The sequence below is a fragment of the Neomonachus schauinslandi genome, chromosome 6 (genome assembly GCF_002201575.2).
Source record: "Neomonachus schauinslandi chromosome 6, ASM220157v2, whole genome shotgun sequence".
Classification (NCBI taxonomy): Eukaryota; Metazoa; Chordata; class Mammalia; order Carnivora; family Phocidae; genus Neomonachus; species Neomonachus schauinslandi.
In genome coordinates this window covers 1,001,443-1,066,369 of record NC_058408.1, presented here as the reverse complement: position 1 = coordinate 1,066,369, position 64,927 = coordinate 1,001,443, and the positions used below count along the sequence as shown (strand labels likewise).

The 64,927-nt window shown below is 59.0% G+C and overlaps 6 protein-coding genes across 13 annotated transcripts in view; 4 read left to right on the top strand and 2 right to left on the bottom strand.

Annotated features, from left to right (window-relative positions):
• The window catches only part of FLAD1 (flavin adenine dinucleotide synthetase 1), a 5,556-nt gene extending 5,318 nt beyond the window's left edge, over positions 1-238 (bottom strand). For 2 of the 3 annotated variants that reach the window (XM_021682162.2, XM_021682163.2), the window contains exon 1: positions 202-219. The gene's annotated coding sequence lies outside the window, so the exon portion shown is untranslated. Of the gene's footprint in view, positions 1-201 lie in introns of all 3 variants that reach the window. The other variant, XM_021682161.1, reaches the window with a different exon arrangement.
• A 2,645-nt stretch (positions 239-2,883) lies between these two features.
• On the bottom strand, positions 2,884-5,981 carry CKS1B (CDC28 protein kinase regulatory subunit 1B). The gene is made up of 3 exons (XM_021682164.1): positions 5,849-5,981; positions 3,997-4,124; positions 2,884-3,399 (listed from the first exon to the last, which is right to left on the bottom strand). Exons 1-3 carry the CDS (start codon positions 5,905-5,907, stop codon positions 3,347-3,349), a joined length of 240 nt encoding a protein of 79 aa, XP_021537839.1. The 5' UTR covers positions 5,908-5,981; the 3' UTR covers positions 2,884-3,346.
• A 3,104-nt stretch (positions 5,982-9,085) lies between these two features.
• SHC1 (SHC adaptor protein 1) lies at positions 9,086-15,484 on the top strand. 2 transcript variants are annotated; one of them, XM_021682166.2, is made up of 12 exons: positions 9,086-9,874; positions 10,476-10,546; positions 11,066-11,129; positions 11,256-11,375; positions 11,617-11,670; positions 11,844-11,895; positions 12,044-12,170; positions 12,900-13,098; positions 13,193-13,262; positions 13,346-13,477; positions 13,635-13,873; positions 14,615-15,484. In XM_021682166.2, the coding sequence occupies exons 1-12, from the start codon at positions 9,380-9,382 to the stop codon at positions 14,741-14,743; spliced, it is 1,752 nt and encodes a 583-aa protein (XP_021537841.1). In that variant the 5' UTR covers positions 9,086-9,379; the 3' UTR covers positions 14,744-15,484. The 2 variants fall into 2 exon arrangements, with proteins under 2 accessions (XP_021537841.1, XP_021537840.1); XM_021682165.2 differs by having other exon boundaries at positions 13,343-13,477.
• A 922-nt stretch (positions 15,485-16,406) lies between these two features.
• On the top strand, positions 16,407-20,366 carry PYGO2 (pygopus family PHD finger 2). The gene is made up of 3 exons (XM_021682001.2): positions 16,407-16,722; positions 17,086-17,135; positions 17,711-20,366. Exons 1-3 carry the CDS (start codon positions 16,620-16,622, stop codon positions 18,776-18,778), a joined length of 1,221 nt encoding a protein of 406 aa, XP_021537676.1. The 5' UTR covers positions 16,407-16,619; the 3' UTR covers positions 18,779-20,366.
• An 812-nt stretch (positions 20,367-21,178) lies between these two features.
• On the top strand, positions 21,179-30,890 carry PBXIP1 (PBX homeobox interacting protein 1). Of its 5 annotated transcripts, none has more exons than XM_021682004.1 (11): positions 21,179-21,231; positions 23,564-23,650; positions 25,236-25,362; positions 25,595-25,659; positions 25,732-25,897; positions 27,158-27,391; positions 27,511-27,534; positions 27,820-27,875; positions 27,983-28,096; positions 28,593-29,734; positions 30,138-30,890. In XM_021682004.1, exons 2-11 carry the CDS (start codon positions 23,600-23,602, stop codon positions 30,181-30,183), a joined length of 2,025 nt encoding a protein of 674 aa, XP_021537679.1. In that variant the 5' UTR covers positions 21,179-21,231; positions 23,564-23,599; the 3' UTR covers positions 30,184-30,890. The 5 variants fall into 5 exon arrangements, with proteins under 5 accessions (XP_021537679.1, XP_021537677.1, XP_021537681.1 ...); XM_021682002.1 differs by having other exon boundaries at positions 27,820-27,902; XM_021682006.1 differs by lacking the exon at positions 27,511-27,534 and having other exon boundaries at positions 27,158-27,304; positions 27,820-27,902.
• A 7,483-nt stretch (positions 30,891-38,373) lies between these two features.
• Positions 38,374-46,414, top strand: PMVK (phosphomevalonate kinase). The gene is made up of 5 exons (XM_021682007.1): positions 38,374-38,550; positions 40,131-40,194; positions 42,870-43,022; positions 45,108-45,237; positions 45,974-46,414. The coding sequence occupies exons 1-5, from the start codon at positions 38,456-38,458 to the stop codon at positions 46,108-46,110; spliced, it is 579 nt and encodes a 192-aa protein (XP_021537682.1). The 5' UTR covers positions 38,374-38,455; the 3' UTR covers positions 46,111-46,414.
• Positions 46,415-64,927: the final 18,513 nt, after the last annotated feature.

Below are 64,927 nucleotides of genomic sequence, written 5' to 3'. Positions count from 1 at the left end.
CTGCACCTTTAAATACCTCCTCTCTTCGGGGCACCTGTTCCTTTAAGCGTCTCGACCCTTTTCAAACGACCCCCCTCCCCCCCGCCGCCCCGACCCGGAACGGAGCTCAGGCGCCTCTCCCGCAGGTGCCGGCACCCTTCCTGGTCTGGAGTCCCGTCCCCCCGCCACGCTGCAGCCCGCCCCGCTCTCCCAGGTCCCCACCTGCCTCTCCGGCCCTTCCCCGGCTCGTGCCCTCTGCTCCCGCACGTCCCGGGCGGCGTCCGCACGCAGAGTCCCGCCCCACACCAGCACCTGCTCACAGCAGTTGGTCACCTCGGCTGTCGCTCAGACGACCTCCAAGGGCCCATTGGTGCAATCGGCTGTCGCTCGCCCGCCGTAGCCAGGGGGCGGGAGGAGGGCCGGGTTGTCATTGGCGACAAGCACGTGGTCACCCCCACCCGGAACTGCGGGGGCCGGGCCGCGGGCGGGGGGCGGAAGGGGCGGTGGTGGGCGGTGCTCCAAGGACTTTGGGGTGCGCTCTCTGCGGCTTCAAGTAAGGGGAGGCGTGACTCTCACTTCTGTTTTCAAATTCTTGTGTGCGCGTGCTGTCGGGCACTAACCCTAATTCTAGGCGCAGGGGCTGCTGCCAGAGGATTTTATACCGTAGCGCACGCAAGTTGTAGGGACACAAGTGTCAGCATTGCCTGAGGTAGGCAGATCTTGGAGGTGAGCTTTCATTCACCTGTTATAAACGATAAAGCTATATACTTAACCCTGTTGACTAGAAAAAGCCTTGCCCCAGGATAGTGCTCAGTTTGAACATCACCTTTGCCCAATTATTGGTCTTACAGGTACAAGTGAGGGCAGCCGACTAGGACCGGCCGTGTGTCCACCTCGGATTCTCACATCACTCTAGCTTATTCTCATTTCAGTTGCCTTTGGTCTAAAAGTGCTTCTTAAATTTAAATGTTTGATCTGGGACCTTTTAAAAAATTTTTTTATAAGTAATCTCTATGCCCAAGGTGCAGCTTGAACTCACGACCCAGAGTCCCATGCTCTACTGACTGTGCAAGCCAGGTGCCCCCATTTGGGGCCTTCTTAATAGGCTGATTAAATCTCCCTCATTCAGGAGGTTTGGGGTGGGAGCCTGAGATCTGCATTTAACAGGCTCTCCTGTCGTGCTGATGCTCCTGGTCCCTAGACTGTTTTCTGTAGTAAACCTCTAAAATTCATTCATCACTTGGAGAACAGCTGAACCACACCCACCCTCATTTTACTCTCCTAAAACCCAAGATAGATGATGCTCATTTCACAGATGGGCAACAGGCTAAGAAAAGTCAAGAGATGCCACACAGCAACCACAAAACGCTAAAGTGAAAGGAAAAGCCAGGCTTCTAGACTATTCTTTTTCAAGTAATAAGCCCTGTGTGTTTTTTTCCAACAACCCCAAGATCAAGAGTTGCATGCTCTATGGACTGAGCCAGTCAGGTGCCCCTAAAAAAAATTTTTTTTTAAGATTTTATTTATTTGACAGAGAGAGAGGGAGAGAGCGAGCGCATAAGCAGGGCAAGTGGCAGGCAGAGGGAGAAGCAGGCTCCCCGCTAAGCAGGGAGGCTGATGTAGGGCTTGATCCCAGGACCTGGCATGACCACTGGAGCCGAGGCAGATGCCCAACTGAGCCACCAAGGTGCCCCCTAAAACATTCTTTTATTTTTAAAATTTTTATTTATTTGACAGAAAGAGCACAAACGGGGAAGGGGCAGGCAGAGGGAGAAGCAGACTTCCCGCTGAGCAGGGAGCCCCCCTTGGGGCTCGATCCCAGGACTCTGGGATCATGACCTGAGCCGAAGGCAGACGCCTAACCATCTGAGCCACCCAGGCGCCCTATTTTTATTTTTTTTTAAAGATTTGATATTTGACCACCCCTCCCACAAAAAAGCTCTGGTCCAATTCTTTATCAGTGGGTTCTCAAGCTTGAGTGGTCGCCAGAATCACCTGGAGAGCTTGTTAAAACACTGCTAGGCCCAATCCTCAGAGTTCCTGATTCAGTAGGTCTAAGGTAGAGTCCAATAATTTGCATTTCTAACAAGGGCCCAGTGATGGCGATGCTGCTGGATCAGGCACCACCACTGAACTACCGCCATAAGAAGAAATGGGTGGAAGACAGGGAAAAGCTTCATTTCCTTTATTTAGTACTACTGTTATTATCTCCACCCAACATGGGGCTGGAACTCTGCAACCCGGAGATCAAGAGTCTGCCCGCTCCACCAATTGAGCCAACCAGGGACACCCTGGAGAAATGTTTTCTTGAACAACTACAGCTTACACCTGTTTTCTCAAAGGTTAATACTCCAATTACCTGCATAAAAATGCTTGAAATTCCCACATCCAGGCCACACCCCAGACCAATTAAGGCAATATCGCTAAGGAATGACTTAGGCATCAGCACCAGCCACTTAAAAAACAGCACACGTTGTTGTGTCCCCCCCCCCCCCAACAGTTAACAGGCCACAGGTCTGCCAGAGCCTTAGGCTGGGCAGGAAGTGGGGCACAGGAGCACCCTCTGGCTGACAGCCTCCTCCCTTTACCCTCTTGTGCCCTTCAAATACCAGGACTGCGTTAAAGGCAGCATCCCTGACCGTAGGAAATGGTTAATTTGTTTTGATGAGATGATGTCTCTACATAACCTCTACCTCAGGCTAACAAGAGCAACATATATTTCAGAAGTTTGACAGAAAGTCTGCTTAAAGTAGATTAAAAACCAGTTACCTCAATGTTGAAATAAACCTCATTATCAGCAAAGAGCTGAACTTCATTATCTAACCGAAGGGAATATAATCAGAAACATGATACTGAGTGTAATGTTCACCCTGAGAAGGAAAAAAAACCTTTACAATTAAAGAATTAGATTATAAAAACTTCCTCTTTAATCAAGGCTTTTTAACATGGAACAGATTTCTTGAATAAAATGAAAACCTTCCAATATATTGAAATAAACCACCATACATACAACACCTGGCAAGAAACAAAACAAAACAGCAAGTTTACACAATCCCTGTAACAGCCACGGCCTTATTCTCAGATGCTTCCTCCACCTACCAAGTGTGTTCTGCTGGGTACAGAGATCAGCATGGTTTCTGGGGTGACACTCAGCTGAGGCTGCAGCCCGAAGAGCGCTCATCCGGCTGGGCCATGGTGCTGTCGGCTCTGCTCGAGCAAAGCAGTCAGCAGCACATTCAAACAGTGGACTGAACATCCTTTAAATATCAAAGTGAGAAACAAGAAGGCAACATAATGATGTTATCAGGAAGATGTTAGCAAGCAAGGACAGCTGTGTAAAGCTCGAGGCTGGAAGTGGCGGCCAGCTTCATTTCTTCGGCTTCTTGGGCAGTGGCCGTCGGAACAACAAGATGTGAGGTTCTGAAAGAGTGAGTGAAATCGAAGAGACACGCTCGCACTGGTCTCTGCACTTCCCAGATATCACCCACTCAGATCTTTATGACTAAATTAAGATTTAAGCATATGGCCTTAGAAGCAGACCCACAAGCTGGGCCTGTCTGCCAAGCCGAGAGCGGTTAGCCTCAGTTCCCTCGCTATGTTTGTACAGCCCCGGGGGGCCTTTATTAGTTTTGCCTGGCAGCTTGGGGTCTGGTGTCTTATCAAGAAATATACTTTCCTTGGCTTATTTGGAACACATCCAAGAATTCACTTTCTGATGGAGAATGATGCAGGGACCATAACCTCTACCAGGGTATATGTGGCCTTAAGAAAAAAAAGGGCACACTCAGACTGAACTAAAGATTAAAGGAGGTTTTTCAGGGACAGGTTGTCTCTGAACTTCCCAGATACTTTCCTTTTATTTATTTTTGGTCACTCCAGTTTTTCCAGATGGCTGGTGAGGAACCAATAAAGCACCCTTACCATCCCCCCCCATTTCTCTGGGTTATACGATCTCATCACTCTGTCTTTCCCTCAGTGAAGGAGCCCTCCATGGTTGCTTTCAGACATCGCACCAACCTGGTTCGTGGATCATGTAATGGACCCATCCCTGACTCTGCTGAACGCCAAGATTTCTCCATTCCGATTCAGACATCAGATGGGTTTTAGGGACCAGCTTGGCGATGTCCTTGGGCAACATGACATGCCTGTAAGAGAAACATGGAAAGATGGGGAGAATTCACATCAGTACAGGGTGCAGTATGAAGAGCTTGCATACAAAGCTGAGAGGAAAAAAAAGAAAAAAATCGGTTTCTGATGGTAGGGAGTTTATATAATCTATTGTGGGGTAGAGGCAGCTAGAAATAAAGGCCAGTTATGTAAATCCTCACCAAAGTATGTTAAAAAGCACACATTAATGACTAATGACTAACTCAAGTGAACAAGCACCTGTTTTCCTGCCTTCCTGGAGCTCAGTCTGCTGATTACTCTAGAATGGTATAAGGGCAGTCCCATAGCACACACAGTGTAAATAATTAAAAGTAATTTTGAAAAGGATTGGTTTTGCGAAGAAAGGCCTCTTATGGAGCGCTGTGTGGGAGAGCCGTCACAAAGGATGAAATGGAAATGTCTCACCCTCCAAAATCTACCCTCCATCTCATCTTCCTAACTTTGAAGAGTTGCCATGAGACTTCTTTTGGGAAGCCCCATGTTCTCCTAACCAAGGACGTCTCCTTTCATGGTAAAAAATTATTACTCTGACATGAATTGGGCTAATCCAGATAAACTCCATCGTGCTCAGTGAAAATATACTAGACGCTCTCTGTATTAGTAGCGGAGACTCTTCGCAAAGGCACAACTCTAGTCTAAATATGTGAAGATGGCTTACATTCAATGGACAAGCCCCCGGCACAGGGACGGCCTTCAATACCTAATCAGATCAGACACACAAACCCACCAACAAACCCTCGCAACCACCACCACCAAGACAGCACCGCCTCGACTTACAACTTCCTAACCCTGCAAAGAGGTGGTAAGCACAGAATTTAGTTAGCGCAGTTCAGACGTGGAAAAGAAAGCTAACGGGCCCACGGTCTCGTATGGGTCAGCACACACCGAGTCCCCGGGGCCCCGCACTCGGCTGGAAAAGGAACACGAGCCTGCAAAGTTTCCGTTCTATGTTCTCTAAGGTGGAAGGCGAGACACCCACCAGGCAGGCGGTGTGGGCGTCACACTGAACGCCTGGAATGCCGACTCGGGCAGAATCCCCGCTCCCCGCGATCTTCCGGCCTAGAATCGCGGCGCTGCATCTGCCAGACGCAAGCCCCGCGGCCAGTGCTATGCCCCACACCGGTCCCTGACCCCAGCACAGCCCCACCGCCTCCCCCGAAGCCCGGCAGGCTCTGCTCCGACTCTCGGGTCGGGGGCGGCAAGGGCCGTGGGCTGTGCCCGCGCTGCGGCGCAACTCCCGAGCCTGCGGCACCCCGACGCCGGATCAGACATCACCGGGGCATCTGGCAGGCCCCCGCCGTCTTTCCTCCAAGCCCTCCCCGCAACAAGCCCGCACGCCCACGCCCCCTTTCCGGGACTCCTCCAGCGCCGCTGCGGCCACCTCTTCGCAGCAGGCTCCCCAAGGCAAAGCTCGACATGCCGGGGGACGCTCAGAGAACGCTCCAGAACCCCGTCAGAGGGAGGGGGTCAGCCAGAACTCTAGCCACGCCCCCTCCGCCCGCTGCCCCGCTCCCGGCTGACTCGGAGTTCGGCGGGTCTGCGCGCCCCCGCGCCGCCAGGCCCTCGCGCATGCGCCCTGCGCTCCCCGCGATCGTCCCCGTCCGCGACCCGTGAGTCTCTCGCGCTTGCGTCGGTCCTGTCGATTCAGCCCTCACTTGTCAAAGTTCACGACCTCGTTATGGCCCCCTGCGCCGGCACTAACCGGTACTCGAACTCCTCGTCGTCATATTTGTCCGAATAGTAAATCTGTTTGTGCGACATGATCGCTCAGTCTGAGGACCGTCAGGCCCGCGCCGCCAACCTCCAAACAACTCCCAGCAGGACGCGCTCCCACCCACTTTGGCCTCGCTTTCAAACACGCCGCCCGCGCTTCCTATTGGTCCCTTTGATTTAAGGCGGGACAACTCCACCTTCAAGCCTCGGATTGGCTTAGAGTTCCTCCTCCTCGAGTCCTTATTGGAGTGTACTTCTTACGTTCGTCAAGGACTGGCGTAGGTAAAAAAATACGCCTCTAATTGGCTATCCCTGCCCCCGTGCGCGTTCTCGCGCTGCCATTGGCGGATTCGGGAAAGTGGGACGGCTGAAGGAGGGACGCTGAGGTAGAGGGTCAGGGGTTAGTGAGGCCGGAAGTGAGTGCAATAAAGTTTCTTCAAGGAGGTCAGGCCGGGGAGAAAGTTGGAACGGCCAGCTAAGGAGGCAGTGGCGTGATCCGGAACCAAATCGAGCCGCGGTGCGGTGCGGTGCGGAGACTCCATGAGGCCCTGGTGAGTTGGGTCTTCTCCCTCCCCTTAGGTGACCCACTCCTCCACCCCGGAACCCCTCTCCCGGGACCCTACTTCCGGTCTTCATTTGTAAGTCCCGCCCCCTGAGACCCCCTCCCCGGAAGTCCCACCCCCATCTTCAGGGGGCTCCCCGAACCCCGATTTGTTTTCTGGTTATTGTCCACGACCTCACCCTGCCGCCCAGCTTTCCTGGAAGTCCCACCCCGGACATGCTTCCACAAGCCCTACTGTAAGAAACCTGACGGTAGTTTTCCAATTCCCCGAGACCCCGCCTCCTGGCGACGGGTCCATCAAAAAGCCTATCTCCCAGAAGGCCAGAGCCCCGCCCCTCGGCGGACAGGCCGGGCGCGGGAGGCCACGCCTCCCCAGGGGCCCCGCCCGAGGCCCCGCCCCTTCCCTGACCACGTCGGGCCGTGCGGGGGGCCTCGCCGCCTGGAAGTCCCCGGAGCACGCGACCTAGGGGCCACGCCCCCTCGGGAACGTTCCGAGTGGGACCCGGGTCCCCTCCTCAGAAGCGCTGTCTTGGGTCCCCAAACCCCTTGCAGGCAGAGTTCCCTTTTCTCGCTTGGGCCTCGGGCCCAGCTCTCCCGAGCTCTCCTGCTCCGGCAGGTGGGAAGTCAAAGTGCCCCGCCGGGTTCTGAGCAGTGCGAGGGCCGAGGCAGCCCTCTACCTCCCCCTGCCCCTGCCAAGGGTGGGCCCGCTGGAAGGGGGCTGGACTTGGGGTTTGGCGCGAGACGGGGAGAGGGGCTTGCTCCTGGGTTCCCAACCCCGGAGTTTCCCTGCTCAGGACCGACTCCGCCCCCAGAGACAGCTGTAGGTCTCACACCTGCACCTCGGGACCTGGTAGGGCCATGGGTTTGTTGGCGTGTGACCTGCGGGTGCGACAGGGGCGAAAGTTCTCTGCTGCTAGAAAACGGTGGCTTGGCGTGGGTGGAGGGGACAGTGACCTTTTTGCTGTTTGATTTTTTTTTTTTTTTTGGAAGGGACTCCCCAGCCTCCACCGTTTCTTTGGCTCTTCTCCGCTCCCTAACCAGAGTTCTTGTCTGGGCATTCCTTCTGGTCCCGCTCGCCCAGCCTTCCCTTCTGGAAACATTCCCGAGGCTTTCGCCATTTCCTGCTACTTGCCTCCTCCTCCCTGCTGGGCCGAGAAGCCACGAGCAGCTTCTCCCCCACACCCAGCCACCCCGACTCACAGTAGGCAAGCTCCTTTCCTATGCAAATTTAAAGAGCCCGACTTCCTCTTTCTTTCCTTCCAAACGCCCACACCTGTTGGTTGTTCCCTGCCTCTGGACTGTGCGGGCTCCCGCAGGAGGAGGACGTCCTGGCCTGTGTGGGGAGGAGGGGGCGGTGCGAGGCCAGGGCAAAACCCCTTCCTCAATCTCTCTAGGCCTGAGGGCTGAAGGCCTGAGGAAATGGAGTGACGAAGACCAGGGGAAAGAGTTTAGCACAGTATCTAACACGATTTAAATGCTAGTATTATCAATGACTATAATTTGCATCTTTGTATCTTCTGGAGTTTAAGAATAGGTAATCCCAAAGTGATCGTGGGGATTGTATGTATCTTCTACTACTTTTTGTTTGGTGACTTTGCCCCTTCCTCCAAGGCCCCGTTTAGCAGAGCTGTGTCTGGGAGCCTCGTGTGGAGGGGATCGGTGGGGCTGTTCCCTGTGTCCAGCCCCAGCCCACCCCTGGCACCCTTGGCACAGATTTGTCTTCTGCCCCCTCTGTCCTTCGGTGGCCTGTAGCCCCCACTTCTCTTGGAGAATTGTTTCACTCTCCCATCTCCTCCAGCCAGACTCTGCCCCTGCTGTTGGGGGGCACTGTGCTCCATGGTGGACACCTGCACCTTCCCTAGCCACCACTGCGAGAGGAGGGGTATGAACCTGTCTGGCGGGTCAGAGCCCTGCCACCTCTCCACCCAGCCGCTCCTGACAGTTTGCTTTGCTGACTCGGCCTGTGGAAGGGGGCACAGAAGAGTGCTTGGCTGGGGGCCGCTGCTCCTTGGCATGGTGCATGCCGTGGTAGGGCACCATCAGCCTGTCTTCTGCCCCAGCTCCTGCCTGGTGCGCCACCCAGGTTGGACCTCGTTCCCTTTACTTCTCCAGCTTTGCTCTTCCTCTTGGCCCCTCTCTGCGTCCACTGGGACCACTTCCATCCTTTCCCCTTTTCTTAACCTCCTGTCCACAGCTGTGGTAGCTGAGGGTGCTAATGGCCCCAGACTCCCTGGGGCCACCCCCCGACTGTGTGGTGTTGCTAGGGGTGGCCTGGCCTGGCGGAGGGGGGCATTTGGTGTTCCACCAGGACAGGAAGGAGAGTGCTGAGCTCAGGGATCCCCTCCCTTTTCCACCCCCAGCTCCCTCTGTTTCCTCTCTCATTCCCCCTACCCTCCTGCAGCTTCCTGCTCCCTTTGGCCTGCCCATGTCCTGTGTGGATTGATCCAGACCTCCTCTTATTTCCCTCCTTTCCTTCTCATTCCTACATCCTTCCCTCCCACCCCCACTTTACTCCTCCCCAGATTACTGGTGGTTTGTCTGGGGGCGGGAGGGGGGGTGGTGCATGGAGAGCTCTATCCCTGCCAGAGTTCTAGGCTGGGGCTGTGGTGGGGGCTTAGCCCCTTACAGCCTGTGAGTCAGCACTGTCCTCGGGATTGGTCTCTGGCCTTAGCTCTCCGCCCCTGGGGAGGAGCCAGGCAGCTCTGGGTCCAGCCTGTTCTCTTCTCAGCCAGAGAAGAGGCTCCACGCTGGGCGGGGATGGGGCCTGAAACTATCTGGGTCTGAGCCGGGGGTGCTGGCGCTGGCGCCTCTTGTCCCTCACCCTCCCCAGGATCCTTGAGATCCCTGGGCCATAGAGGTCCGGTCAGACTAAGGGCCTGGGGATGCCCCCTGCCTGGCCCCCTTGCCCTGACTGGCAGGGGGGCCGGGCTGGGCAGCAGCCTCCCTCTCACAGCAGCCATGGATCTCCTGCCCCCCAAGCCCAAGTACAACCCACTTCGGAATGAGTCTCTGTCATCGCTGGAGGAGGGGGCTTCAGGGTCCACCCCACCGGAGGAGCTGGCTTCCCCATCGGCCTCGTCCCTGGGGCCCATCCTGCCACCTCTGCCTGGGGATGATAGTCCCACTACTCTGTGCTCCTTCTTCCCCCGGATGAGCAACCTGAAGCTGGCCAACCCAGCTGGGGGGCGCCCGGGGCCAAAGGGGGAGCCAGGAAGGGCAGCTGAGGATGGGGAGGGGATCGTAGGGGCGGCCATGCCAGACTCAGGCCCCCTGCCCCTCCTCCAGGACATGAACAAGCTGAGTGGAGGCGGCGGGCGCAGGACTCGGGTGGAAGGGGGCCAGCTGGGGGGCGAGGAGTGGACCCGCCACGGGAGCTTTGTCAATAAGCCCACGCGGGGCTGGCTGCATCCCAACGACAAAGTCATGGGACCCGGGGTTTCCTACCTGGTTCGGGTGAGTGAACATCCTCCCATTCCCTCCTCCCTCCTTCCTCCCCCCTCCTGGACCCCTCCGGTTCCTCTGCTCACTCCAGCCTTACCCGAGCCTCTTGTTTTCTGCTCTTCCCAACACCTCCCTTGGTTTCAGGGTCCTGTTTCTCATACCTTACTAGCTTCTTCGCTGCTTCTGCAGCCCCTCCCCTTCCAACTCTGCCTGGGCCCCTTCCTTCTTGTGACACCCCCCCCCCCACCATGCTTAGCACAAAGCCCAGCACATTGCAGGCCCTTAGTAAGTGTTGGAATGAGTGAGTCTTGATTGTGTCCCCCAGCCTCCTCCCTCTGGGGATATCACTCCACCCCCCTCCCGCCCCCCCACCCCCAGTGCCCGTCACTGCCCCCCACATTCTCCTCCCAGATGCCCGAGGCCCTCCTAGCTTGCCCTTTCCTCTGCTCCTTTTTCCTCTGATCTTGCACGTAGTGGGGTGTAGCCGCAGGCAGCCAGCAAAACTTCTTCGTCTTTACTCTTCCTTTAGGGAGCACATAGGGAAAAGGCCCGGGGCTCCTTGTGAAGGGGTGGGGGGAGGCGGCTGACTTGTCCCCCTCCATCCCTCCCTCAGTACATGGGCTGTGTGGAGGTTCTGCAGTCAATGCGTGCCTTGGACTTCAACACCCGCACCCAGGTCACCAGGTTAGTGGGGAGGGGGGCAGACGGGGGGAGTCCTGGATTATTGAGGGGAGCAGGGGAGTGGGTCTTGGTCGCTTGCTAGCCATGGCTTATCTTTAGGTAAAGGGGATTGAGAGAAAGTTAGGGGAGTGAGTCTAAGTCTGAATGAAAAGAGGCACCTCTGGTCTGGATCCTTCTTACTTATCCAGTCCTGTGAGTGGTGGGGGAGGTAGCAGAGCCAGCCGGCAGCTGGAGCCTGAGTATAGAACAGGGTGGGTGGAAGGTTGCTGCTGCCTTTGGGAAGGGAATGGGACATTTGGTAGCTGGAAGGGGGTGGGGCCAGACCCACTGAGGCCCTAACCCAATCAGCCAGGAAGTGGCCTCTCCGTGTCATCAAATATTAAAGGCCCTTAATTCAATCCACCACGACAAAGAGCCTGGAGTGCCCCTGGAGTCTGGCCTGGTCTTCCCCTCCCCCTGCCCTGTGGCAGCCCCAGCTGATTGGGAGGCAGGCTCTAGGTCTAAGGACCTCTTTCTCCCCAGGGAGGCCATCAGTCTGGTGTGTGAGGCTGTGCCTGGTGCCAAGGGGGCGACAAGGAGGAGAAAGGTACCTGGGGCCGATGGGGCTGGGTGTGCTGCTGGGAAATGTGGGGGAGCAGGCCAAAAGGCAGAGGGTGGGGGATTCCTGGTGTGGGGAACCCCCAGCTTCTGAGATCCTTGGGCCCTTCCCTAGCCCTGTAGCCGCCCGCTCAGTTCCATCCTGGGGAGGAGTAACCTGAAATTTGCGGGGATGCCAATCACTCTCACCGTATCCACCAGCAGCCTCAACCTTATGGCCGCAGACTGCAAACAGGTTGGTGGGGTTGGGTGAGGGGGCCAGAAACACTGTTGGGAGGGCTGAGCCAGGACCTGGTCACAGGGCCAGGAGCTAAGACAGGAAGGAAGGAGGAGCTTAGGAGGACCTGGGCTAAGAAGTCAAAAGGGTGGGACTGACACTCCAGGGCTGTGGGGCAGGGCTGGGGGTGCCCAGGTGCTGCAGGGCTGCCTGACCCATGCCGTTCCCTCCTTTCTCTGTTCCCTGCACTAACCCTCAGATCATCGCCAACCACCACATGCAGTCTATCTCGTTTGCGTCCGGTGGGGACCCGGTGAGTTGGGGAACAGGGCGGGGGGGTGGGAAGAGTAGGGGCCACACCAGCTGGAAAAGAGGGTGTGCTGGGATTGAAGTGGTGTCTGGAAAGGCCTGAGTTGTGTAGGGGTCAGGGGTGAGGTGGGCTGTAAAACTGAGCTAAGGGGCTGCTTCTGACCCTGCCCACCCCAGGACACAGCTGAGTACGTCGCCTATGTTGCCAAAGACCCGGTGAATCAGAGAGGTGAGGCGCGGTGGGGAGCGCTGGGTGGGGCCAGCTGTCCAAGAGGCAGGTGAGCAGGACCTGGGGAGCTAAGCAGGGGCTCCTGCCGGGAAGACGAGGGCCCCTGGCCGCGCCTCCTCCCAGCAGGCCGCCTCTGCTGTGCCCCCAGCCTGCCACATCCTGGAGTGTCCCGAAGGGCTCGCTCAGGATGTCATCAGCACCATCGGCCAGGCCTTCGAGTTGCGCTTCAAACAATACCTCAGGAACCCGCCCAAGCTGGTCACCCCTCATGACAGGTGAGCGGGTGCGGAGGGTGAGGGGCAGCTTCTGGGCCCCAGGCCCGAACGGAGAAAGCAGGTCTGCTCCACTGCTCACACTCGAGCCCAGAGAGGGTCGGGGGTGAAAATAACCTGTGTGCGTGTTTCCCACTTCCTGCTATTCTTGCGTTTCCTGTGGCTGTCAGGAAAGTCTGGCCAGGCCCTGTCTGCTGCAGGCGCGCTCTTCCTCTCGTGTGCCGGGCCACCGCGCTGCCGGCCTGTCTCTCTCTCTTACTCATTTCTCCATCCTTAGTTTTTCATTTTCCTGCCTGTAGGAGCCATCAAGAATTTGGGTGAGGGAGGATGTTTTTTTCCTGAAAGCTCTACCTTTCTTTCCCAGCTTAAGGCCGGTAGCCATTGAGTACTTAGAGGAGATTAAACTATTCTGGAGCACATCCCTTCTTGCCTCCTTGTGCTTCTCCTCCCTATTGGGAGATAGCATGATAATCGAGGGCATGAACTCTAAAATCAAATCTGATGTTACAACTCAGCTCCGCCAGCCTTTAATTGTGAAACCACAGGCAAATTTCTCCACCTCTGACCCTCATCTCTCTTCTATCACTGGGGAAGGAGGTAATAGCTACCTTGCAGGGCTCCCGGGAGGATGGAACGGCTGTTCTAGAAAACAGCCAGCCTCAGGCCCACCGTGCAGGAAGTGCCCGGCCCATGGCCACTGTCTGTGCCCTCCCTCCCTCCTGTTCCTCTCAGGATGGCTGGTTTTGATGGCTCAGCTTGGGATGAGGAGGAGGAAGAGCCACCTGACCACCAGTACTATAATGACTTCCCCGGGAAGGAACCCCCTCTTGGGGGAGTGGTGGACATGAGGCTTCGGGAAGGAGCCCCCCTGGGGGCTGCTCGACCCACTCCACCCATTGGCCAGACCCCCAGCCACCTGGGAGCAACGCTGGTAAGTTACTTGGATGGAGGTGGGCTGGGCCTGGGACCTGGGATGGGAGTGGCCGGTTTGGGCTTCTGGTCTCATCTTATTTTTGTCCCTGCAGCCGGTGGGGCAGCCTGTCGGGGGACACCCAGAAATTCGCAAACAGATGCCACCTCCACCACCCTGCCCAGGTGTGAAGGGAGTGGGGAGGTGTAGGGGCAGGGGTGCAGGAGGCAGGGCTGGGGTCACTGTGATGTCTCCCTTTCCTCAGCAGGTAAAGAGCTCTTTGATGATCCTTCCTATGTCAACGTCCAGAACCTAGACAAGGCCCGGCAAGCAGGGGGTGGGGCTGGGCCCCCCAATCCTGCCATCAATGGCAGCACGCCCCGAGACCTCTTTGACATGAGTGAGTGCTCCTCTCTCCTTTTCTGCATCTCCGTCTTTCTACTCGGGTCCTCCTCTTCTGCCCTGCTCTCTCCTTCCAGGCCTCCGCTCCCTGAAGGTCTGGGTCCTGGCCTGTGTTGTGCCAGCTGCCTCTCTTAGCCCCCTCTCTGAACCCCCAGAGCCCTTCGAAGATGCCCTTCGGGTGCCTCCGCCTGCCCAGGCAGTGGCCATGGCTGAGCAGCTCCGAGGGGAGCCCTGGTTCCACGGGAAGCTGAGCCGGCGGGAGGCTGAGGCTCTGTTGCAGCTCAACGGGGACTTCCTGGTGCGGGAGAGCACGACCACGCCAGGACAGTATGTGCTCACTGGCTTGCAGAGTGGGCAGCCCAAGCACCTGCTGCTGGTGGACCCAGAGGGCGTGGTGAGTGGAGCAGGGATGTGTGTTGGGGCGGGGGGGGGGCAGAAAGGGCTCCTGCATAGCCATGCGTCTCCCCTCGCTGCCTCCCACTTTCCCTGCTTGGCATGTGAATATGGGCACCCTTCCCAGCGGGATGGCGTCCTTCCCTTCTCATACCCCTGAGCCCGAGCTCTGTTCCTTTCAGTCCTCAATTCCCCAGCCCTGACTGCATCTGAGCTAGAAGGTGTTCAGCTTTCCTGAGCCCTTCTTCTGACAAACAAGGAAACCATCCTGGAGAGGTGGTGATGCCCAGTGTTGGATGGCTAGAGCCTAGAAACCCCAAGTCTCCTTTTCCAAGAGGAGCCAGGGACCTCCCCAGCATCTCCAGACTCAGGGCTCAGCTCGGCATCCTGTCGCCTATTTGCCCTGCCCCACTGTCCCTCCTAACTTTGGGCTCTTTTCTACAGCAACCCAAGCCTCCCTTCCCCATCTTTTTCGTAGTGTGTGTCCTTCTCTGAGACATGCCACCTTTTTCGGTCATGAGAGTAGATATCCCCCAGCTTCTCAGTTTCTGGGGCTGATGTCCTCTCTGCCCACTTCCAGAGCTAGCTGTGGATTTCCTTTCTAGAGAAGCCTCAGTGATCTGGACAGGCAGCACTCCCGTCGCGGTCTTTTTCTCCTTGCTCAACCCCCTTGAATATTCCAGTTTCTGTAGTCCTGGGGGCAGAGGTCTTACTTGATTCCTCACCTGAATTGACTCCTCAGGTTCGGACAAAGGATCACCGCTTTGAGAGTGTCAGCCACCTTATCAGCTACCATGTGGACAATCACTTGCCCATCATCTCTGCGGGCAGTGAACTCTGTCTACAGCAGCCCGTGGGGCGGAAGCTGTGATCCGTCTCAGTGCTTTCTCCCCGAAGGGGCCCTCCCACCCCTTCCACCCTATTCCTTGATTCTCAGGACCTCATTTGGGAGTGTTCTGTGGGCTTGGCCTCGCGTTGGAGCCAGGGATAGTGTGGACACAGTTCAGCATCCAGCTGAATGAGAGGGTTTGTCAGAAGCCTGGGGTAGAATCCTGTTTCTCCCCGAACCTTACCAAAGTATTACTGTACAGAGTGGCTCCCTTCCCTGGGCCTTTCCTGTGCCAATCTGATACCCCCTTCCCCAAGAAGGCGGGTGCTTGAGGCCTAGGCAGCGTGCCTCCTTGAAGTGAGAAAGGCCTAATGGGGCAATCACCTTTCCAGGGAAGGGGGAATGAATCACGCCTTTGGTCTACCCCTGGGCTCAGGGTACCCCAGACCCCTCTCAACAACACTCCCTCCCAGTGGTTAAACTTTGTGCCTTTGACCATCTCCTAGGTCTGAAGATATTTTATGCAAAGAGTTCTTGAGCCCCTGAGGTCGAGGGTGGGGGTGCTGACACCTACTTGGCTTCTGGGACCCTGTCCTCTCCTTGCTCAGCACCCCCTCCAATTTGGGTTGGGAGAACAGAGGCAGGAATGGCAGCTGTCCCCTCTCCCTGGGGATAGGCAACCCTTAGAGATTGCCTCAGAGCTCCCCTTCCTGGCCAGCGGGGGGATGGACCCCTCCCTTGTTCAGTGCCTCCTGGCGGGGGGGGGGGGGGGGGGCCCCCCCCGGGGGGGGGGGCGGGGGGGGGGGGGGGGGGGGGGGGGGCTCACTCAAGGGGTCTGTATATACATTTCGTAAGTCGTCTCCCCCCTCCCCAATGTTGCATGCATATTATACTCTACAGCCAAAGCATAGTCCTTGGTCCTTGCCTCCTCCTACTGGGGTTGGGGGCTGGTGACTGGATTCGGGCCTCCTCAACTGGTAACTCTCCCAGGTGGCTTTGTGGAGGCAGGAACGGGGCATCGAGACGAAAGCAGTAGACAATCCCCAAATACCATCTGTAGATTTGGGAAGGCATTTATTTTATATGCATATATTTTAGGGCTGTAGATTTATTTTCCTTGTTTTCCATGGCTTATCTTGAGCACAAAATGACAATAATCAATTACGTGTACACGCCACCTCTGACTTTTCAAAGCCTTTTTACAATGATTGACATTTTCCTCCTCCCAGCCTTTGAGGCAGCTGGGCCCGACAGCATTCTCTTTTCTACCAGAGACCTGGGGCTCTGAGAAGCAGATCGTGAGCTAGGACTAGACGGAGCGAAGCGGGGAGGCCCCACGGGTGTGAGCAGCTTCACACCTGCCGTGACAGGCCCTGGTAGAGGCCGCCCGCGCCGGCCCGGAGCCCCGGAGCCCGTCCTGCCGCTGCGAGTGTAGGTCTCGGTCCTGGCCTTTCCGTTTCGTTTGGCACGGTGTCTCCACGGGCCTCACTATACCAAAGGGAAATCCTCTTCATTAAAGTCCCTATTTCTTGTACCTCGGCTTCGTGGTCCCTGTTGCTGCCCGTGCTCGGTCGCCGCTTCCACCCCGTCGGGGGCGGGGGACGGCCCCTCCCGCAGGACGTCTCCCCGCCCGCGCCGCGCACTCCCGCGGCCGCCGGGTGGTCCGGCCCACGCCCCGCCCCCTCGCCGCGCGGTGGCGGCGTCCGCGCGACTTCCGCTTCCGGCCGCCGCCGCCGCCGCCGCCGCTGGTGCTGCTGCTGGTGTGGCCGCGGGCTGGCGGCTGGCGCTCCGCTCGCCCCCCCGGCCTCGCCGCCTGGTCTGGCCGCTCCCCGCGGGCGCCCCGACCCCCCTCCCGGCGATGGTGCCGCCCGAGGGCGCGTCCGTCCCCCGCCGCCGCTGACCCCGGCCCCCCCGCCCCATGGCCGCCTCGGCGCCGCCCCCACCGGACAAGCTGGAGGGAGGTGGCGGCCCCGCACCGCCCCCTGCGCCGCCCGGCACCGGGAGGAAGCAGGGCAAGGCCGGTGAGAGCGCCGAGGGGCTGGGCCCTCGGGGGCCGGGGGCCGGGGGGGCTCCGGGGGCCCGACGGGAGGCTCGGGCGGGAGGGGCGGGGGCCGGGTGTCCGAGATGGAGGACGCCGGGGTTGGGAGACGCACGGACGGCCGGAGCCGCCGGGGGGTCGGAGGGGCGGTGTGTCGTTTAAAGGAAGAGGCGGCCGAGAGTGTGGTCGCGCGGCGTGTCTCGTGTGGCACCTTTGTTCGTATTGGTTGAGTCGGTGAGCGAGCGCCTGTCCGAGCTAGAAGAGCTGCTTCAGGCGCGTCCGGGGGACTGGCGGTGGGGCAGCCTCAGGGAAACGTGTTTGTGTCCGCCTTCTGCTGCGCTTCCAGGTCTGCAGATGAAGAGCCCGGAGAAGAAGCGAAGGAAGTCAAACACTCAGGTGAGTGCGGCTTGGTGGTGGGGGGCTCGTTCGTGCCCCCGCTGCAGTGGGTGTGTATCTTGCCTCAGGTGCGGGGCGAAGAGAAAGCTGCTTTGCGCTGGTCTTTTCCCTCCACTTCCTAACAAACGGGCGGGGGGCGCCGTCAGGCCGTGGGACCGCTGATCTTCTCAGTCAGGCCGGCAGTCTTCCTCTCCCCGCATGTTTCCTGTCCTGGTTCCCTCCCTGTAGATGACAGCTACCACTTACTGAGGTTTTTGGTAATGACTTCTCCAGCACTCTGTGCTGATGGTGCTCTAACAGTTTCGGGAGATAGGCATTGTCCCTGTTTTACAGAGGAAGCGGAACACCTGTTCAAGGGTCTTGAGTTTATTCAGCGTCAGAGCTAGCATTCAGCACAGTTGTGCCTGCTTTCTCCACCCTCTGTTTCTCTACTACGGTCTGAGGTCTGTCTCGAGTTACATCCAAGCTGGCCGTTAGGAGCGTCCAGAACACGTTCTGTGTTTCTGCTGCGCTCCTGGTTTTTAGCTGTGTGTTTCCCCCCCATGAACCTCTTTGCCTCATCTGTTCCCCACTAGGGCCCTGCATACTCACATCTGACGGAGTTTGCGCCACCCCCGACTCCCATGGTGGATCACCTGGTTGCATCCAACCCTTTCGAGGATGACTTCGGAGCCCCTAAGGTGGGGGGCGCGGCCCCTCCGTTCCTTGGCAGTCCTGTCCCCTTTGGAGGCTTCCGTGTACAGGGGGGCATGGCAGGCCAGGTACCTCCAGGCTACAGCACTGGGGGTGGAGGGGGCCCCCAGCCCCTTCGTCGACAGCCCCCCCCTTTTCCTCCCAACCCTATGGGCCCTGCTTTCAACATGCCCCCCCAGGGCCCCGGCTACCCACCCCCAGGCAACATGAACTTTCCTAGCCAACCCTTCAACCAGCCTCTGGGTCAGAACTTCAGCCCTCCTGGTGGGCAGATGATGCCAGGCCCGGTGGGGGGATTTGGCCCCATGATCTCACCCACCATGGGACAACCTCCCAGAGGGGAGCTGGGCCCCCCTTCTCTCCCCCAACGCTTTGCCCAGCCGGGAGTACCTTTTGGCCCTTCTCCTCTCCAGAGACCTGGTCAGGGGCTCCCCAGCCTGCCCCCCAACACAAGTCCCTTCCCTGGCCCGGACCCTGGCTTTCCTGGCCCTGGTGGTGAGGATGGGGGAAAGCCCCTGAACCCACCCGCTCCCACTGCTTTTCCCCAGGAGCCTCACTCAGGCTCCCCAGCCGCTGCTGTTAATGGGAATCAGCCCAGTTTCCCCCCAAACAGCAGTGGGCGGGGTGGGGGAACTCCAGATGCCAACAGCCTGGCACCCCCCAGCAAGGCGGGTGGGGGCTCAGGGCCTCAGCCTCCCCCAGGCCTGGTGTACCCGTGTGGCGCCTGTCGCAGTGAGGTGAACGATGACCAGGACGCCATCCTGTGTGAGGCCTCCTGCCAGAAGTGGTTCCACCGTGAGTGTACGGGCATGACCGAGAGCGCGTACGGGCTGCTGACCACCGAGGCCTCCGCCGTCTGGGCTTGCGATCTCTGCCTCAAGACCAAGGAGATCCAGTCTGTGTACATCCGTGAGGGCGTGGGGCAGCTGGTGGCTGCTAACGATGGGTGATGCCGACCAGGGGGATGGTTTCCACTGGCTTCCCGTCCCCATGGGGCAGAAACACAGTGGTTCCTGGGGGCAGAGAAGGAACTGAGGTGGGCAGGCAGAAGAGCCTGGATTGCTCACTTTTCTGGAAACTTACACGTACACGATGAGATCAACAGATCCAGGGAACCAAAGCCCTGCCGAGCATTGTGGTGGCTCCAGTCCCCGAAGGCCGAGGGGTGTGGCTGCAGGAGAAGAGAGGCTGGAGGAAGATCTGGAGGGCGGGGGTCTCCTCGGGCAGACGATGGATGCCCCAGCACCTGTGCCTGACACTCCTAGCTCGTCCCACGGCTGCAGCCTTAGTGTGTGGAGTGGCCAGAGGAGTTGGGGTCCCATCCCGGCAGTAGCCTTTTCATGGGCTTTAGGAGACAGCTTTAGGGAATAAATGGGGAATTTTCCTTTTTCTCACCCTCCCCTTGCCTCCTCCTAAGACCTACCCAAGTGCTACCCCTTCAGAGAACCAAATAGCTTGAAGAAGCAGGAGAGCTTTTGGCTGGGGCAGTTTCTTGGTGATTTGGGGCTTCAAGACTGTGGGTAAGAGATGATGTCCGGACATGTGTCCCTCATACCAAAGCCGCTGGCCCTTTCTCAACCTCTCTTGGGCTTGTCTCCTAATGACCATATTTTTGCCAAAAATTGGGATATGCGGTCTGACAGACCGGGATATTTGAAGTTCAGACTGTCCTGGAACGTGGACTCTGCTCGCATGGCCCTCCCTGCCTCGCCCGTTTGTTGCACGGTCCTGTCCGCGGTGGTCTAGAGCTTTTGGCCCCTGTATTCCTCTGCCTCCTTGGCTCGATTGAAGGAAAGCCTGGAAAGGCACAGAACCCTTATACCTCATCTCCTGATCGAAGGATCCCTGTCCCAGCCCGTGGGGGAGGGAGGTAGCGGGACGGCCATTGCTGTGGTCCTGAGATGCAGTCCAGGGTCTGGGTGTGTTTTGCTTCTCTTTCCCTGCCCTTCTGTGTATCTTGGGCCGGGTGATTAGCAGTTTTTCCTCTCAGCCAGAGGCCTGCACTGGGCTTTATGTGTTCATATTTTATTTTTCAGGCACTGCCTGCCAGAGATGGGCCCAGGGCCTGGTAGGAGCCCCGCACTGCAGCTCAAGCACACATTCCTCAGTGGGGTGGGGAAGGCAGGCATAGGCGTGGCCCAGAGGAGCTGGTGGTCCCCTGGCCGCTTCTCTGGGGACCCTAGCCTGTGAAGACTTAGCAAATGTACTGCAGAGCGCATTTGCCTGCCCAGGTGGGGCAGCGGCTTGAGGCTGTGGGAAAGAAGGGAGGGGGTTCAGGGCTTCTCTCTTCCAGTGTCCAGCCCACTCCCCCCCCCAGCTTTGTGCTGTGTTTGTGGTTCTGTTGCCCCTCTTTTATCTGTTGATATTTTTGTGATGTCTTCCTCCCCTGCCCCCATCTCTGCCTTTTTTAAGTGGCTCCTGGGGGAGGGGTCTGCTCAATCCTTCTCTCTCTCTCCCCACAACTTTTTGGAAGAAAATGGGGGTGGCAGAGATGTGGTGGGGGTCTTTTGTACGGTTGGCTTAATAAAAGGACTTGAAAATCCATACAAGGACTCCTGCTGTTTCTGCGCACAAAGGTTGGAGTGAGCCTCTCACCGGTGGGGAGGATGCTTGAGGGGTGAGGATAGGTATGTGCCCCAGGGTTCCTGGCGGCGGGCCCCTGAACTGATCCTGGTACCAGTCGAGGAGCCAAGGGAGGCCCGAGTGCGCCACCCCTACCCCTGAGTCCCGGAGTGAGAACGCGTTTCCTTTCTGGGCACATTCCTGGGCCAGGCCTGCAGCCAGGGCCTCGGGGACAAGTGCCGTTAGTGCTTCTGGGTTTAGCACCCCCCGCCCCCCGCACCCCCGATCAAGTGTAGTGGGAAGGGGCTGCCCCTGGTCCAGCAGATTGCATTTGGGGACGCTTCCCAGACCCCCACTCCTCCCCTTTTAGGAGAGTAGCAGTGGCACCTTGCCGCTGCACGGGAGCTGGGGGAGAACGGCGGGAGAGCTATTTCCAACCTTCGGCTCGCCGTGCCCCCTCCCCCATCCTGCAGCTGTGTCTGTCTGTCTGTCCTACGGTCGACCTTGGCCCTCTGTCTCAGGAGGTGCCTCTGCCTTTCAGTTGGGTCTTCCCTCTAGAAACTGTCTAGACGCCGGGAAAGGAGGGGAGGTGACCCGAATGCAGTTTGCGGCAAGCGCAGTCAGTTCCCGGGGGGTCAGCCGGGGTCCGGGGCCTGTGCAGGTCCTCCTCCCCGGCCCCGCCTCTCAACTCCAGCTCTTATTGGCCGAAAGTTTCCGCCCCCTCAGGGAAGTTGGCCTTCTATTGGCCAGCCCCAGTCACGTGAGCCTCCCTCCCTCCCTCCCGGGGCTGGAAACCCGGGGCGGCAGCAACAGGTCGGGTGAAGACCGAAGGCGCGGGCAGGTGAGGCCCTACGGGGCGGGGGCCCTCCGGACCCGCCGCGGGACCCGGGGGCGCAGCCGGGCGTGCGCGTCGCCGCTGGGCCGCGGTGGGGGGGCGCCCCGGGCGGGCTCCTGCGGCTCCTCCGCTTTACAGGTTTGGGGGAGCCACTCTTGGAGGGGCTGAGTGCAGCTAGCCAGAGAGGCAGAGCTCCCCCTTTGGCTGTCTAAAGTGTGTTTTTGTTGGATCCTGCCGGACTGCGAGTGGGGAGGGGGTGGAGGCGGAGAGGTCGGCGAGAAAGAGCTCTGGAAGCAGCGCGGGGAGGGGTGGAGGTTAGACCGAGGAAGCAACTTCCTAATAAGGCAAAGAGCTGCGGGCCGGGGAGCGCGGAGCTAGCTTGTGGCATCTGGGACGGACTCGGCGGCGAGGGAGGGAGCCGAGTTTGGGACCCTGAGTGTAGGGCTTCCAGGCTGTCTCCTGTTTGGGTCTCCGAAGTGTTTGTCTTCTTGACCCAGATACCGTGGCTGGTTTCCATGGAGACGGGGGGTCTGACATCACCCTGGTTTCCATGGTGCCTGGTTCTGGAGGACCCGAGCAGGCTGTACACAGCCAGGGATAAACAGGGACTTCGGCCCAAGCTGCTGCCACTTCCTTCCTGCCACCACCTGTTAGCAGTCACACACAGCGACGGGGGACCGGAGGGGGGCGGGGGATGATGACAGCCCAGTGTGTGCCTGGGGGGGGTGGCCGCTCTGGGGATGCTGCAGAAGCTGGCCAGGGTGTTCTGGGGATGCTGCTTGTGCTGGGGAGGCATGGGCATTGGGGAAGACACTGTGAGGTATCTGTCCCAGCCATGGATCTTGAAGGGCCACAGGTCATTAGGGCCCTGTGCAGGAGGACTTGCACCAGCTGAAAGAGAAGGGGGCCGCGTGGGGTGTCATACTGCCGTACTTCTTCCCAAGCCTCCCTTCCCTTCCCGGGGTCTGCTTACAGAGCCCTTTCCGCTTGCCACTCTTTTGGCCCCTCAGGAAACAGTCACCTACCATCTGAAGGACCACAGTCCAAGACTTGGGGGGTTGGCTCGTCTGCCCCTCCTGCCTTGTGCCAGGCCCCAGTTGCAGCTGCCCAGCCTGAGGGGACAGTCCTAGGCCTGAGTGACAGGATAGGTCTCCCTCCTCTTAGCCTGCTTTGTGTCAGGCTTTGGAAGCTGGAGGACTTCCCACCCCAGTCCTGCCAAGTCAGAGTAGATTAGCGAGGGGCAGGCCCACAGCCCTGCAGTTTGCTTTGCAAACTGTAAAGTCTTTGTAACTGTGAGCTGTCATGAGAGCCCTTCCCCATGGCCTTCAAGTTCCCTAAGATGGAACTCTGCAGATCACAGAGCAAGGAAACAGAATCTAGAAAGGAGAATTGGCGTGACAAGGAGATTTACTAAGGGTACCTGCGAATGGATCTGCCTACTCTTCTCAGGCCTGGCTGCACATGAGGACCGTCTGGGAGGTTTTTAAAAAAGACCCAGGCCCCCGGGGCGCCTGGGTGGCTCAGTCGTTAAGCGTCTGCCTTAGGCTCAGGTCATGATCCCAGGGTCCTGGGATCGAGCCCCACATCGGGCTCCCTGCTCCGCAGGAGGCCTGCTTCTCCCTCTCCCACTCCCCCTGCTTGTGTTCCTGCTCTCGCTATCTCTCTCTCTGTCAAATAAATAAATAAAATCTTAAAAAAAAAAAAAAAAAGACCCAGGCCTGAGCCTGACCCTGAGAGCAGTTGAATCAGACTCTTAGGTGATTCCAGTGCCCAGCCAGTGCTGGGGATCCCTGAACCAGACCATGTGAAGGGCTGATGCTGGGTGGGAGTCCTGTCTTCTGAGCCCTGGTGGGGCTGGGGCGAGTTATCTTCTGCCCGCAGCGGGGTGTGTGTGTGTGGGGGGGGGCAGGGGAGGGGCTGGAAGGTGGTGGTGATGGTGGGAAAGTCTGGGGTGGTTATTTTCCTCACTCCTCTCATCAGCTGCTCGTCCTTGGCAAAGTCAAGTTAGCCAACCTGTATGGCCTTCATCTTCCCTGACTCTAGCCTGAGAGGGCTGGCCTGGTTGGCCCCCGGAGCCTTTCCAGCCCTGTGCTTTGACCTTTCAGGATCAGTCCAGTCTCCCAAGGCCCTGCTGGTCCCCGGGAGAGGTGAATTTCTCTGTGGTTGTTGGCAGGTTTTGATTTGCGAGGCTGGTACTGCCCAGAACAGTGGAGGTGTTAGGGTTAGAAGGGTTGGTTCTGGAAGCTGCTCCCCAGCCCTGGGGACCAGCCGAGGCTCCTCTCTGCATCCTGCCTTTGCGGAAGGGAACTGGGGTCCTGAAGAGCGCTTTTCTCTGCAGGCGGCAGGGACGGTGGCTTCACAGACCTCAGCAACTATGGCTTCCTGCCCAGACTCTGACAACAGCTGGGTGCTTGCCGGCTCGGAGGTAGGGAGAGCAGGCCTGGGAACCCCATGAAAGAGAGGTTCCGGCAGGCCTGGGCTGCTCCCTGGGTCTGTGCCCTTCCTTGGTGCCCACGGTCACCTGTGTCACCTCCTGCTGGCTGCCAGGGGAACTCAGGGGCAGGAGGGAGATCGGGCCCCAGGAATCAGGTGGCTGGACTTGGACCGGGCCTTGAAAGAAAGGTACCATGGGGTCAGCTGCGAGAAGTAGGGGACCGGCGTGAGGAGAGGGTCTGGGGCAACAACAGGAAAGCCATTTTGGGGGAGACTGAGGCAGTCCATGGGATGAGGTGGAGACGTGGGCTAGACCGTGCTGGAATGAAGCGGGGGTGGGGGGCAGAGCCTGGGAACCCCCGAAGACCCAGGCACGCAGGCACGCAGGCGTCTTCCTGAGGGGGGATCACGAAGGGCTTTGGGTCAAAGGGACTCAGGACAGTCGTTGCCCTGGGCAGAGGGGGCACTGCCGTGTGGGTGGGGTGAGCAGGGGAGCATTTTGAGGGTCCTGCAGTGCAGCTGGTGGTTGGCAGGGCAGGAAGCCAGTGGGCTCCCGTGTCCCCAGAGCCACTGAGAAGGGAGAAGGGGGTCATCAAGGGACCCAGCCCTGGCAACTTGCTGTGTTAGCACTGCGGGGGGGAGGGGAGGAAGGAGGAGGACGGGGGGGAGGGAGGGGGGCAGGGGGAGGGGGGGGAGGGGGGGAGGGAGGAAGCTGGCTTCAGGGAGGTGCTGGGGCAGGACACGGCCTGGGGCACAGCGGCAGAGGAGAGGGAGGGACACTGTCTTCCAGAGCCCTGGCCTCCTGTTGGCTGCCTTTGCTGACCCACTGGGATTTTACCTCTGTCCTCCCCTTGTAAAAGGGGGGTCGTGATCCCCGGCTTATAGGGGCGGCCATGAGAGAAAAGTGGTTTGAAAATTGCAAAGAACATACTCAAGTGGAGAATGATTCTTGGAGGGGTGGTGGGAGCCCTGGGCGGGGAGCGGGTGGTGGGCCTGCTTAGCAGGGGTGCACAGGGTGGGAGAGCCCGGGTGGGGCGGGGCGAGTTGTCTTCTGCCCGCATCAGCGGGGGGAGGGGTGTGTGGGGCAGGGGAGGGGCTGGAAGGGCCTGGGAGATGCAGGTGACATGGGCGGCCCGTGGTGTGGACAGCTACATGGAAGCCGATGGGGACCCTTAGCCCCTAGGGGGCTTTGTCCTCTTGCCATCCTCCACCTTCCAGCCAGTTGCCAGGCTTCATTTGTGGGGAGGTGGGGAGACCCAGGCTTCAGCCGGCTTCTTTGGGAGGGTGGGGGTGGGGGCACCAGGTCTGTGTGTGATCTGGTGTCTTGGTCCAGTGGCACTTTTTAACTGAACAGAAATAGCCTCTGGAAGGTTTCTCACAGCAGCAGGTGAGATTAGGGCACAGCCCAAGCCCACATCCAGCCGACCCGCGCCATGCACCTTGCCTCGGCTCAGGATTGTGAGATATGGGTGGGGGTCGCTGAGCAGTGCAGCGGGGCCCAGGGACCCCAGCAGAGCCCCCCCGTGCTCCCGGATTTGTCCTCTGCAGCGGCCTTCTGCCTGTACCCCTTCCCTCAGAGCCTGCCCGTGGAGACCCTGGGCCGGGAATCCACGGTGGACACAGAATCGGAGCGAGCTCCCCAGGCCCTCGGGAGCCCCTCCAAGGCAGCTGTGGAAGAGTTAGCTGGGGCTGAGGCTGGAGGAGGTAACAGGGCTCCCCTGGGGGCAGGGCCCCCGTTTCCTCCGAGAAAGGGGGTTTGGTTCGTCTTATTTCCTGGGTTAGTCATGGTCTAAAGCCTTCCTGCCTCGTCCGGTCCTGGCGTTTTCCTGCCCTTCCAACCTGACAGGTCCTGCAGAAGCCAGAGGGCTGTGTAGGAAGTTCATTTGGGGCAACACGGGGCAGTGGTGTTTCTCCTGGGCCTTTTCTTCCGCCACAGAGACCGTCTTCCAGAGCGAAAGCTCCCAGTCTGGGCCCCTTCTGCCAGAGAAGACTGAGGCCAAGGTGAGGACCTCTCAGTGGGTGGGGGAGGGCAGCGGGGAGGGGCCCGGAGTGCTCATGGCTGTGTCTGCTCAGGGGGACGTGGAAGGCAATGGCTGTGCTGCGGGCCCCCCTGGCCCAGGAGACACGCTGGTCCAGGGAGACTCGGACGAGGCCCCTGGGGCAGCAGGCCTGGGACCGGACACAGAGGATGCGGAGGGTCAGAGCCCCCCAGGGAGCCTGCCTTCATTGCCCAGTGCAGGTGAGATGTGCCCCTCTTTACTCTCCTTCTGGAAGGAATGGGGGGCCGAGTGCTTGCTGCCGAGCATGGCTGGGGTCCGAGCCCTAGCACTTAGTGGCTTAGGGGTCTCCTTACACTGTGTCAGTGAATCCTCACCACTGCCCCCGAGGACACCGAGGCTCGGAGACGTTACTTGATGTGACCAAGGTCACGTAGCTGGTAAGTGGCAGGGCCCGGGTCTGCCGGACTCTTCCTCTCTGCCAGGGGGCTTCTTCTCCTTTTGCGTCTCGATTCAGCTCTCATCCCCTGAGTCTCCGACATGTGTCCGCTCTGGGCCCAGGAGACCAGGGAGGCGGGGTGCTGGAGTTTCGGTGCCCCCTCAGAGGGGGAGGGGCCCAGCCAGGGGCCAGGTTGAGGGAAGGGCGAGGGGGGCGGGCACGCTTGGGGGAAGGTTCACACTGGAGGGCTTGTTGAGTGCGGCCCTGAGAGACAGTAGGCTCTGGGTCAGTAGGGTCGGAGGAAGAGAACGTTCCAGGCCGAGGCTGTAGCATCTGCAGAGGGACGGGTCCGCCTGTACTGTGCTGAGGAGGTGGTGTCCCGGGCTTGTGGCCGAGCAGCGTATGACTCCATCTCTGAGCGGTGACAGGTGGAGGGAGAGGTTGGGGCCACGGAGGGGGCGAGTGCTGAAGACCACCGGGCGGGCAGATCCGGGGTACGTGATGTCGAGTTGTCTGGGTGTGAGGCGAACGGGGGGGCTTAGGCAGCCAGATGGGAGCAGTGGTGCCTTTCTCGGAAGGGGGTGGGCGCGGAGGAGAACCAGTGTGGAGGGCAGCGTGCTGAGAGCTTGGTCCCCGGGCGACGGCAGGCGGGAGTGGCTGGCCCATGGCCAGTCGTCCGGGTCCAGAGCTACAGACCGGGGGCTCGTCTGCTGTGGGGCGAGGTTGCTGGTGGGGGGCGACAGTGTGCAGTGAGGTGGACAGTGCTCCAAGCACCGTCACCTTTAGGCCAGGAAGAGCCAGGAGGCCCGAGAGGCAGTGGCCAGGTGGATAGGAGCTGCACGGGGCTTGAGGTGAGGCACGCGTGGGAGGAAGGGGGCTGAGTTAGGGTAGAGCTGCTCCTTGAGTTTGCAACTCGGAAGACTGGTGCCCCCCTCGGCTGGGCGGGGCAGTCATCGCTGCCCGGGTGGACGTGGCCGGGGTCCCTGCGCGCCCCTGTCTGCGGTCTCTGACTGCGTCCTGTTGTCCGGTGGCCTCACTGCCTCGTCCCCATCCCTTCCTCCAGCTTGGCCCAGGGAGGAGGCCCACTGCTCTAGCAGTGAGGACGACACCGATGTGGACGTGGAGGGTCTGCGGAGACGGTGGGGCCGGCAGCCCAGCGCTCCTCAGCCCGCTGGGCCCCTAGGCACGGAGGACCAGGCCGGAGGCGAGGGTGCGGGCTGTGAGCTGGGCATCTCCCTCAACACGTGCATCCTTGGGGCTCTGGTTCTGCTGGGCCTGGGGATCCTCCTCTTCTCCGGTGAGTGGCACCTCCCCTGCTGGGGCCCGTGTCTGCCTCTGGCCCTCCCGCCATGCCGCAGCCTGCCCCCCACCCCGTCCTCTGTGGGCCTCACCACGCTCCTCCGTCTCCATGCGCAGGTGGTCTGTCAGAGTCGGACAAGGGTGAGTGGGGACGGGGCCTGGCTTGTCCCGGCCGAGCCCTGGGGGAGGCTGCCGGGGCGGGTTCTCTGGGGCTGGCCATCTCTGACTCAGTGACTGACCTTTCGGCTGTTCGTGCTGACCCTGGGCCCCTTCCCAGCCAGTCCTCTCAGCTGTGGGGCTCGGGTCCCGGGCAGGAGGGCGGCCGTGTGTGTGTGTGTGTGTGTGTGTGTGTGTAGGGGAGGGAGTGGGTGGGAGAGGGGTCTGGTGTGTATGCTGGGGCCGTTCGGGGACTTGGCTTTCCTGCAGGGCCCATGGAGGAAGTAGAACTGCAGGTCTTCCCGGACACAGAGTTGGACACAGAGGTGCGCGACGCTGCGGGGGACGGGCAGGTATGCTCCCTGTGCCCGGAGCTGTGCGGGGCCGGCTGGGGCTGTGGTGAAGGAGGGGTCACTGGCTCCTTTGCCCTCAGGATGGGGTCCCAGGACCCTCTGACAGCGTCCCCAGCCTGCAGAGCATGGCCCTGCTGCTGGATAGGCTGGCCAAGGAGAACCAGGACATCCGGCTGCTGCAGGCCCAGCTGCAGGTGCGCATGTGTGGTGCAGGCGCCAGGTGGGCCCTCCCCCAGCCAGGTGCTGCCCTCGTGTCCTCCCCCAGAAGAAGCTGTCTTTGCTACCCCCCACCTCAGCCCTCCCTCATCCCCTGGAGGGTGTATTCACACTCCTCCTGCTGAGGCCCAGGCCAGCGTGCCCGTTGCCCGTTGGCCCCCCGGTTGAGGGCTCTGCTTTGCCTGGAGCCGTGGAAGCACGAAAGGGAAGGCAGTGTGGGGTCGGTTACTAATGTCTGTTCCGGGTGTGGGAGGCGGAAGGGACAGCGAGAGCCACATTGGGCTCATCCCAAGCAAATCGCAGCATGTGCCTACAGAAGGACACGGAAGCCGCGGTCCGTGAGGGAATTTGGGGGTCGCAGGCTCGGGTGCAGGTCGTGGGTGGCAAAGAGAAGGAGGGGATGGGTGGACGCTCATGGGCTGGGAGGCCCTGGGCCGGCCCCGACAGGGCCCTCCTGCGCACCCCCCACCCCAGGCCCAGAAGGCGGAGCTTCAGGGCCTGGTGCAGCGGCCCAGAGAGCTGGAAGAGGAGAACGCCCGGCTGCGCGGGGCCCTGCAGCGGGGTCAGTCCTCCCAGCGCGCCCTGGAGTTGGAGCTGCAGCAGCTGCGGGCCCGGCTGCAGGGGCTGCAGGCCGACTGCCTCCGGGGCCCGGACGGGGTGTGCTTCAGCTGGGGCTCCCGGGGTGGCAGGGTCACCGAGCAACTGGGCCCCAGGGAGCAGAGGCCAGATGCTGGCTTCCTGGAGCAGAAGGAGCGGCTAGAGGCTGAGGCCCCGGCCTTAAGTCAGGAGCCGGAGACGCCGCGGCGGCTGCTGGGGTCCATGCAGCAGAGCCTGAGGGGCGCGGGCCACAGACTGGCCCCGAAGCTTCAGGGCCTGCAGAGCTGGGGCGAGCACCCTGGGGTCCGTGCCAATGCCTCAGAGGCCCACTTGCAGAGTTCCAGGGAAGGGAGTGGGAGGGAGAAGTGGCAGGATGGGGAGGGGGACCGGAACGCTGAGCCCCGGAAGCACAGGAAGGAGGGGTCTGACCGCGAAAGAAAGAAGGGCTGGCGGGGTGAAGGGGACAGGGAGCTGGCCGGGAAGGGGAAGGAGGGGGAGTGGGGCAGCAAGAAGGATGGCAGGCGCCAGGGCCCCAAGGAGCCCCCTAGGAAGAGTGGGGGCCCGCAGTCCTCCGCGGAGAGGCAGAAGCACCCTCAGTGCAGGGAGGGGGCTAAAGCTGGGCCTGACCCCCTGCCGCTGTGGGCAGAGCTGTCGAGGCACAAGTACCGGGTGCCCCAGGGCTGCTCGGGCGTGCGCGAGTGTGCCCGGCAGGAGGGCCTGGACTTCGGCGTGGAGCTGGCCCCGGTGCGGCAACAGGAGCTGGCCTCTCTGCTGAGGGCTTACCTGGCGCGGCTGCCCTGGGCCGGGCAGCTGTCCGAGGAGCTGCCCCTCTCGCCTGCTTACTTCAGCGAGGATGGCTTCTTCCGCCATGACCGCCTCCGCTTCCGGGACTTCGTGGATGCCTTGGAGGACAGCCTGGAAGAGGTGGCCATGCGACAGACCGGTGATGACGATGAGGTGGATGACTTGGAGAGTTTCATCTTCAGCCACTTCTTTGGAGACAAGGCGCCAAAGAAGAGGTGGGGGCCGGGACCAGTGGAGGGGGGCGTGTCTGGAGGAGCAGGGGCCCTGAGGAGGGGTCTTTGTTGGAGCCACTTTTAATCTGCAGCTGGCTACCCTCGGAGCCTGTCTTCCAGGAGCTCACTCCATAGTGGTCTGGGCGGCCCCTCTTGGCCGGGCCCGGGGTGGAGGGGGTTTCCTCCGAGCTGCTCTGTCCTGCTCAGGCCCAGGCGTCCGGGGGTAGGAGGGTTGCTTCGCCTTCCTGCTGCCCTGACTGAGGACTTCATCCTGGGATTGCGGTCTGGTCCCTGTGTTGGCTGCCTTTGGAGGAACAGGGTCCCCTCCCCTCCAGGAGCCCCTTCTCACCGCGTGGCATCGTCCCCTGAAGACCTCTTCCTGCCCCCACCCCGTGTCTCCCCACAGGTCAGGGAAGAAGGACAGACACTGGCGGGGCCCGGGGAGGGGCTGAGGCCTGGCGTACCCTAGCCCCGGGACCACGGGACTCTCCTCTGGCTCCCAAGGGAAGCAGAATCACGCAGCGCCACCCCAATGCCCCGTGTGCTGGGAAAAGGCCTCGGCGGCATCTGTCTTGCTGTCTATGCAGACATGTGCCAGTGCGGGCTTTGGGGGAAGGGGGGCGGAATCCTGACTCTGCAGCCTCAGCTTTCATCCTCACGCGCACCCCCACCGTGGGCCCCTGGGCTCCACGCGCTGGCCCGTGCCCCCTGGGATGGGACTGGACTTGCTGGCTGGAGGCCCAGCACGAGGGCTTTCCCTGGGGTTTTGTTAGACTTGAAGCAGCCACCCCCCGGGGAGGGGGTGGTGAAGCCCCCTTTTTACCCCTGCTTCTCACGCGGCCGCACCTCCCTGTGTGAGCTGTAGTCTCAGACCCCAGTAAAATGCTGTTGGAGCTGTGGGGTGGGGGCTCTGTCACGGGGGTCGTATCTGAGCACAGAGGCCCCCACGCCCACCTGTCCCCCACGCCCACCTCCCAGCCACCCCTGGGCCCTCAGGGCCGGGACTCCCCATTGTGCTCGCAGCCGCCTTGGGGCCCCCGGGAGATGGAGAAAATGAGCATGGGTTTTGGAGTGTGCTTCCATCCCTGGGAGCCTAGCGTTTCTGATCCTCAAAATAGGGGATTGGACGGCTGGGGAGAGATTAAATAAAGCAATGTAAGCAAAATGCCTGTTCATAATTTGCGCTCCAAAGCTGTCAGTCTCTAGGGTGTGGAGGAGGGAGGCGAGGACCCCCCAGCAGGCTTCTGGGTTGGGTGCGCGGGGGAGCCACTAGGGGGCGCCCTGGATCCACGTTTGGTGCAGACCTCGCCTCCCCCACTACTTCGTGCCTGGCCTGCGCTCTCCCGGACCCCAGACGGCGCTGGGCTCCTGCTCAGGACTCCTTCTTCCGGAGCGCCTCCTCGATTGCCTGGACATCCCCCGTGTGTGCAGGGGCAGAATGACGCGGTGAGACCTCGGGCAGGGGAGAGCGCCTGCAGGCTCCAGGAGGGAGCTGGGGTGGGCGGCAGGTGCTCGGGGGCCCGCGGGCTGCTGCGGGGCTTTAAGCCAGCGAGCTCATCTGAGTGGCTGCGGGCGGGGGCGGGGGCGGGGCCCTGAACCCCGAGCCGCCAGCGCGCGGTTATAAGGTCTGTGGGGCATGGGGAAGTGTTCAAGAACGTGGCGTCCAGTGGAGCTGCTTTCTGCGGCAGGAGGGACTCGTTAGACCTCAGGAAGACTCTCCTCCTAGGCAGAGGGTCCGTGATAGGGGCTGGGGGTCTTCAGAAAACGAGTCTTCCGGACGGGGGTTTGGGAGGACCCGGACAGGCTGGCCCCAGCCCAGGGTCTGGATTTGGGTCCCATGAGGAGCCTATGTTAGCCTGTTCACGTTCCTGGTCTTCGGCAGGTGCTCAGAATTGACCCGTCTACTCGGGTCGCCCGGGCTGGGATTCCGGCGAGAAGGAGGCCAGCTTCCTCATCCTGGGAAGGGGGGCACAGCCTGGCCCCCTGGGTTCCCAGAGGGTGTGGGTGCTTGCTCCGGCTTTTCAGGTTCTTCTCCTCCGGGCCCATTTTCTTCATTTGCATGACAAACTCAGGGAGGCTGGAAAGAGCCCCCAAGCGCCCCCTTACCTGCACGGGGCCAAGCAGTGCTGAGCTGGCTCTCCCAGAAACTGCTGAATCAGGGCGGAAAGGAGAGCCATGAACCCGAAGGGTCTGCTGGGGAGGCCCAGGACAGCAGGGCCACTGGCCACTGATCACCCTGTCTCTGGGCTGACCTAGGTAGGTGATGCTCACGCCCCCGTTGTAGGTCACAGGGTCCCGTCCCCGTCACCCCCGTGCACCCACAGCCTCACTGTGACGAGGGAACACACCGCTCCAGGTCACAGAATGCTGTCTTGGTCATGGGGCCAGCATGTGGAGATGGGCCATGGGAGGCTAGAGCTGGGGGGCAGCACTCCCCACCCCAACACACACGCACATGGCTGGTCTGTTCCGGGGGTGGGGGGGCCTGGGGGCAGGCCCACTGGACTCTGCCGCCCGGCCCTGCTTGGCCTCCCAGGCTCTGGCCTGGACCCTTCCCATTTAAGCGCTTGGCTTATCTGCCTTTTCTGCTGAGCTCAGAGCTCGGCTCCAGGGGTGGGGGGCAACTTGGGGGAATCACTCGAGTCAGGGGTGTCTCAGGCCTTCTGCTCTCAATGGAAAAATTTTGCTTTCTTTGGCCGTCCCCACTTCCCCTCTGTCCCCTGGTCTGCCCTTCTTCCCTCCCATCCCTGCTCCTCACTGTCCAGCCTCACTCCTTTCCGGGCTCCTGCACTGCCCCCTCCTCGGCACCCTCAGCCCCGCCTTCCATCGCCAGTGCCCCCGCCAGCCCTTACCACCCCTGTCTCTCGCTGCCATCCCAGGCCCCGTCTCTCGTCTAGTCTCTCGCTACTGCCTCCTAGTCCCGCCCATCCTAGGGGGTGGGGGGTGCTCGGTGAGAATGTTGGGGGCAGACGTTGGGCCTCTACGACCCCCACGAGCTCCTTGAAGGTCAAAGTGCGTATTCCTCTGAGAACTTCTCCCAGCGCCCCCTGTGGGCCCGTCGCTGGCCTGGCTGGCTTGTGCCTTGGGAACCTCCCAGGGCCACCCCGATGCAGGGATGTCCCCCCATCCGGGCTTGTTCTGGACCACAGGTGTTGCTGGTCGCTTCACGCGTCACAGGCTCACAGCGGGTCAGGTAGGGACCCTGCAGGGTGGGGGTTGGCCTGCGTGGCCCTAAACCCAGACAACAGGTCCCTCCCTCCCTCCCCCCCTCCCACTTGATCACTCAGCTGTCTGAGCCACAGAAGCCCCTTGTCACCCGCTCTTGCGGAGTTGTCTGAGTTCCCTACCCCTCACCTCGTGGAAGGTTGGGGCCCTTCTCCTTGGTAAGCTTTGGCTTCCAGAAGAGGCCCTGCCCCATTCACCCGCCCGTTCTTTCTTCTGGGCCACATGGAGGCCCAGCCCAGGTCTCTCCTACCTAGACCTTTGGTCTGAGCAGGCTCTGAGGTCAGAAAACCCAGTCTCAGGGCCCCACCACTGCCCACCTGTGGGCCTCAGGCGAGGTGTTCCTCCTTGCTTTTGGGCTCAGCTTTCCCATCAGTAAAGTGGAGACTGTAAGCAACCCCCCAGAGGTTGTCGCAAGGGTGAAATCAGTCACTGTAGGACAAATGAAAAAGCTGTACAAACAGTAGTTGTCACAAAGAGTAGTTTTCTTAGTTTACCTAAGCTCTAAGGGGGGAGCTGGGGCCTCCGTGAACCTCGGACGCGGGAGGAGAGGGTGCTGGTTCCCAAACCATGTGTTAGGGGCTGGCAGGGGAAGGAGCTAACTTGCATTTAAATCTGGGCCGGGTGCCGTGCAGACCGCAGTCCTTGCCCCTGAGGCTGCCTGGATTGGTCTAACAAGCAGAATTTTATCAGTCCTTTCTCAATGGTGCCAGGGAGGACACAGCCTGGCGGGTCAAGAGGAACTGTGAAGGATAATAGGATTTGTGACGGGAGGGTCTTCAGCCTGGGCAGAGGTGACGCTTGAGGGAGGGGAACAGCCCTGCGGCCACGGCCAGGCCAGATGGTTAAGGGGACGGTTCAGGATTCTCCCACAGCCCACCTGCAAGGCTCCGGAGGAGCTTTGCAGGGGGCAAGGCGGAGGGTGCCATCAAGGGCATTGGGGGCAGGGCACCTGTATGAAGGAAGATGCACACAGGTGCTGTGTCGTTGGCAGCCCGGAGGAAGGGACCAGCTGTGAAACTGGGGTAGTTAGTAGGTGTTGGCCAACAGCCCAGGGGAGGGGTACCGTGGGCCTGACTTGGAGCATGCGTTAGAGTGGCCCAGCCTCGGATGGGCCTAGGCCAGGGGCCGGGGGGTCAAAAACTCCTGCTTCCCAGCCCTGGGACAGGTGGGTGACCATGTCCCCCTGCAGTGCCCCGAAAGGAAGATCTAGTGTCGCAGGGCTGGGCTGGACTTTGCAGGATATGGGAGAGGGAGAGAGCCAGCCTTCCAGTAGCTCACCCATTACCCCAGACACGTGTGTGTCCCCTCTCCCCATTCCCTCCAAGGCAGGGCTCCTCTGGAGAAGTTCTGACCACCGCTGACACTTAACCCTACTGAGCCTGAGGGGAGCGACCTGTCCACCGAAGTCGTCGCTGAGACCCTGTCCACAGTCAGAGGGACGCCCGTCAGCAGGAACCGAAGGCAGGTGCTGTGGAGAGGAAAGCATCAGCCCCCTTTGGGAGGCCCGGCACCTGTGGGCCACATAGACCTGCCATGCTTGCTGATCTAGAAGGCAGCCTCGGGCCCTCGCCGAGGCAGCCCGTGGGAGAAACCGTGGCATGCGGCCTGCCTCTCTCATCCAGGTGGGCCGAAAACTGTTCAGGGTTCTTCTATCCTGCTGAGAAGTAGGCCTTTGAGAAGGTAAGACCATCAGTAACTGTTCACAGATGAGGAGACCGGGATAGAGGAGATGGCTTGCCTAAGGGACCCGTCATAGCTGGACTGGGACAGGGGAGGAAGACTGACCCCAGGCAGGCCTCAGGACACCAGTGGGCTCTTGAAATGTCAGTAGTGCTATTCACCCCACTCCTCCCAGGCTGGCCCTGGGCTTGGAAGCGACTGAGCTCCCACCTGTGTGTCTCCATCAGGGCCGCGCCCTCCCCCTCCCCAGGCACTTCCTCAGTGGCCACCTGCTGCCACCAGGAGGCCCCAGCTTGTGGGCAGGAGAAGGCTAGTCCTAGGAGAGCCCTTCATGGGCATCACGCCCACCTCTTTTGTTCAGAGGTGAGTGAGAACTGAGGCCCAGAGAGGGAAGTGACTTACCCGAGGTCACAATGCTTGCTAGGGGCAGGGTGAGGACCAGAGCCCTTGGCTGCTGACCCCAAGAGTCCTCTCCCTGTTCTTTCTCCCTTCCCTCCTGTCTCCACATTTTCAAGCTTGGAACTCAGGTTCTCAGGTGAGCTCTGGAGGAGCTGGTTCTTCCTCGTGTGGCTCTTGAACTTTGACCTCACTCATGGCTCCTTGTGCAGAGACATCTGGCCACACGGAGGGGCAGCGGCTGGACAGACAGGAGGCTGGACCTGCAGGGGGCTGGGCTGGGAGGGAGGGGCCCTTGGGAGCTGCCCCTGGGACCTGAGCAACTGGGTTTGGGGTTATGAGGGCTCAGCCTTGAGGATGCCCACAAGGGGCCCTTCTGGCTTCCAGACTGGCCCCAAAGAGCCACCCTCCTCTGCTTATTTGTGTCCATAGGGTGTGCACCCAGCAGGTCACCGCTGTGCTTGGGAAGCGTGAGTGCGGTGCTGGGGAGAAGCACAGGGAAGCAGCTCTGGGCAGCCTGTCGAGGCTGGGAAAACGGTCTTGCTGCAGCCACGCAGACCCAGCTGCTCCGCTCCCAATTCCTGACTCTGAGGCGTCTGTCCGCCTCCTTTAATACAATAAAACCAATCTCTGTCACTAAAACACCATGGAATGAAATCAATAAATTACTCTTCCAGTGGCAGGTGGATGTGGGTCAGTTCCCCAGCTCCAAAGCTGACATTCAGCGCACAATCATCAACACAACAAAAATAGTTCTCTAAAGCATGAATCTTTATTTAAAAAATCTGGTTCTGGGTGCCTGGGTGGCTCAGTCGGTGAAGTGTCTGCCTTCGGCTCCAGTCACGATCCCAGGACCCTGGGATCCAGTCAGGCTCTGCGGAGAGCCTACTCCTCCCTCTGCCTGCTGCTCCCCTGCCTGTTGTGCTCTCTCCCTGTCAAATAAATAAACAAAATCTAAAAAAAAAAAAAAAAAAAAAGGTCTGCCTTTTTAGGGAGGGGTTACTGTCAGGGGTACTTGTGTTCCTGAGTCCTGGGGCCACTTCTCTGTAGTGCGAGGTGGGCACTGGCTGCTTCAAGCCTCGTCTTCTGGAATCCCCGAGGCAGCTCCCCGAGGCAGCGCGGTCTGGCGTCTCCCAAGAACTCCCGCCATGCCTTCCCGGCTCATCTGTGCTTCTGCCAGACGGTCCTGGCCCTCCCCTCTTTGCCGCCTCACCTCAGCAGCATCCCAGCCTGCAGACCAGGCCTTCTAGCCTAGAAGGAGGGCTTCACGTTTGTGCAGACCCATACGGCTTGCAGAGGCTTTTCACTCATACTAACTTATTTGAGTTCTTTTGGTGGTGGCAGGATGAGCAGATGTTGTCGAGCACAGAGTTTCTTTTCTTTTTTTTTCGATTTTTAAAAATGTATTTATTTGACAGACAGTGACACAGCGAGAGGGAACACAAGCAGGGGGAGTGGGAGAGGGAGAAGCAGGCTTCCCGCGGAGCAGGGAGCCCGATGCGGGGCTGGACCCCAGGACCCTGGGATCATGACCTGAGCCAAAGGCAAACGCTTAATGACTCAGCCACCCAGGTGACCCGAGCACAGAGTTTCAAGGGCTAGCAGTGTCCCTGCGAGGGAAGCACGGCTCTGGGGAGTAGATGAGCGAGTGGCCTTGGAGAGCAGGGCGGCTGAATGGGTGACTCTGCAGGCTGAATGGCTTCGGGTGGCGACAAGGCCCAGGGTGTCCCTTGGGAGCTGGTGTCTGCGGAGGAGGAGGAACCCTCTGGCCATCTGAGGTCAGGGGTCACCATGCAGGCAATGAGGCCTCAGAGAGTGGTGATGGGAGCCGGTGGCCAAGCTGCGGTGAAAGGGAGCAAGTCTCGGGATTGCTGGCTGTCAGCACTGCCGAGGGAAAAGGCTGCCCAGCCAGGTAGGTTAGGAGCCTTGCAGGAGCCTGAGTTTTCCAAGAGGCGAGGGGATAAAGGCCAGGAAGCCGAAATGGGAAGGAGGGAGACCGCAGACATGAAGTCTGTGCTGAGGTATGAGGGCTGGGGGGTGATAAGCCCTCCATTTGAGAGGGCAGTGGGGGACACTGAGATTCACTTGAGGCAGCGGGCAGCAGGGGAACTTGAGAAGCGGTTAGGATATTTCTGATCATCATTGGGAATTCCCGGGAGCTCGTAACAGCGGGGATGGGAGAGGCGTGAGTGTGAAATTTGGGTCAAGTGAAGGAAGGGACTGGGTGGGGGGGAGTCGCAGTCCTTGCTAGTGATGGAAGAGGGATTTGAGCTTTCCGTGGAGTCCCGAATAAATGCTTATTGAGGGTGTGCTGGAAAATCTGATCCTGTGTTGCATTCTGAAACCACAGAGCGCTCACAATGAAGAGCAACTCCACGTCTGGATGATGCTGGAGAGTTCACCTACTATACGGGCAGCCCTGTGGGACGCGCGTTACCGACGATGAACTCTGTGACTCGCTGAAGGTCCTGAGAAGCGTCCGGGCCGGGTCAAAGCCCCACTGCGGGCAGCCTTCTGAGCGCACGGTGAATGCGGTGACTGCAGAGTTGCTTCAAAACCAAACCCAACACAGGACCTTCCAGAAGCCCGTTCTTTCTGCACCTGGCCGTGCCCCGCTCTGCTTGGCTTCCGTGCCACGCTTCCGGTGCTCGGGGAGTCTGCGGTTCTCCGCAGCAGGTGCCCACGCCGCCCCTCTCCTCTCTGACGGACTTCGCGGCTCGCAGTAGCGGGCAGCTCAGACACGCAGGCCCCCGAGTCCTGGCCGAGCGCGACGGCGCTCACTGCTGCGGGCTTTCGGGCAGCGCACAGACCCCCGCATCGCCCGGCTGCGGGCCGGACTCCGGGTAACACGAGATCGTCTGGTCCGGGCGGGCTCCCCAGCCCCTTCAGCGCGCCGGGCCGGCCAGGCCACGCACCCGCCCTCCGCGGCTCCCGCGCCAGCAAAGCCGCGCGGCGCGCCCCTCCCCGCGTGACGTCACAGGCACGCCCCCGGCGCCCCCGCCTCTGGCCCCTCCGGAAGGACCCACGTTCACCGCGGGGCACCGACGGGGTCGCTCTAGCACGTGCGCCTCAGTGCGCGCACGAGGAGGCAGCCTTGAAGACCTGTCCAGCGTTATCTCGTTTGCTCTTTCCCCCTAATGTTTGCAGGGTTGTGTGGAGCGCAACGTGAGGCTCACCTCGGGGCACTTCGAGACGTCACCCCCTAGAAGGAGAATGGTTGTGTCCGAGTGACGTCAGGCTCTGGGCGGGGCCGGGCCGTTCCAAGGAGCCCCGTAGGGGAGCGTCCTTCGGGCGGGGCCACGCCTTCCGTCGGCGTGCGGCGGCAGGGGGCGTGTCCGCGGGCGGCCCTCTCTGCGGCTGCGCGGGCGCTGACCCGGGTCCCAGCACCGGAGACGTCCTGGACGGCGGCGGGGAGGTGGCCGCATGGCTCCGCAGGGAGACGTCCCGCGCCTGGTGCTGCTAGTCAGCGGGAAGAGGAAGTCCGGGAAGGACTTCGTGGCCGAGGCGCTGCGGAGCAGGTCTCCGCGGGGCGGGGCGGAGGGGCGCCAGGTGGCGCGAGGGCTGGGCTCGGGGTGGTGTCCGCGGGCGTCCCGGACCAGGTGACAGCTGCGGAGGCGGCCGCCGGGTGGCCGGGCTTCTTGGAGCCTGCAGGGCGGGAGCCCATCAAACCCCAGGACCCTTTCGTTAAGCGCCGGGTTGGGGTACTAGGCAGTAGTAGAGGTCACAGAGGGATGGATCCCCGGATCCAGGACTCAGATCACGCTTTCGTCTGGCTCCCAGGAGTGCGTCCCCTCTGCTCTAGCTCCTGGCCTCAGTGTTCTGTGTCAGCGAGGTGCTGTGGGTGGGAACAGTTCTGCTGGGACGGGGAGGGGGAGGGGGCTGGACGAGGTCGTGGGGGGCCCGGGCAGAGGTCGTCTCGGGCTCCCGCCAGGGACCCACCCCCTTTCCCTTAGCTGCATTTCTCCTTGCACCCCACACAGGAGTCAAATAGTGGCCGGAAGCACACTCTGTGCAGTTGCATCCGTGGGGTTCGCAGCCTGACTCCCCACCTGCTCGTTTGTGATCTTGCAGATTACCCATTGTCATCTCATTTTTGTCATCTGTGAAATGGGGATCATACTAGGCTGCTTGTAAGGATTACAGAAGTAATGCATGTGAAGAGCTTAGAACAGTTGTTGGGTCTAGCAAGGACAGCGAAATGGTGGCTGTTAATTTGCATATTCACGTATTGGCTCAATACTCTTCAGTACTCCGCAGTGTTGCTTTGCGTGGGTCAGTTTTCACCCTCAGGTTCCTCCTCTGAACGGTGGACATAAGGGCGACCGTCTTACTGGGTCAGTGTTGGAGAGAGTCTGTGTCAAGGGCAGGAGCTGTGTGTTACCCGGATCAAAATACAGCGCCCCACGGATGGCTGATGGAGTACACTGAACAAGGGAATGAGTGATTTAGGTTGTGGTGACCACATCCGTGGAGACCGAGATACCCTGGCTGTGGGAGAACCAGCGGAAACCTCATCCAGGGAACATTGCCAGTGTCATCCTAACTTGTCTGACTTGTTAGTTTCAGGACTGTTGCACATTCCTGTTTCCTAATAATCCTGTAGGAGACAGAACAGAAAGTGCTATCCCCACTGTATGGGTGAGGAGTTAGGGTCAGGGAGGAGGAGATGTGACAAAGTTACAGAGATAGAGTAGCAGAAACGCGACTCTGGTTGGCTCAGTCAGGAGCGCATGTGACTCTGACTCTTTTTTTTTTTTTTTTAAAGATTTTATTTATTTATTTGAGAGACAGAGAGCATGAGAGGGAGGAGGGTCAGAGGGAGAAGCAGACTCCCCACTCAGCGGGGAGCCCGATGCGGGACTCGATCCCGGGACTCCAGGATCATGACCCGAGCCGAAGGCAGTCGTTTAACCAACTGAGCCACCCAGGCGCCCCGTGACTCTGACTCTTGATCTCAGGGTCATGAGTTCAAGCCCCATAGAGTCTACTGAAAAAAAACAAAAAGGAGGAAGGAGAAAGGAGAGGGGACCTCAATGCCCTGGACTGGTCAGGGGGCTGGAAACTAGGTTAACTGGGTCTGGCTCTCCCCGTCCTGCAGACTCGGCGCGGATGTGTGTGCCGTCCTCCGGCTCTCCAGTCCACTCAAGGAACGGTACGCTCAGGTAGGTCGTGGCTCTGTGGCATCTGGGGGGTCGGAAGGAGCCAGCGTATGGGCCTCGGCTGCCGTGCTGGTTGTCACGAGCAGGGTCCCTACAACCACTGTCGGCAGGGTGGTGGACAGCGCTTGATTTTTTGTGGCTTGACCGTTTGGGGGCATTTTCACCTTAAGCTTCCGGCCACCTCCCCAGAGTGTGTTCAGGAAGGCGTGTCCAGTAGGGGCCGGAGAAGTGAGTTGCCAGCTCTGAGGCTGGGTTATTAGTGAGGGTCTGGAATTCCTCTCTTAGACATTGAATCACCTGGGGCGTCAAGCAAGATGTAAAACTGGGCACAGAGAGCGCTGCATTTGTATAAAAATGGAGAAAAATCGTAAATATATTTGCTTCTATTTTCAGCCGTGTAACAGGTATTTATGGGGTGCTGGATGTGAGGAGCCAGGGCAGGATATGTAGAGGACTGTGTTGTTGGCTGCCTCCAGCAAGGGGGGCAGTGGCGGAGAGAGATCTTTCACTGTAAACAAATCTGTATCTTGTGAATTTTGAACCATGTGGATTAAAAAAAAAAAAGAGGGTCATAAAAAAATAAACGGGACCTCTTAGAGCCTTGGCAAAGCCTTGGTTCAGACAGGGAGCCCTGAGGGTGAGACCAGCTTCCCAGACTGTGAGGAGCATTCGTTGCTTACATTTCTGCCCTTGACTTCTGGGTGCTTCCGTCCAGGGACCTGTGCTCACAGCCCCCTGGTCAGGTGGCCTGAGTCTGGCCTTCTGGGGCCACGCAAAATGAATGTCTTCCTTTTTCCATGCATCAGTCCCCTATCCATGGGCAGTATCCTCCTGTACCATTTGATCTTCTCCCAGCAGCTAAACAGACCCATTTGTAGGATGGCAGCCTGGGGGACGGGTCCTGGGGAGAACAGGTGCAGGGGTTTTACAGTTTTTTTAGTGGGAACCTTTTCCAAATGAAGTTGGATGAAGAAGTTCCTTGTATCCAGCAGACAGACCAGGAGGGATTCTGATGGGGGGGGGAGGGGGAGGGGGGCAGAGGGTGGAGGAGATGGGGCTCAGCCTACCCACTGGGACCTGGGCACTTCGGAGAACCCCAGGGCTCCAAGGAGCAGTTTGAAAACCACTGATCTACTTCCAGAGTTCCCAAATTAGCCCCTGGTCCAGACTTATGAGCCAGGCTGGCATGGGGGTTGCGGTGGGGGTGTGGGCAGGAGTTTTGCATTTTTTTAGAAAGTTTTATTTATTTGAGATAGAGTGAGAGAGAGAGTGAGCACAAGGGGGGTGCCGAGGGAGAGAGAGAAGCAGGCTTCTCGCTGAGCAGGGAGCCTGATGTGGGACCCTGGGATCATGACCTGAGCCGAAGGCAGACGCTTCACCACCCAGGTGCCCCAGGAGTTTGCTTTTTTTTTTTAAGATTTTATTTATTTGACAGAGAGAGACACAGCAAGAGAGGGAACACATGCAGGGGGAGTGGGAAAGGGAGAAGCAGGCTTCCCGCGGAGCAGGGAGCCCAGTGCGGGGCTCGATCCCAGGACCCTGAGATCATGACCTGAGCTGAAGGCAAACGCTTAACGACTGAGCCACCCAGGTGCCCCGAGTTTGTATTTTTAAAACCTCAATAGGTAACCCATAGGCCAGCCTACCCTTACGTCTCCCACTCCCATTAGAAAACAAATCCGAGGTGCCTCTCTGGCTTAGTGGGTGGAGCCTGCGACTCGATCTCGGGGTTGTGAGTTCAAGCGCCACGTTGGGTGTGGAGCCTACTTAAAAAAAAAAAACCACACAAACACAACAAAAACCACCCAGAATGAATGTTAGTGCATTGTTTTTTTAAGTCACAAAGGGAACTATAATTGAAAAGCAGAACGGAAGGCTTCTGGTGGCCGCTGCTCCCCTGTGCTCACGAGTACACGGGGAGCGAGTCACCAACAGGAGGTGGCTGCTGGCCTCACCTTGGAGCAGGGCACAGGAACGTGACTGACCTGCGGGGCCGCGGCCCTTCAGTTTGCAGACGAAGAAACAGTCCGAGAAGGTCTACTGTAGTGAGTTAGCAGAGGAGCTGGAAGCTGCCCTGAGTGACAAGTTTCAGACCCCTTCCTGCCCCGGAGGCCCCTGGGAGGACCCCTCCTGTCCCCCGTGTCCCTGGGGAAGCGAAGGCGAGCCAGGATGGTCCGAGCGGCCCCTCCTGCTCCGGGAGTGCCTGGAGCCAGATGGAGGAGCTGGGAACTTGGGGGTGGGGGGGAGGAGGGAGACCGGGAAGCCTGGGGCAGACAGTGCCGGAGGGGCTGGGGAGGTCGTGGCATGCGCTGTTTTCAAGTTTCTCCCTTTGGTTGAAGGCTAAGCCTGTGCCCAAGGGATGCAGACTAATTTCAGGATTAGTGTAAGCCAGAAATAATTGTGGAGGTAAGCTGTTGCAAAAGAGAAAAACCACATCATGCATTTTAAAGACAAACCGAAACAATTTCTGGATTACCCCGGGCTTTTCTTCCTTCTGCTGCTGTTTGGGATTTCTTCATTTCTAGCGCCCTCCGAGTCTAGGTGGCAGCCTCCTCGTCCTTGCACCGTCCCCGCAGGGGTGGTGGGGTGGGGGCGGGGGGGGGGGGACGGCCTTTCCCCTGTTTCAGGAGAGACCGGTGAGGCGGAGGCTGCTAGTGCGGGCACTGTGCTTTGGGCAGGAGCACGGCCTGGACTTCCAGAGACTCCTGGGCGCCAGCGTCTACAAGGAGGCCTATCGGAGGGACATGATCCGCTGGGGGGAGGAGAAGCGCCAGGCCGACCCAGGCTTCTTCTGCAGGAAGGTCGTGGAGGGCGTCTCTCAGCCCGTCTGGGTGAGTGGGCTCGGGGGCGGCCTTTGGACACTCGCCTTCTCCATCCGTGTCTTCACTGGCTTCCCCTCCTGCCGAGTGTCACCAACAGTCTTAGCGCCTGCCCTGGCTTCTCTCCTCATCCCCTACAGCCCCCTCACCACCCAGCAGCCAGAATGGCCGCTTAGGAACAATCCAAGACAGGTCACTGCTCTGTTGAGAACCTTTGCCTGTTGTTCTGTTGAACCACCTTGAAGTCGTAACGCACACTTCTAGGCCTTGAATGATCGGGTCCTGCTGCCCGGTTAGCCTCCCTACTCCTTACGCTGTGGCTGCATCGGCCTTCTCTCCGTTCCTTAAGTCAAGCTCCTTCTGGAGTCAGGGCCTTTGTGGGTGTTCTGCCTGTTGGAGAGCCCCTTCTTTGCCTCTTCACTGGGTTCACTCTAGCCCGACTGCCATGCCGCCTCCACCAGGAAGCCTTCCCTGATACCCAAGCCTTAAGTGATGCCTCCTGTCCGGTGCTCCCATAGCAAGCACCTCACCCCTTTCTGACCTCGTCGTTCTGGCAGCCGGGATTCTCTCCGTGTACCTGGCCCGGCTCCCGAAGATCTGGGGGGTACATCAATGCAAACATAAAATGAAGTACCTGCTCTCTGGGCACTTACATTATGACACGGGCTGGAGGGGGTTAGGCCCCCAACCAACATAGAATGCCTCAGGTGGGGATAAATCCTAAGGAGCAAAACTGAGCAGGCCAGGGCTCTGAGGAGGCTTTCCCTGACCTGGCATTGAGCAGGGCCTGCAGGAGGCCAGGGACTGGGCCAAGTGGGTATTCGGCGGGGCCGGGGTGGGGGGCGGGCAAGTGGCAGGAGGTGAGGCTGAGACTCGCAGGTGCCTTGGAAGAGTGGGGCTGGGGCTCCCGAGCCACCCGAGGAGGAGAGGCATGGCTTCTGCGAGGGCCAGGAGAGGAAGTGGAGGCCAGGGCGCGGGTCTTTCCGCACGTGCTCAGACGGTGCTCGGCTGCGGGGATGAGGAGGGCTCCGCGCTGGCTGCAGGGGGTGGTGGAGTTTGGTGTCGCTGGTGCTGAGCTGGTGACGCTCGCTGCCGAGCACCGAGCGCACTGCTGGGCCGGAAGCTGCCCGGTTGGCGCCTGGGCTCCGAGGGCGTGAGCACCGGGTCCACGCTGCTCCCCGCGCCGGCCGAGCGCCCGCACACAGCTGTTCACTGGGACACGAGTGTGGAAGTTGCGGAGTGAACATGTGAGCGTCACCAACAGCCGCCGGCCTCTTCATTCGCTGGTCCGTGGACTCCGGGAGGGTGGCCACCCACCACGAACAACCTAATAGATGGTGACGATTTCAGGGTCCTTACTGCTTAGAGGAAGGTACACGGCGTGTCTGGCCTGGGGCAGGGGGGGCAGGAAGGGAGCCAGGGTGGTAGGAAGCCTCCCGTACGAGGGACACTGGGGCAGAGATGTCGCCCGTGAGGGAGCCTGGCCTGCACTTGTCCAGGCAGAGGGGGCCGCGTGCGTCCCCGAGGAGGACGTGGTTGGCGTGTCTGGGGACAGGAGACCAGCTGGTGCGGTGGAGGGAATGTGGGAACACGATGGAAGTAGGTGCCAGATCGTGTAGGGCCTTGAAGCTGGGCATAGGCTTTGGATTTTCTTAGAATGATGGGAGGCCTCTGAGAAGTTTAGGGCAGTGACCTGACAAAATCAGACTTCAGTTTTAGAAAGCACTAGGGAGCAGGGCCCAGTTAGAGCATCTTTGTTTCTGGCCTCAGTCTGTTCATCTGTAAAACAAGTGTGTTGGACCCGCTGATCCGACCTCCAAGCCTGAGGCCTCTCCTTCAGCTCAGCAGCGGCCCCAGAACGTGGTGTGTCCACGGCGGAGCCATGTGGGCAGCGCAGGCTGCGGCGACCGGGAGGGCGGCCTGCATGGGGGGCAGTGGGTGACCATGGGGGAAGGGCGACATCTGTCTGGGTTCGCGAGCCCCTCCCAACCCTGTGCACCTGCTTGTGTGGAGGCGGCCCGGGTCTTCCCACCACTCCCAGGGCCCCATGCCTTTGCCCTGTGTCCTGCTGGTCACCTGCCTGCGCTCTTCCCGCAGCTGGTGAGTGACACTCGGAGGGCGTCAGACATCCAGTGGTTTCGGGAGGCCTACGGGGCTGTGACACAGACGGTGCGTGTGGTGGCTTTGGAGCAGAGCCGAAAGCAGCGGGGCTGGGTGTTTACTGCAGGTGAGCCGTGTGCAGCGTTTGTCCCCGGCCCCCCGGCCCTGCGCTCCGGTCTGCTCTCTTCCTGGCAGGCTGTGGGGGGCTGAGTGAGGGACTACAGAAGGGGATCTGGGGCCTGGGGCTCAGGACTGACCCCAGATTAGAGACTGGAGCGGGGTGGGGGAGGGTGTCCCCATGACCTTGGCCTGGTACCCCTGCTGGGCTGTCCTCTCTAGGCCAGTGGGACCCGCCACTGGGTCCTTCACCTCTGCTTTCCAGGTGTTTGATGAACAGCGTGTCTGTCGGGGGGCAGGCCCGGGCCCTGCCCTGTGGCTCCTCTCGTGCCCGAGGTCCTGGGACCCAGCGGGCGCCCCTCCATACTGCTGCCGTGCCCTGGGTGTCCACCACGGCCGGGCCTTTGCTGGCGCTTTTCGCACGATCGCACTCTACAGTGTGTAAACCTGCCCGGCAGACGCCTCCCCAGACGACTGAATCGGAGGCTTCACATGATGAAAGCCTCCTGCCCTGCTGGGTCGTCTGTGGTTTCAGAAGACCCATCCGCCCTCCGTGGCCAGTGGCCAGTGCAGGGCAAAGTCCATGGACACTCTGCGGGCCTCAGCTGGTGGTGGGGTGGGTGCGGGTGGCTCTCCGGTGGCAGAGGGGAGGCCGGGAGGGGCGGCTCCATCTGGGGCCAGCAGGCCTCCACGCCCGGCGTCCGCCCGCATGGTCGGGGCCCGACCTCACCATGCCTCTTGCACAGGGGTGGACGACGCTGAGTCAGAATGCGGCCTAGACAACTTTGGGGCCTTCGACTGGGTCATTGAGAACCACGGGGACGAGCGGCACCTGGAGGAACAGCTGGAGGACCTGGTGGCATTTGTCCACTCCAGACTCTAGCGCCAGGTCCCAGGAGCACCGGCCGCCTCGCCTCTGTTGGACGTGTGGTCCCGACGCTGGCTGAGGCAGGGAGCACACAGAGGGCCTAGGTTTCTTGGGGTCGGCAGATGGCAGACAAGTCAGGACACCCCTGGGGGCCTCGTTTCTTTGTGCAGAGACCGCCCTACCGCTTCAGGAGGAGACGGAAGGGCAGGGGGGCGTCCGCGGTGCTGGCCCGTCAGCCTGCGCAGCCCGGCTTCCCTGTGTGGACGCCCTCAGCCCAGGGCTCCCCAGCGTGGGTACTAATAAATCGTCTCAGAGCACATGCTCAGCTGGACGTCTCTCATTGCCTGGATGGCAGCACAGCTGGCGCGGGGTCCCAAGGGCCAGGGTCTGTGGGCCCTGCTCTGTCTTCCTCCTGGGCTGCCACGTCCTGCAGAGGCTGGTTTGCGCCACGCGGGAAGAGGGCCTGTTTGCGTGGGGGGCAGGATTGGGGTCTGAGGTTCTCATCTTCTGGGATGGCCCCACGAGAGGCTCCAGGTGCCACAGAAAGTGCCACCAGCAATTACCCAGGGGGACGGAGATCCATGGGCTCCTCGTAACCGCTGTGTGGCCCTGGGTAGGTCACATCACCATGTCGAGCCTCAGCGTGCCCACATGGGGTTTTGGACTTGACCTGTTTCATTTCATTTCATTTCATTTTATTTTATTATTTTTAAAAGATTTTATTTACTTATTTGAGAGAGTGAGTGAAAGAGAGAGGGAACAAGCAGGGGGAGCAGCAGAGGGAGAGGGAGAAGCAGGCTCCTTGCTGAGCAGGGAGCCTGATGCAGGACTCGATCCCAGGACGCTGGGATCACGACCTGAGCCGAAGGCAGACGCTTAACCACTGAGCCACCCAGGCGCCCCTTCACCTGCTATTATTATTTTTAAAGATTTTATTTATTTATTTGACAGAGACACAGTGAGAGAGGGAACGCAAGCAGGGGGAGTGGGAGAGGGAGAAGCAGGCTTGCCGCAGAGCAGGGAGCCCGATGTGGGGCTCGATCCCAGGACCCCGGGATCACGACCTGAGCTGAAGGCAGACACTCAACGACTGAGCCACCCAGGCGCCCCTAAAAGCACTTTTCGGATTAATGAAGAAGAAAAGAATGGCTCAGAGAGGACTGCCTGGGCTTGGAGTGCTGAGGTGTGGGCTCAGCAGCCGCAAGCCTGGTGAGAGTGTAACGACCTGTGTCTTCAGGGTTGCTGTTTGCTGCTCAGACGTGGGGTTCTCCTTCCCACTGAACCGGGAGCAACCCGAGGGCCCCGGAACGGCAGAGCCAGCAAGGGGCCAGCGTGTGTGCCTGGAAGCCCGTGTGTCTCCATCCTCCCTGGCGCATGTCCTCCAGGGTCAGGGATGCGGGTCCCTCCTCGGCCCGGAGGGCGGCCGTCCCTGCCCGCACATGAGATTCAGAGCTCGGGGCGGGTGTGAGCCGAGGGAGGGATCGCTCATGGTTCTTCCTCCCAGCTTGGCGGCGTGGGATCCACACACACTGTGTACGGCGATTGGATGCACGTCTGTGTTGTGAGATCACAAGTAGGGTTAGTTGGCACTCCGTTCACCGCACATCATTGTCGTGCAAGCGTGTAAACCACGTTTTCTTTCTTTTTTTTTTTTAAAGATTTTATTTATTTGAGAGAGTGCGAGAGAGAGTGCGAGAGAGCGAGAGAGAGTGAGCAAGGTGAGGAGCAGAGGGAGAAGGAGACTCCCTACTGAGCAGGGAGCTGGACGTGGGGCTCGATCCTGGGACTCCGGGATCACGACCTGAGCCGAAGGCAGCCACCCAACTGGCTGAGCCACCCAGGTGCCCCTAAACCATGTTTTCTTATCTGTTCATCTGTCTGGACATTTCGCTGTCTCCATGTCTTGGCTGCTGTGAAGGTGGGGGTGCAGCTGTGTCCTCGGTGTAGGGCTTTCCTTTCCTGCAGACACGTGTCCAGCAGTGGGGTTGCTGGGTGATCACCGAGGGATACTTAAGTCTGACATCAAGGAGGCAGGGACAGAGCAGGGAAGGGGAGGTGGGGCTGGCGGGCCTGACACGTCCCCGTCCTGGGAGCGCTGGGCTCCTGGCTCCGGGCTCCGGGCTCCGGGGAGGTTTGGAAGGCCAGTGGGTCCATCCCCACCTTTAACAGTGTGGCACTGATGCCTCCTAAAATGGGAGGCCCCAGTGGCTAACCAGCTACTTCTGGATTTGAAGTTCCTCTGTACTTAAAAAAATTTGATATTTGTCTAAATATCAAAATCAAGAATAACCCCAACTTTCAATTCTCTTTATGATGATGAGAGCTTTAGCTGCTTTTATTTCTAGGCATCCTCCCCACCTGCTGGTCTTTGCTGACTTTGTGGTTACGGAATCATGGTGCTGCTGTGAAGTTTTTATGTCACATGCTTATTATTTTAACAATGATTGGGCGCCTGGGCGGCTCAGTTGGTTAAGCGACTGCCTTCGGCTCAGGTCATGATCCTGGAGTCCCGGGATCGAGTCCCGCATCGGGCTCCCTGCTCGGCAGGGAGTCTGCTTCTCCCTCTGCCCTTCCCCCCCTCATGCTCTCTCTCTCTAATAAATAAATAAATAAATCTTAACAATGATTTGTAGCAGTAACATTCTCTTAAACGTTTATTCTGTTCCATTTCTTTTTTTTTTTTTTTTTTTTTTTAAAGATTTTATTTATTTATTTGAGAGAGCGAGAATGAGAGAGAGTACATGAGAGGGGGGAGGGTCAGAGAGAGAAGCAGGCTCCTCGCCGAGCAGGGAGCCCGATGCGGGACTCGATCCCGGGACTCCAGGATCATGACCTGAGCCGAAGGCAGTCGCTTAACCAACTGAGCCACCCAGGCGCCCCTTCTGTTCCATTTCTAAGCAGCTTTATCGAGATAATTGGTATGTAGTAACTGTGCATAATTAAAGTGTACAGTCTGATAATTTTTGACCTCTGTATACACCAACAACAGTTGCCACGGTCATGGCGGACCCAGAGCCGTCACCTTTGTCCCCAGGCCACCACTGATCTGCTTTCTGTCTCGATAGATCAGTTTGCCTTTTCAGTAATTGAACATCAAGGAGTCATACACTATAGGGGCGCCTGGGTGGCTCAGTCGTTGAGCGTCTGCCTTCCGCTCAGGTCATGATCCCGGGGTCCTGGGATCGAGCCCCGCATCGGGCTCCCTGCTCGGCGGGGAGCCTGCTTTTCCCTCTCCCACTCCCCCTGCTTATGTTCCTTCTCTTGCTGTGTCTCTGTCAAATAAATAAAGTCTTAAAAAAAAAAGGAATCATACAGTATATATCTTTTTTTTGGTCTCATTTCTTTCACTGAGCATAGTTATTTTGAGATCCATCCACATTATTGCAGGTTTCAGTAGTTTATTCTCTCTTGTTGCCGGTTCGTGGTATGAATATCCTGCAGCTGATCCGTTCACCTGTCGATGAACATGTGGGTTGTTTCCCGTGTTCGGACGTGACCAATAAAGCGACTGTGAACGTTCATGTGCAGATTTTTGCGTGGACATGTGCTTTCGTTTCTGCGGGGTACACACTTGTTTACGAAGTGGTCCCCAGGCAGTGTGCCACGTGGCCGCCGGGGCCGAGCGCGACCGGTTCCTCCCCATCCTCACCGATACTTGGTACGCTCAGTCGGATTGTAGCCATTCTGGTGGTGGTAACTCTATGGCATTTTATTTGCAGTCCCCTGATTAGTCTGACACAAACCCCACATTCAGTTTTGATCAAATCAAGCAGGGAACAGAGTGGGACATCCTCTGCGGGACAGGGCACATCTACAGAACCCCAGCGGCAGAGGGCCTGCTTGTGGTGCAGGACCGCGTGCCCCCCGCGGCCAAGGGGGAGGCCAGGGCGCCCGCCTCAGGGTGCCGTAGGAAGAGGAAATAAGAGGCATCCGGATCGGGAGGGAAGAAGAAAAAACCACCTCTGTCCATAGAGGGTCATCTGTGTAGGGTCTCCAGGAAAGCTACCTGAGCCGATAGGTGAGTTCAGCAAGATTGCAGGGTACAAGGCTGCTTTGTAAAAACCAGCTGTATTATCTTTATTAGCAGTGAACAATCAAAAGCGGAAATAAATAATGCAATTACAATAGCATAAAAATGTGAAATAGGGATGAGTCTGATAAAAGATATGCACACGGGAAACGAGCGTTGCTGGGAGATTGAAGACCTACAGGGACAGATGATCCCTGTCGAGAGACAGGACTCAGTGGGGATACTCATTTTTATTGAGGTGTAATTACGGTGAAACGTACTGATCTTTTTAAAGATGATTTTTATCGGGGTGCTTGGGTGGCTCAGGCAGCTAAGCGTCCCGACTCTTTATTTCTGCTCAGGTCGTGATCTCAGGGTTGTGGGATCAAGGGGCTCTGTGCTCAGGGTTCTTTCTCTCCCTCTGCCCCTCCCCACCCCTCATGTGCTCTCTTTCTCTCTGTCTTAAACAAAATAAGGATTATTTTTATTGAGGTATACCTGACACTCAGTGTTACATCAGCCCCACGAGTCTGTCATTACCACAGGACACTGCCCCTGCCTACACCCTGTGCCGTCCATCCCGGGCTCACTCATTCCAGGGCTGGGAGTGCAGCTGTGTCCACCTGCTCCCCCAGGGTCCCCCGTCCCCATGTCCCCCTCCCACCACGGCCCCCTCCCTGCACATCACCACCCCCACTGGACTTCACCCCTCCCCCTCCCCCATCCCACAACCACCAGTTTGTTCCCTGCATTTGTGGGTCTGTTTCTGCCTTTTGCTTGTTTTGTTTCTCATAGTCCACATGCGAGGGGACTCACGAAATGTGCTGATCTCAGGTGTCCATTTCCACATGTCCCACTTAGCCCCCGCTCTCCTGGAAGCATAGAACAGTTTCGCCTGTTCTAGAATTTCACGTAAATGGTTAACATCCAGTTTTAAAACACATTTAGAACAGTAATTTATTTCTAAGATTTAACTGGTTTACCGCTCACTTTGGTCCTTCCATGGTACCTCAGCTTCCCTGCTTTTGAATTTAGTATTTCAGTTCCTCTCCAGATGGTTGATGTGCCTTCAGAGATTTTCTTCATAAAGGGCACGTGGGCGATCTCTCTTCTGAACACAGTGAACCACGGCACTGCCCTGAGTTGCCCATGTGCATGGACACCGCCTTGGCTGGTGTGGGATCGTGACCTGGTTCCGCTGTCTGCCACGGTCAGTGTTGCTGGGTCTGAGGCCACCTCGACTTTTGTTCCTTTGAAGTAACCTCCTTTCTCCGTCTAGATGCTTCTGGAAGTTTTTTTCACCTTCATTTCGAAATTCAAGTTCTGGCATTTTCCAAGGCAGAACACAGACGTATCTCACGAGAGAAACGGTGGTGCTCATTGTTCCCCACAAAGCGTGACTGAGTAACGAGCTGGACATCGGGTGGTCGTAGACGTCCGCGGCCTGTCGCCAGCAGCAGTCACCTCGGGGGTGTGGCCCCTACCAGGTGTCTAGACGCTCTTTGTGTTGAGGAGCTGGTCTCCAGGATGGTGAATTCTCACCCCTAAAACTGGATTTGGATTTTAGAAAGAGCCAAAGGAAATTTGGTGCTAAATTCTGGTGAGGGGGGCCAGGTGAGGCGTGTACTTTTTGGCGAGAATAAACTGCCTGGAGCGTAACAGCACTAAAGCTTCCTCCAAGCCAGTTCTCGGGATTTTAAAGAGTCGTTCTGTCATCCATGCCTCGGTGCCTTTGCGTGTGCCGTCCTCCGCTGGGAGTGCCCCTCCCGCGGCTCCAGCTTGGACCTGTCACTCCCAGAGGGTCCCCTAGTGTGTGTTCTCGCTGCTCCACCCCCCTGCGAGCCACGTAGGAAATGGTTTTCTGTTTTTTGAATCTGGCTGGCGCTGGCAAGCGTTTGTGGAAATGGAAGAGTTCTAGAAGTGCTGGGAAGCAGTGCAGCGTCCTGAGCTCACTGCCATGAAGTAGCCAACGTTCAATGTGGCTCTCCAGAAAAACAAAAAAGCCCTGACTTCTAGCGTTGAACCATCCGTATGGAGGAAATGCTCCTGCTATTGCGAATTTCACGCCGCCAACGTGATGCCCACCGAACATTTGCAGATGGGCTCTCGCAGGACGTCTCAGCACGCTACTGTACCAGCACGTGCATCCCTGGCTTTCCCGCCACGGGGGCCCCGGGCTTTCTGTGCAGCGTGGTCCACGTGTGGTGATGTGTTCCCTGCACCTCTCGGGCCGTCCTCCTCATTCCACAGCAAGCGGGAGGAGGTCCAGACCCAGGGGCTTCTCCGAGGTGGCAGAGTTCATTCTGTCTGGAGCTCGCTGCACCACCCCCCTGCCCCGCCAAGGGGCCAGACAGGGCTGAGCTCCCCCAGTCTTCCCTTCACTGGTGTGGAGGTGAGGCTGCCTGCAAGGACCTGAGGACTCTGTGCTTGGCCCAGGACATCCCTGCGGGCAGCCAAGCTGTGACCAGTGCTGGCCTTTGTTGTGTTTGCTTGTGACCTGATGAACGGGTGACAGGGAGCTGAGCCCCCTTGGCTGTAGGAGAGCTGCGGCTGCCGGTTGCGTGGCCCAGTCCAGGACCTGGGGGGGCCCCGTTGTCTGACAGCCACATGAGACCAGGAGCCCCTCTGTCCATCTTAGGGCTTTAACCTTTTTCTTCCAGGTGGGTCCAGAGCGCATCCAGGCGGAGTTCCTCGGGAGCGCAGGCTGAGGGCTGCGAGGGCCCCAGGAGGTGACAGGCGGGCCTGCTGCCTGCACCTTGTTTGCCTTTGTCCTAAACGGCCTCAGCTGCTTATGGTAGGTCTGTGCCAGGGACTGTGCGGTTTCTGAGGGGCCACTGAGATGTGTGATGTGAAAACTCACCAAGACCACATCCCGGGGCTCCCGAGTCACCACCCGGGGCTTCGAGTCCCCGAGGGAGCCCGAGACCAGTGCCCTTTACCCAAGGGTGGCAGAGAAGGTCTGGCTTGAACCTGGGGAGCTTGGCCTGGGTCCCTGCTTTCTCAGCTTTCCCAGACTCCCCTGAGGAGGTCCTGTGTAGGTGAATCAAGCTGTACCAGGACAAGGGGGCCATGGGGCCACCTCCCGGAGGGGAACACTCCTGGCGTGCTGGGGACAAGGAGCAGAGATGGGGTACGTCGGGGCTGTTCCTCGGGCTGGGGCTCGGGAGGCGGAAGGCCCTGCCCTGCACTAGGCTGCTGTCCATCTGGACACTGAGGGTGCCTGCCGAGTGGAGACATTCCCAGCAATGTCCCTCTGTTGTGACATCCAGACCTGAGCCGGCGGCACGTGGGTCCCTCGGGCTCCTGCTGCCACGGCTGGCTGGTCCCAGAGAGGACTGCAGGCCGGGGCCGGGCACCGTGCCCGCGGCTCTGGAACGTGCCAGGAACTGTGGGGCCAGGCCTGCTGAGCCAGAGCCGCGGCGGCAGGACGGGCAGGGAGCCGCCCACAGACATCTCACCGCCAGCACCACGCGGGGGGCTCAGACCCCGTGGGCATCGCGCTTTACTGTTTACTACCTGCGCTTACGGGTGATTTAATTTCACTTTTGCGGTAACACTTTTCTTGTTCCATTTTAAAGCTGAAGACACGGGGGACACAGAAAGGTGAGGGGACTCCGGGCAGTGCATCTGCGGGAGCTTGCACAAGTCAGGCCCCTCTGAGCTTCGGCCTTGTCCCGCAGACGAGCGGGGAGGGCGGTGGGGGGGGGGGGTCCTGCTCCTCAGGTGCTCGCCCTGCGGGAGCACCGGCCCCAGACCGTGCAGCCAGAACCTGGGTTGGGCTGGAATTGAGCTTCTATTCCAATTTTAGTGTTTTCCCTCCACCTAGCCTGTGGGTATATGTGGAGCATTTTTGGAAAATGAGTTCTTATTAAGAAGTAAAGGGAAACCCAGAAATATAGCTATAGAGATGGGTGTGAGCACAGGGCGGGGGGCTGGTGCCGGGCCTGTGATGCTGAGCCTCTGGCGGGCTGGCCTGGCTCACCACACCGGTCCCCCCTCAGCTCGTCTGGCTGGCCTAGACTTTCACAGCCCCCCTCCCAGCAGGTCTCCTGCCACCTGCTCTGGGACTGGGTCCTGAGCACGACCCCCTGATGGACCTTCCGAGCCCGCCTTGAGCTGGGAGGGTACATCATTCAGAGCCAGCCCTGGAGCAGGCTCAGCTGCACCCTTTGGCGGCCCTGGGCCCAGAGTGCTTCTCCGCGCATTTTGGGACTCGAACGAACCCCTTCCCACCATAGCATGCCTATTGTGTTCTAATGACCGGCGAGCCTGGGAGGTCCATGCTCCACACGCGCTGGACATGCAGGCTCGAGGCAGGTGCACATCATGGCTTGGCCATCCCTTGTTTCCTGCTGTCAGTCGGTCTCCACAGGCCTCACCTTCCTGATGTCGGTGGGGTTGAACCCGACCAGCTCAGCAAGCAGTGGTCCATTACATGAGCTCCCGCCAAGCTGAAGCCCGTTCCACGCTCTTCCCTGCATGTTCTTCATGGTCTCTGGCGGCCACGGCAGCCGTCCCTGCGCTAGGGTCAGAGTTCTGTTCTGCGCGTGCTGTTCCGTCCTGGTCACGTGCTACCTCCTTCCTTCTGCGTCCCTCCCCGGAGCTCGGCGTCCCACAGAACCCTCCGGCAGCCTCACAGCCCAGATGTCTGCTCAGCTCCGGGTGACCGTCTGTGCTCAGTGAGGTCAGGGCCTGGTCCCCTGACTCACGCAACCCCCCACATTTAGCACAGTGCCGACATGGGGCAGGCGGGCAGGACATACTGCCGAACGAGTGGACGAGACCATGACCTGAGGTGGTCAGGAGGCCCTGACTGGGACCCCGGCATGATGGGACTCTGGGGCACTCGGGCCCCAGACACACGATGGTGATGTGGCCATGCCCGGAGGGCTGGGCAGCTGATGGCAGCCAGGGGGTCTGCGCCCCAGCCTGTGTCTCCAACGCCCCTCCTAGCCTGCACTCTCCCTCCTGCCCCTCTGGCCTCGGGGTAGAGGGCTTGCCCTTGGTTCTCCCTGGAGCCCGTCCCCTCACCGGGACTTTGCTGCCTCAAGTAGCCCCTCTCTCTTGGATTTCCCCGCCGCTCTGTCTTCCCCTGTCCCGAGAAGTTTCCCCTCTGTCTGCTGACCTGCAGGTACCACCTAGGTCCTCCCCTTGCTCCTGAACACTTTGCAGATCCACCCCTGCTCCCATCTCTAGGAAGCGGCTTCTTGAAGGTCACCGGCCAAGGACATGCGTTTCTGTTCTTGCTCATGACCTGCGGGTCGGCTGTGTGAGCGCCCCTCCCTCCTTGAGTCCTCCTGCCTCTGGTCTGCCTGTGCAGGCTCTCTTCTTGTCCCAGGAACGCGGGTGACCCTCAGGCGCTGGGCCCTGTTCTCTCCTTGGCCCACGGTGCGTGTGTCCTGCCATGGCGGGCTGGCTCCTGATGTCTCCTCTGCAGGGGCGTCTGACTGGCTGCGCCCCCGCTGGCCTCGCCCTCGCCCTCGCCCTCAGAGCCCGCTCCTGCCCTTGGGGGCGGGCTGTCGGCGCTCAAGGTGGAGCCGGCCCGCGGCTGAGACGGGCCCTCAGGCTTCTGAAGCCTTGATGAATCGAGAAGGGGAAATCTGTCACCGGAGTCACAAGAAGTCTTTGTCTTGTGACTTCCGTTCCCTTTTGGATCGGGCAGCTCCCTCGTTCCGGGGAAACGGCCCAGAGGCGCCCATTGCCCGCACACGTGTGCAGTGGGCGCTCACCTGCGGCTCCTGGGGGCGGGTGGTCACGGCCCGAGCGCACTCGCTGTGGCCCAGCCCCGGACAGTAGCTCGGCCTCTGAGAGCCTCGCTCCTCCAGGGGCGGAGGGCGGAGCCGTCCTCAGTCTGGGAAGCAGACGCTGTGAGCTCCGGGGTGTCGAGTGTGGCCGTCGGGCCTCCGGGGCAAGTGAAGGGGCTGCTGGCGGGACCCCCAGTACGCCAAGCCCTGGCCTGGAGGAGAGACTGAGTCCGGAGCAGCTGGATCCGGGGCGCCCATGGGCCGGCCGGCTGCGTGAGTGTGTTGTTGGTCCTCACTGCAGGTGAAGTGGGCGGTCAGGTCCGTGCTGGGCCCCACGTGGGGCCACGGAGCTGCTGGACCTCCTCTTGGTCGGCTGGGGTTGCTTCCTGGTCAGGAAGGCAGGTTTTCCCTGTTACCGGGGAGCCTCTTGCCTCCCTCTGCAGGCTGGCCGGGGTTGCCACCGAGGGGCCTGTGGCTCCGGGGGGCTCCGCTGTTGCAGCGGGGTCATCCGTGGTCCATACAGCCCAGCCAGCGGCCTGCCCCGCAGGTTTGTGGGGCTGGGGCAAGAGGCCCACATCCTGCACGTCCACATATTGAAGGGTTCTAAATAAAACTAACAAACCGTCAAATGAAACATGTTCCAACCTCTTTGACAAATATGCTTTTATAATGACAAAATTGGAAAATCCATAACTCAAAGGTGGCAAAATACCAAAACTGATTGCATTTAATTCTGGTTATGTGCGTCTGGGTGTGCTGTTATGGGCCTGAGATGACTGGATAGGTAATAAAGATAAATATCCTTCATAAATGATGGTATAATTTTCCACAATGTTTGTTTTTCTTGTCCTTATGTTAGCAAAAAAATCACAAATTATATTGATTTGGTCAAGATTTTACCTAATTTGTGTGCTGTTGATAGATGATCTAAAAGATGAAAGTACAAAAAACACCTTCCAACAGTACAGAATTTGAATTTTTTCATTACAATGTGAATTGACATAAACATAAGCGCTAAAAAATTGAAATTAATTTCCATATATTTTCAAAGAAATTCCTTTTCTTCTAAAATAGTTATCTACTAAATAAAAGGCAAAATACTAGCTTAAGTGAATTAATATAGAAAATTTAAAGCAAAAAAAAATTTTTTTTTTAGAGAGGGAGGGAGGGAAAGGGTGCGGCGTGTGAGTGGTGGTGGGGTTGGGGGGTGGGGAAGGGGCAGAGGGGGAGAGGATCTCAAGCAGACTCTCCACTGAGCGCAGAGCCCGACTCGGGGTCAATCTCACGACCCTGAGATCATGACCTGAGTGGAAACCAAGAGTCAGAGGCTTACCTGACTGAGCCACCCGGGGGCCCCCCTATTTGCAAATTTAGGAGCCCTACGGGTGACGAATGATGCTGTGGGGCGGGCGCTCTTGCGCAGCTGGGACTGAGAGGGGGCAGGAAGCAGGACAGCGCCGAGCTGCTGGGGACACCTGCTGCCCCACGGGAAGGAGGCCGCCCAGAAGTCAGGCCGTTTGCGCCTCTTCCCACCCGCGCTCCCCGCCGAAGCCGCCCTGCCCTGGACGCGGGTCCCTCCAGGCTGGCGGTCCCGAGGAGGACGCCGTGGCACCCGAGAGGGAGGGCACCTGTGTGTCTGCGGTTATTACAGCAGCCACGTGACCGTGTTCGCGTCCTGTGTGGCTCACCGTGGACGCTTCTGTGGTTTGGGGCGTCTCACAGCCTCATGCCACCGTCACCATCCACTTGGGGGTTCCTGTCGCCGTCACAAGGACTCTGTGCCTGTCAGCGGTGGCTCCCCATCCTTGCTCCCCCAATCCCTCCGTCTGTCTCTCTGGATCCATCTGTCGTGGACATTTAAAATGCCGGAATCGCACCCTGGGGCCCTTCGTGGCCGGCTTCCCTCACCGGGCACGCTGTGTTTGAGGTTTGTCCGCGCCCAAGCGTGTGCTTCACTCCTTCGAGGGCTGAGGAGGACTCCAGAGTTTGGATGGACCATATGTTGTGTCTGTCGTCCGTGGGCGTTTGCACTGTGCCCACGTTCTGGCTCTGGGGAACCAGCTGGTGTGCACTTCACGTCCGGTTTCTGTGTGGACCTTGGTTTGCTGTCCTCTCGGCGGCATGTCTGGGAGTAGAAGAGTGGGGTCGCAAATGTGTGCACGAGTGTGCGGAGGGCCCAGGTGTGAGGATGGTGCTGGCCGCCGGGTCTCCGCTCCGCAGCGGGGATGAAGGGAGGGGCTTTTCTCACTGTGGGGCTGAGGGGCCAGGAAAGGTTGGGGCCAGAGTGGTGGCCACCATCCACGGGAGAGGCCGGTTGTACTTTGGGTATTTGCATGAAGCGCGACCTTGTTCTGTGGTTCTAGTCTGGTGGCATGTGAGCCCTAGTCAGGAGGCCCTCACATCCAGGCCTAAATTTCGTTGCACGGGTTCTGTGGGCCCTGCCTCCTGGTCCACAGACTTACACCTTCCTCCCTCCTCCCCGGGCCTGGGTCCTCCTGCCAGGCATGACCCCTCGATGGCCTCTTGTGTTCCCCGATCGCAGAAGTGGTGCAAAGATGCACAGACGTTGTGGAAATACAAAGCGTAGAAGGCAGAGCCCCCCACACTGCGTCCCCCAGAAATAGCCATCATTAACGACTGAGTGTCTTCTCTCCCAAAATCTTATGCACATTAAAACACACTATCATTTCTTCTCAAAAATAAAAATAGGGTAGTATTGTACGTAATGTTCGTCTTGTAACTTGTTTTTTCTTCTTCATTGAAATACCTTGGACATCTTTCCATGAAAATGCAAATAAATCTGACTCATTTTTCTGCATGTCCTCTGTGTGTAGGCTCTGCAACAGTCCTGTAATCAGTCCCCTATTGTGGACATTTGGGTTGTTTCCAAGTTTCTGCATCGCAAACAATGAATGTCTTTGTGTACGTATCTCTTTACACATTTGTGGGACTTTTTCTGTAGGATAAACTCCCAGAAGGGGAAATGCTGGGTCAGAGGACGCGACCACTGCCTATTTTAAATAGGTATACAACTTCCTCCTACGGGCATTGCCCTGTGACGGACCATTTGCGGGAATGCAGTCCCCGCCCTCCCCGGGGCAGGGTGTTATGGATGCTGCTGGCTTGCGTGGTCCTCGCCCGTCTTGGCGGGCTGCCCTCTTGTTCCAAAGCGCCCTGCACACCCAGCTTCTCTCCTTTTGCATACTAATCTGTCCAGCACCAAGGTTTTTGTTTGTTCGTTTTTATTTTTTTGTTTTTTTAGAGAGGGAGGGAGGAGAGGGACACAGGGACAAGGAGAGGGAGAATCCTAAGCAGGCTTGGAGCCCGCTGTAGGGCTCGATCCCACAACCCTGAGATCGTGACCTGAGCTGAAAGCAAGAGTCAGACGCAGGGCGCCTGGGTGGCTCCGTCGGTGAAGCATCTTCAGCTCAGGTCATGATCCCAGGGTCCTGGAACTGAGTCCCACATCAGGTTCCCAGCTCAGCAGGGAGTCTGCTTCTGCTGCTCCCCGCTTCTTGTGCTTTCTCTCTGTCAAATAAATAAATAAATAAAATAAAGTAAAATAAGAGTCGGACGCTTAACCGGCTGAGCCACCCAGGCGCCCCGTCCAGTACCGAGTTCTAGTTATGAACTTGCCGACTCAAAAGACCCGTTCGTTCAATCAACACACAGGTGTGGGCTGTTCGTTATGTGCCTGGCCCCATCCAGGCATAGCACCCCTGCGTGACCGGAAGTGGAAGCTTGCTCCCCAGCTGGCTCACAGGGTCCCCTCCGCGGAACCCAGCTTTACGGCCCCTGGAAATGCCCCCCCCACTGCCTTCCAGGGCCGAGCAGGTGCCCCTTCTCCCCCACCGTCGCAGCCCCTGGCTCCATACTCTATTTGTCACTTAAGGTTTTGTGGCACCTCTATTCCAGGCCCAAGGATAGTGGGGCCGGCTCCTTGGAGCATCTGTTTAGGGGGCGCCGGGCAGGAGGGGCCGCAGGCTCAGCACGTACCATGTGTTCCCACTGACACGGTGCCAGGCAGGACAGGAGTAGATGCCAGAGGCCCCTGCCTGTACCTGCGGATGGACGGCTTCCCTGTGGAAGTGACAGTCTGCGGAGGGAGGACTGGGCAGCCAGGCGGGGAGGGGGGTGGGGGAGGCGGCGGTGGGCTCTCTGAGGAGCTGGAGGGGCCCCTGCGGCAGGTGGGGTGGGAGGGCTGGCCGCAGACGCGCCAAGGAGGACTCCGGCTTTCATCCTGAGAGCTCTGGGAAGCCCTGCGGGGTCCGGAGCAAGGAAGCAACAGGATCAGATTTGCATTTTCAAATTTCTCTGCCGCTGGGTGGGGGTAGGTTTGAGGGCAAAGGCAAGGCAGTGGGCCCGATAGGCGTGAGGGATGTGACTCGGACCGAGGGCTAGGCAGAGAGGGAGGGCGATGTTGCCAGCTGTCATGAGGCTGGGTCAGCAGGACCAGGAGACGCAGGTGCTGGGGACACCTGCCGTCTGAGGTGCTGGGCTCTGCCTGAGGGGGACGCTGGGCACGGGACGGTGTGGGGAGCACGTCAAGAGCCTCTGGGGGACAGAAAGGTGAGCTCCTCGGGGTGCCTGGGCGGCTCAGTTGTTAAGCGTCTGCCTTCGGCTCGGGTCATGGTCCCAGGGTCCTGGGACCGAGCCCCGTGTCAGGCTCTGCGCTCAGCATGGAGTCAGCTTGGGATTCTCTCTCCCCCTTTCCCTCCCTCTCCGCTCCTCCCCACTCACGCAGGCACACGCTAATAAATAAACTGAATTAAAAAAAAATGGGGCGCCTGGGTGGCTCCGTCGTTAGGTGTCTGCCTTTGGCTCAGGTCATGGTCCCAGGGTCCTGGGATCGAGCCCCGCGTTGGGCTCCCTGCTCTGCGGGAAGCCTGCTTCTCCCTCTCCCACTCCCCCTGCTTGTGTTCCCTCTCTCGCTGTCTCTCTCTCTGTCAAATAAATAAAATCTTAAAAAATAAAAAAAATTAAAATAAAAAATAAAATTTAACTGGTGCCCTGGGGCACCTGGGTGGCTCAGTCGTTAAGCGTCTGCCTTCGGCTCAGGTCATGATCCCAGGGTCCTGGGGTCCAGCCCCGCATCGGGCTCCCTGCTCTGCGGGGAGCCTGCTTCTCCCTTTCCCACTCCCCCTGCTTGTGTTCCCTCTTGCTGTCTCTCTGTGTCAAATAAATAAATAAAATCTTAAAAAAAAAAAAAAAAAGAAAGGTGAGCTCCCCAAGGAGGGACACACATTATTCACCCCTGATGTTGGGCTGGGGCCCAGCAGGGGCGAGTGAACGACTGGGCAGATGCTCTCGGGCTTGCTGACCTGCTCTGCCGGCTGAAAGCCCGGCACACCAGAGCTGTTCTTCCCGCGGCTTCCCTGGCCAGCTGGCTCCCCCAAGGCGATGGCAAGGTGCGGCGTGTAGGTGGGGGTGTGGCTGGGAGGGGGGTGGGGCCTTGCCGTTCCTTAGCATTTACCACTGAGGCGGCCGCGGTCTGCCCGCCGTGCTGCGGCCCGGGACTTGGCACCCCGTCCCGCCGCGAGCATGTGATGCCCCCAGATTTCCCCGGGGGCTCAGCGCCCTGTTTCGCCGCCGCGGAGTACAACACGCAGAAGGTGCGGCTCACCCGCCACCCGGCTGGGCCCCGTTCATTCATTCATTCATTCATTCACCCGCCACGGGCCGGGCTCCGTGGAGCGCTCTGGGTGGGTCACGGCGACAGGACGGGCCAGTCCTGCCCCTCGAGCTCGCTTCACGGGCGTCCAGACGCCGGTGGCGCTGACCTCGCCGGCGGGCTCCAGAGCGGAGCTGCGGCCCTTCCAAGGTCCCTGGATGGTGCCGCTCGCGGAAGCTTCCTCTCCAGCCACACACAGGCCTACCTGCTGCACGTCCGGAGCTGGGACGCTCGGCGCGGCCAGAACCCGACCGCTGCCCGGGGATCGTGAGTGGCCGAGCGCGCCGTGCACCTGCGAAGGGGAGCTTGGCGCTCCCTGATAAAAACGCCAGGCAGGTGGGATTGTTGTTGATGTGTTAATGAGATGAGATTTAATGTATCCATGAGGCTTGCTTTAATGAAGTAAGCAAGCACGAAATCTCAGGTTACACCCTCATCGCAACCGCCCTGAAGCCCATGATCGCGCTCCCGGTTGTGCCGGGAAACACAAGGCACAGGGAAGACTCAAGTTCGTGACATATTAGCAATGCTCAACTTAGGTAGCTGGATTAGACGTGACTTTTCTGCTTCTTCATTGTTTTCTGTTCGTTCCACATTTTTATAATGAGCGAGCGTTACTATGAAAATTCAGAAAAGTAAATAAAACACTGAAACCCTCCCATGTTTGCAAACTGGCTTAGATTAGAAGAGCATTTCCTGGATGTAAGCAGAGCTTGGTGAGCACTCGGTTCTCTCCTCCAGCGCAGGGAATGATACACACTCTGGTGTGTGAGAGGCGGGCTGGGTGGGCACTCTGCACTCTTCGGCTCCAAACTTCTGGGATTCAGTTTAACTCCATATGAGTTGAGAAGCTCACAATCTAGTCAGACTTACTCATTTACTGATTCATTAATTCACAAATGTGCATGGAGTTCCTGTCTGTTCCTGGTGTCCCACATGCCGGGGCACACCAAGATGTAATTAAAATGCCACAGAGGCTCGGCATCGGGGAAATGCGAATCAAACCCACCGTGAGATCCCACCGCACACCCGTCAGAATGGCTAAAACTAACAAGTCAGGAAACGACAGATGTTGGCGAGGATGCGGAGAAAGGGGAACCCTCTTACACTGTTGGTGGGAATGCAAGCTGGTGCAGCCACTCTGGAAAACAGTGTGGAGGTTCCTCAAAAAGTTGAAAATAGAGCTACCCTACGATCTAGCAATTGCACTACTGGGTATTTACCCCAAAGATACAAATGTATCCAAAGGGGTACGTGCACCCCAATGTTTATAACAGCAATGTCCACAATAGCCAAACTGTGGAAAGAGCCAAGATGTCCATCGACAGATGAATGGCTAAAGAAGATGTGGTATATATATTCAATGGAATATTATGCAGCCATCAAAAGGAATGAGAGCTTGCCATTTGCAACGACGTGGATGGAACTGGAGGGTGTTATGCTGAGCGAAATAAGTCAATCAGAGAAAGACAATTACCATGTGATTTCACTCATATGTGGAATTTAAGAAACAAAACAGGATCATAGGGGAAGAGAAGGAAAAATAAAACAAGGTGAAATCAGAGAGGGAGACAAACCATAAGAGACCCCCCTTTTTAAAAAAAGATTTTATTTATTAATTTGAGAGAGAGCACAAGCAGGGGGAGCTTTATTTATTTATTTATTTATTTAATTTATTTTTTTTGTTCCTCCCTCACTTTAACTGAGAGTCGTGCGTGTTCAAGGACCCCTCAGCCCTTCTGTATGCCTGGTCCAGCAACTGGAAACATCTGGATCCTGCTGGCCTGGAAAACAGTGTGTGACCCCTGGATTTCTGTCCTCGGCGGCAAGAAGGTGACCCACAGCTGGACGTTCCCACGGTGACTGTTAGTGTTCACAAGAGTCCCTGAGAAGGTGGTAGTGGGGTGGCCATCTGCCAAGCCCTGTGGTTCTTTCTCCTCCTTTTCTCACAAACCCCCCCGGGGCTCCCCTTCCTCCGGCCTCCCCCCACCCTGGGCTCCCCTTTCTCTGGCCCCCCTGGGCCTCCCCTTCCTCTGGCCCCCCAGGCTCCCCTTCCTCTGGCCACCCCCCAGGCTCCTCTTCCTCTGGCCTTCTCTGCTTGTCCCCTCTGTGCGGCCCCTCGGGCTTCCTGCTGGTTCTTCCAGGGCTGTTCTGTCCCCCTGGCTCCCCGCGCTTTTCTCTTTCTCATCTCCTGTCTGTCTCTGGGTCACCCCCTCAGTTTTCTCCAAAAAGGGGCCCCAACTTGCCCCTGGGGGCATGTGGGCAGGGCAGGCTTGGTGGGCGCTCTGAACTCGTCTGGCCTCCCCCGACAAGCAGCTCTCTTTAAGGAGTCTGGATTCGTGGTGTGAAAATATAAAGGCTCTTTCATTCCCCCCTCGCATACCCCTGCTTGAGCAGAAACATCTCCAGACATCATCAGCAGGGATCCCGCAGGAAATTAAAGACCCCGGAACCGGCACCAGGCCGCTGCTCCCAGCACCTGCGTGGCCCACTGGGCTTCACCGCGGGCTTCGCCTCCCTGGCAGGCATAGGACATGTCTTTAGGAAGATTTCTTCCCCAGATCTCTCTAATAAGGTTGGACGTGTGTGTCTTCTAGATAAACCAGCTCACAATTAGGCCAGCGCTTCTCGTTTCGGTGCGAGCCAGCACCTTACCCCTCCTTATCTGAGCCGGCACAGTCCTGTGGTCGACACTAGGGAGCTTAGACCTTATCCTTAGTCCTTATCATCATCCTTATGATGAGGTGCATCCAGTTCTCTGGCCGGTCTGGTGGACACAAGGCTGGGCTCACTTCTTCCTTGAATCCCCACTTCGTCAACACTTGTCCCATCAACATCCACTTCGGAGGAAGACAGGCCCCAGTCTAGCCAACACGACTATCCCAGCCCCCTTGGCCAGAGAGTGGCTTAGCTCTGAGTATGTGACCTGTTTTTGACCAGGGATATGGAGAGGACAGTTTTCCTCACTATTAAAAAGGAATCCAAGCCAGGGGTGTGTGTCTTTGTTGTTTCTGGACTATGAAGGGTGGTGATGCGACGTCTGGAGGTGCTCTAGCCCTCCTGTGATCGTGAGGGAGTGGCCAACATGCTGAGGACAGTGGGGCAGAAAGTCAGAAACAACCTATGTCCATGGTGACACATGCCACCGAATGAATGGCCCCCGGAACTGTCTTACCTCCCAAATTCTTAGTGTGTGGGGTAGTAAGTGTTCTTGGTTTTAAACCCTCTCAACTGAGAGCATCTCAGCAGATGAAGACAGGGAGGTCCCAGACGGTCCTGCCAAGTTTTAGAGAAGTATGAGTTCACGGATGGAGGGCTGGGGTGGGGAAATGAGCCTGGGAACTGGGTGGCTCCACATTGGAGGCCAGCCTTGCTGTCCCGTGGTGTGACAAGTCACGGACAGGTCAC

Excerpts from the sequence above, each read along its gene's own strand:
- PMVK (XM_021682007.1), top strand. The coding sequence starts at position 38,456 with ATGGCTCCGCAGGGAGACGTCCCGCGCCTGGTGCTGCTAGTCAGCGGG. Across the intron at positions 38,551-40,130 it reads GCCGAGGCGCTGCGGAGCAG|ACTCGGCGCGGATGTGTGTG; the intron begins GTCTCCGCGGGG and ends CCCGTCCTGCAG. Across the intron at positions 40,195-42,869 it reads TCAAGGAACGGTACGCTCAG|GAGCACGGCCTGGACTTCCA; the intron begins GTAGGTCGTGGC and ends TGCTTTGGGCAG.
- CKS1B (XM_021682164.1), bottom strand. The coding sequence starts at position 5,907 with ATGTCGCACAAACAGATTTACTATTCGGACAAATATGACGACGAGGAG. Across the intron at positions 4,125-5,848 it reads GACGAGGAGTTCGAGTACCG|GCATGTCATGTTGCCCAAGG; the intron begins GTTAGTGCCGGC and ends TTTCTCTTACAG. Across the intron at positions 3,400-3,996 it reads TTACATGATCCACGAACCAG|AACCTCACATCTTGTTGTTC; the intron begins GTTGGTGCGATG and ends TCACTCTTTCAG.
- SHC1 (XM_021682165.2), top strand. The coding sequence starts at position 9,380 with ATGGATCTCCTGCCCCCCAAGCCCAAGTACAACCCACTTCGGAATGAG. Across the intron at positions 13,263-13,342 it reads ACCTCCACCACCCTGCCCAG|CAGGTAAAGAGCTCTTTGAT; the intron begins GTGTGAAGGGAG and ends CCCTTTCCTCAG. Across the intron at positions 13,874-14,614 it reads TGGTGGACCCAGAGGGCGTG|GTTCGGACAAAGGATCACCG; the intron begins GTGAGTGGAGCA and ends TTGACTCCTCAG.
- PBXIP1 (XM_021682002.1), top strand. The coding sequence starts at position 23,600 with ATGGCTTCCTGCCCAGACTCTGACAACAGCTGGGTGCTTGCCGGCTCG. Across the intron at positions 25,660-25,731 it reads CAGAGAAGACTGAGGCCAAG|GGGGACGTGGAAGGCAATGG; the intron begins GTGAGGACCTCT and ends GTGTCTGCTCAG. Across the intron at positions 28,097-28,592 it reads TGCTGCAGGCCCAGCTGCAG|GCCCAGAAGGCGGAGCTTCA; the intron begins GTGCGCATGTGT and ends CCCCCACCCCAG.
- PYGO2 (XM_021682001.2), top strand. The coding sequence starts at position 16,620 with ATGGCCGCCTCGGCGCCGCCCCCACCGGACAAGCTGGAGGGAGGTGGC. Across the intron at positions 16,723-17,085 it reads GAGGAAGCAGGGCAAGGCCG|GTCTGCAGATGAAGAGCCCG; the intron begins GTGAGAGCGCCG and ends CTGCGCTTCCAG. Across the intron at positions 17,136-17,710 it reads GAAGGAAGTCAAACACTCAG|GGCCCTGCATACTCACATCT; the intron begins GTGAGTGCGGCT and ends GTTCCCCACTAG.